At 34.2% G+C, this 72,089-nt stretch overlaps 2 long non-coding RNA genes across 3 annotated transcripts; one reads left to right on the forward strand and one right to left on the reverse strand.

Moving 5' to 3' along the window:
• The first annotated feature begins 25,561 nt into the window (after nt 1-25,561).
• LOC127151327 (uncharacterized) lies at nt 25,562-28,338 on the forward strand. The gene is made up of 3 exons (XR_007824228.1): nt 25,562-25,822; nt 26,168-26,243; nt 28,106-28,338. It is a non-coding gene; the product is annotated as an uncharacterized LOC127151327 (long non-coding RNA).
• Nucleotides 28,339-33,963: 5,625 nt separating this feature from the next.
• Nucleotides 33,964-36,180, reverse strand: LOC127151148 (uncharacterized). Of its 2 annotated transcripts, XR_007823910.1 has the most exons (4): nt 35,755-36,124; nt 35,317-35,366; nt 35,048-35,117; nt 33,964-34,199 (listed from the first exon to the last, which is right to left on the reverse strand). It is a non-coding gene; the product is annotated as an uncharacterized LOC127151148 (long non-coding RNA). The 2 variants fall into 2 exon arrangements; XR_007823911.1 differs by lacking the exon at nt 35,317-35,366 and having other exon boundaries at nt 35,755-36,180.
• Nucleotides 36,181-72,089: the final 35,909 nt, after the last annotated feature.

A 72,089-nucleotide genomic window follows, 5' to 3' on the forward strand; every position in this document is an offset into this window, starting at 1 on the left:
AATTATGCAAGAGAAATTATGTGTTTTTATGAAACTTGTCACTCACTGAGCTTGTTTAGCTCATGTTTCCATAACTTTTTTGTTCCCCCTTCCCCTAGGTAGCCAGAGAGTTCACAGAACCTACTATCATCTGCCTATATACCAGTGCTCCCAGTCACACTTAAGGAAAGCAGGTATGTTAGCTTTCATAATGCTTAGTCTAGATGTACATGTATAGTTGGGATGTTAAGTTGTTTACTTTTTTTGCTGCTCATCTATAAGCTTTTAGATGTTTCGAGAGTTGTAAAAATTTGACATGTATTGGCCTATATAAGGTGTTTGTTTAAGTTTGAATATAGTTATGTAGTTTGGTATTAAGAATACGATTAGAGATGTCCACGGTGTGGGACGGGAATGGGGACGGAAATGGGGATGCCACTCTCCGTCCCCATTCCTACCTCCTTATCTCATTCCCCATCCCCATGAATTTCCATACGGAGAACGGGGTTGGGATTTCGCTGGAAAATATTCAACATTTTTATTTTGTTTTGTTTTGTTTTACTTTTTTTTTTTGATAAATAAATCTATATATATCTATACACACACATATATATATACACACATACATTTATATACATTCCCTATCCCCGGCCCCGAAATGTCAATAGAAAAAAATAATCCTCAATCCCTCCCCCATTTTTCGTATCTTCGAGGATTTCTCGCCTTGTTTGGGGCGGGTGCCCACGGGGCAGGACAACTCTAAATACGATAATGTTTGTGTATTTGTAAATGTGGTGTAACCAGTATGTTATGATCAGGTGAAATTTGTTATGGATGGTAGGTGTTACCGTGTGCGTTGATATTCGATATCGCTCCTATTTAATATTTTCTCTCATTCAAAATGGTCAAAAAAATTTGATTCAAATAGGCCATTATCCTATTTAATATTTTATCTCATTCATAGATCTGTTCATTGCAAAAGGTTCTAAGATTTCAAAATTATGAGATATAGAATTCAAAATTACATCTAATAAATCAATAATATACTTTATTTGAAAAAAATAATATGTTAGAAACCTATATTAGACATGAAATAGATAGTTTAAGTATCTAGCAAACACGTTTTAAAGTTTTAAAATCTATCGTAATAAAATTGAAGTTAAATGGATCAAGTCAAGTACACCATTTTCAATTTCAAAAATAAAAGGGACACAAATTTCAAAGTTTTAAGGACTTTTTCTTTGAAGTAAAAAACAAATTTATTAAGATTCATAGACTAAAAGTGGAACATCTTTTCACAGCAAGTTTGTGGACTTTAAAACTTGTAATTAGTTAACCCAAAATGATCATCTTTTAAGAAACATATTGTTGTTTAAGAAACAAATTGTTGTTTCGCATTTCAGTACATAATCTAAATACCATACACTTGCTAATCCTACTTCTAAGTTACTGTAACTTATATGGTTTGTTGTTGATCTATATGTGTTCCTTAATAGTTTGATAATGTATACTTGGCTTTGACAATTATAATACTATCTAGATGTTTAAGATAATGTCTTTTTCGTGAATCTACTACAGAAACTGACTCTCTTGACGGTTTTAAATTGTCAAGAATGATTATTCTTGACGGTTTTAAAACCGTCGTTGAATCCAATGTCAAGAAAGGCAATTTTCTTGACAGTTGTAAAAAACGTCAAGAATTGTTAACGTTGACAGTTTATAACCGTCAAGTATTCAATTATTCATGACAGTTTAGAACCGTCAAGATTATAAGTTTTAAAGACAGTTTAGAACCGTCAAGAATGTGACTATGAATGACAAAAACCGTCAACAATATGAATATTCATGACATTTTAAAACCGTCAAGAGTGCATTTTTCATGACATTTAATAACCGTCAAGAAAGTGATTGTTTATGACATTTTGGAACCGTCAAGAATTTTGTTGTTTATGACATTTGCAAACCGTCAAGGAATTTATTGTTCATGACATTTCAGAATCGTCAAGCAATTTTTCATTTTTTTAATTGTAATTTATTTACTAGTTCCTATATTATGCTCCCATTGGTCCAAGAATTCAACTACATATAAACGACAAATATACACAAATATAGTTTGAAAACTCAAACATAAATATGCACTAGAACAATTCCATAACTTTAACATATATTAACATTTTACCATATATGTATCAACATTTCGAAAACTTTACATATTTGTTCGATATTGTCATATACAAAACATTACTTCTATCAACCGAACTCAATGACCTTCAATGAAACTTGGCTTCAAATAAACTTGCATTTTGCATCCTCTACTACCTCCAATTCATGAGCTAAAATAAGTACCATCAACAGCAGAGCCAATCTACAAGAAGCAGATAACATCACAACAACAAATATAGGATTAATGATCAGCTATGTTGATGATAACAATGTAAAGGGGAGGTGGAAATAGGTTTAGATCAGATTGTCAATACCAAATATTTACAAACTCCTTGTAACTAATTGTTTCAAATTCACCTGTACTCTGAGCCATCAGCAGAAACGCTCATTTTGAACTTTTTGATTTCAATTCAAGAGGAGTGATCAGTTTGATCCTCACTCATTCTATTCATCGTCATGAAAATATTTGATTTGAACCATCAAGTTTTAAAAAAACAATAGTAGAACATTTAAAAGAAAGACACCCCAAAGCCATCACAGAATGAAAAGTACAAAAACAAAGAAAGCTTAATCCATTAGCATTACAAACCTGGTAAGATGAAGTAACCAAAATATCTGCTCCAGCCTCCAATATTTGATCTTCCAATCCTATAAACAGGAATTTGAGTTAGTAAAAAAAATAAAAGTAGAAGTCAAGGTGCAAAAAATTTTCAATTAGATCTCATCATCAAACTACAGACAAATTATTTATTCCATTTATGACCACATAGCAGTTTGCACTGGCAAAATCTACTCAAAATGAAGGCAGAAAACAAACTTTGACCGGATAAAAAGTCATACAGAAAGTAAGCTGACCTTATTATGGGAAAAATAGTCCAAAAATGAGTTTCCAGTGAGAACTAGGCCATGCATATGGTGATTCATGATGTCAACAGAAAATTTCTTTGGCGATGAAGTATTAGAATGTAGCGATTGGGTGTAGGCTTCCTTGTCGGATGGCCCCAACTTTATTCTCTCCATTTCCATCTGACATTTTGAAAGCATAGTTACTAATCAAATATTCTTTTTTGTCAAATGAAATGCAAACAATAATGTCAAACCAATGAAGATATGGATAATTTGAAACCACAACATCGATAATTTGTCGTTAAAGTTTGACAAGTAAATAGAACTAGTTCTGTCTTGTATATAGTAATGGCTATGATATAGAAGAAAAAAAAACTGATTTTCTGTATTTCATTTTTTAAAAATAAAGATAGGCAAAATCATTAAACAAAAGAAATTGTGGCGTTCACCTCTTTTATAATACTCTGGCATTTGTTGAGTATTTCTTGCTGTCGAGAACATTAGATTCTCTAATGAAATTTGTTTTTGAAGTCAGAACATCAACCTGCCACCGACTTGAAGAGTAAAACAAGCGGTCTCTTCAATACCTTAAAAATTCAAAATTCAAAAGTAGAACAAGAATATATTTGCAGGGACAGAGAAGACAACGAGGTAAACAAAATTGACACCATTCTCCACAAAATTTGCAAAGTCGCATTCAATCAATTCCTCCATTTAAGTTGTGTCCAAATAAAGAAAAATAAATAAAATAAAACAATTTTAGTGGCTGACATTTACCAAGTATTTGCTCTTTTATCTGAACAACAATGTAAAAGATAAGATGCCGGTAAAATGCTAAGCATGCACATATTATAGTAACAACTCTATAATAACGATGCCACTAAAAAATAGGCATCAGGCATTACTTTCTGAGTTAATAATTTAAGCTCTATATATACCCAAGGAGAGGCTCAATAATAATGGGAGCATCTTCCACAGAAATGTCCTTAAACATAACAAAGAAAAATCAAAAGAAAACTCTGAATACTACAACACTCTAAATAATAAGAGGTAATGGAGCTTCCAAATAAGGGTGAGAATTATGCCATCACATATATCCCATCCCATGTACTGCAATTAAAATATATATTAAAGGAAAGACACTGCAAGATGTGATGGGAAAGCACCTTCATATGTTACCTGTAAAAATCGAAGAAAAAAATGGCCCACCATCAATGTGGAGAAAAAGATGTTACCTGTAAGATTCCCTTCCATCTAATTTGATGGATATCCACTCCATAAGTTAAATTGTTTACACCATGGAGAAAACAACCTGAACAGATAAGTTTACTATTTCAGCATATACCTCACAGAATAATGTACCCTCCCTCAAATAGTTAAAACAATCTCTTATTCATTGAAATTTAGAAAGTTTACTAGTTTTCATCAATACCCTGCCAAATGAGAGAACACGTCTAACTTCAATAGTGGAAAAAAACATGAATAACAGTTGAATAAACATGAATAAAAGTTGAATAAATATATTTGCAGGGACAGAGAAGACAATGAGGTAAACAAAATTGACACCATTCTCCACAAAATTTGCAAAGGCAGTACCACCAATGGAAGACTGACCAGCCGCTTTGTTGGAAAAGCAATTGCCCATTATCCAAAAGTAAAGAGCTTAAGGATGGGAGTGAGGGATAGTTGCCTCCAACTGATCGACACAACTGTGTTACAACAAAAAATTAATAACTTCACATATCATAATCTCAACTACTCCAATGATATTGATATCCACATCCCATTGGTAATGCTCACAACGCCAACCTCTAATCATTCTCTCATACCGCCAACGTTGCTCTACAGTAAACCATTTAATGGAAGGGGTAATGATTTGCTGGAAGAGAAAAAAAGTATAGAGATCAAATTGTGGCACATGTACCTGGATACAAAGATAACACATGATCAAATTCAATCTGTAACAGTTTTTAATAAGAAAAGTTTAATCTGTAACATTAATTCATCAATACACTTAGTAGAGAAAGAAACTTTTAAAAAGTTCTAAAACCCAATAATATCAAATGAGACCTAATTAAAATAACAACATGAATGAGATACTAAGAGAGCTTTTCCCCATCAATGTTTTCAAATAGACAAGCGTGTTATGGAGATACTAAGTATATACAGTACAAGACACAAGAAGATTATGACTTGTCACAAAGAAGTTACAAAGAAAAACATCCCCACCTAACTGAAATGAGATTAAAAGAAACTTCCTCCTTCTATTCATCACTTGGATTTTCCATCTGCTCAATCCAAAATTTCTTTATTGATTAATTCAGAAAAAGAATCCAAAAAGAGTGATAGCCTAGTTATGGATAATGAAACACCAACAATGAATTAATCAATTAAACCAAACCTTACTTATATTCAGAACAATTGATCGGAGTGAGTAGAGGGTGGAGGTACGAGTTTGTGCGCAACGACAACTGGAAGAAACGCGAAATAGAACGACCTCGCGTGATAAGCGTTGATTCCATGAACACCATCGAAGGGAGAACGATGGTGAATCTAAATGTTGACGACTAGGTAAACGATGGGGTGCGAACTGATGAAAATGACAGAGGACTGAGTTTTCGTGGATGGGGAAGACGAAATCTTGGAAGGCGACTTTATTGCGAGAGAAGGCTTAGCACAAACACGACAGAGGATTTGATTTTCGCGAATAAGGAGGACGAAGAGAAGGTTTGTGCGAGAGATTTAGGGTGATGGCGAACAAGGAAGACGAAGAGAAGGTTCGTGCGAGAGATGGCGACCGCGAACAATGAAAACGAAGAGAAGGAAAAATTGAGGGTTTAGATTGGAAGAAAGGGAAAATTGGGGATTTAATTTTTTTTTAGAAAAATGAAGTTAGTTTTTTATTTAAAAAGTTACAAAAATTTAGTTTTTAAAAAAAAAATTATTTTTTTATTTTTTTCAATTAATTTAGTAATTCTTGACGTTTCTGAAACGTCAAGTAAAATTCTCTTACTTGACGTTTTAAAAATGTCAAGAAATTTTAAAATCTCTCAGTCTCTGCCTTTTCATTAAAATTCTTGACGTTTTAAAACGTCAAGGATTTAATCGATATTTCTTGACGTTTATAAAACGTCAAGAATGTAATCGATATTTCTTGACGTTTTTAAAACGTCAAGTATAATTACATATTATTTGACGTTTGAAAAACGTCAAGAATGTTGATTTTATAATAAATCTTGACGTTTTAAAAACGTCAAGAATTTAGAAGATAATCCTTGACAGTTTATAACAGTCAAGAAAAACGTTCATATTGCTTGACGGTTTAAAACCGTCAAGAATTCTGAAAAATTACCTCCTTTCCGCCTTTTCATTAAAATTCTTGATGGTTTTCCTATTAAACCACCCCTTTCTTGATGTTTTTACCAAAAACCGTCAAGAAAAGAAAAAACCAACCGTCAAGAAAAGGTCTTTTTTTAGTAGCGAAAGTACCAAACATATTGAAAATGATTGTCACTTTTGCTCTCATCATCATCTCCCTAAGCAACTTAAATCTTCTCTTATAACCCATTAACCAACCAAATGAATTAATCAATTAAACCAAACCTTACTTATATTCGGAACAATTGATCAGAGTGAGTAGAGGGTGGAGGTGCGAGTTTGTGCGCAACGACAACTGGAAGAAACGCGAAATAGAACGACTAAGCAACTTAAATCTTCTCTTATAACCCATTAACCAACCAAATGATATCTTCACAAAATCATTATCACCAAGAAACTGTCACTCAAGTGCATCATAAATTCAATTTTGTTTTTACTTTACCACTTTAAGTTTGAGAAAGGGGGTTTTGTATGTATATATACGTATACGTTGTAATGTTTCGAAAATTAAGATAATTTTAGAATTAATTATCTTAGTTTTTTTAATTAGGTTTAATTTATTAAGCGTTATTTTCATTTTTTTCATCTAATAATGTAAATTATGTGGTTTTGTGGAAATTGAAATTAGTTAAAGAGGTTTTTTCAAAAATATAGAAAAATAGCAAAGTATTTACATTGTATAGAACAATTTTGGAAATGGAAAAAGCCCAGAGGCCCACCGTGTAAAATACCAAAAATGTCTCATCAATAATGCGCGTAATATATTTGGTAACGCGATTTCGTACACGATCGTTTAATTAATTGGGTACACGATCGTTTAGATTTGTCTACACTGATCGTTTAGATTTGGCTACCCATAATCTAAACCATTTTTTTTTTCAAAATTTGGTATACGATCGTTTAGATTTGGCTACACGATCATTTAGATTTCGGGCTCCAAATCTAAAAGAAATTCAAAATTTTGGTATACGATCGTTTAGATTTGGCTACATTATTGTTTATATTTGCCTACACGATCGTTTAGATTTGGGGTTCCAAATCTAAAATTTCTTTTTTCAAAATTTGGTATAGGATCGTTTAGATTTGGCTACACGATCGTTAAACGATTTTTTTTAATAATCTTTATACACAATCTTTTAGTTTTTGTTACTCTAATTTAAATGTCTAACCAATTTTTCAATATTCTTTAAACACCATTTGCGTAAAAAAGAAAAGAAGAAAGACGATTTTTTTCAATATTTTTTATACACAATCTTTTAGTTTTGGTTACTCTAATTTAAATGTCTAACCAGTTTTTTTAAGATTCTTTATACACCATCTATTTAAAAAAAAAAGACGATAAAATGCATGTAGTGAATGAAAAAAAAATAGGAAGAAAGACATGCCTAAAAAAGTGAGAAAAACAAGAATGACAATAAAAAGAAATAGGTTTGGTTATCCAAATCTATAAAAAAAAAAGATGGAAAAAATCGCATGAAGAGTACAGAGGAATATGATAAAAATCGCAGAGAGGAGAAAATGATGGAAGGACAAATCTGGAGTATTTTAAAAATGGTTAAATTTATGGGTTTTATTACACGGGCCATAAATATTACACGGGTCGTAAATATTTTTTGGAAAAGGGACCAAAAGAAAAAGGGATTAATAATGATGATGATGATGATATTATTATTATTATTATAATAATAATAATTATTATTATTATTATTATTATTATAATAATAATAATAATAATAATAATAATTATAATAATGTCGCCCTTAAACATCTCCTCCTTCATCTCGCTGTTAGCCAAGAGCTTCACCATCGATTGTCGTTGTCCAACCGTCCGTCGATCTCCAGTCGCAACCATTTCATTTGCTCCATACCTTCCATTCCAAGTTGCTCGAGTCGGAGTTCTCTATCATCTTCCATCGAGCTGAAGCGTCCAACAGTGTCTTCATGTCGTGCATCCCAAGCAGATCCCTCTTTCAAAGCCTCCGACTAGCTGTGCTTTACGTTCATCAGTCAATCTTTTGTGCAAAATGTAGTCGAGTCGTCTTCTGCTTTCAGTGGACCCGAGCAGAGAGCTAGTCGACCTTCCCTCATCCGAGCCATCTAAGCCACCTTTCATCCTAGCCAAGTCGTGACCTTTTCTTTAATTTATTTAAGCCATTTGGCATAAGTTATTGGTCAGTTTTAATTTGGGTCTTGATAAACCCATCAAATCTTAATTTTTTGTCTAAAATAAATTAATTTTGGATTAAGTTAGCTTATTTTCCTAAATTTGGATTTTTCATTTCAAGGTTCATTTCATTAATTTGGAAAAGTAATCGGTGGAATTTTCCCAATAAGGATGAATTGGCTTCAACCTCAATATTAGTAAGTTGATTAAATGAAGATTTTGAAAACCATAGCCAATTGTTATTATTTATGAATTAAGCTATTTGAATTTGTCTCTATTGTGTAGGATTTGTCTATTGGAAAGCTTTTACTGTTACATTGGACCTTCGAATTAAATTTTAAGAGCTTCATGTATTTTGTAATTATGCATTGATAGTAGCTAAGAATGCATAATAAGAAGTTGTGGTTGACTACATTACATGATGATGGATTTCATGCTTTATGGATTGTTATGATAATCGACTATTATGACTGATGACTCATGTCATGTTATGTTGATTGTTACATGCTTTTAAATTGTGTTGTGTTTGTTAACTTTGTCTGTTAAGCATTTTACCACACTTGTATTGTGTTTCTATCTATGGAGTCACTCGCACGCTAGGACTGTTCTCGAGGTGTACGTACGAAACACATGCATAGTTAGGGGATAGTTATATTGTGTATACAAGGTCACTCGCACAACTAGGGGTGTTTCGACGAGACCACTCGCACGATTAGGGGTATACCTACGTATCACATATATTTTTATGGAGTGTGTACCTACGATCATTCGTATGACTAGGGGTGTTCATATGACCTCACTCACCTGGCGTTCTCCATCGGGTTCACGATGTGATGATTATGTTCCTAACGGAAGGTTAACAAATCACCTAACGGGTTCAGTAATGGGTCCCTTACTGAGTATATTTATATACTCACTCTTTTCTATGTTTAATATTTTAGGCAAAGGTGTAGGATGTGAAAAGCTGGTGAGCGACAAAAGGATCTATGACATGACATATGGGGACTCAGTTCAACTTTCGCGTCTATTTATATGTTTTCAGTATTTTAAATTTTAGACATTTTACTTGGAAAAATTTTCATAAATATAACAAACCGAAAAAATATTGACTCGTGTAACAAAATGAAAACGCCAATGAAGGAGACCATTTTTTTTAATATTTCAAGTTTACCCTTCATTTTCATCATCTTTCTTCTCTTCCTCTTCTGCAATTTTTTTTCCATCGTCTTTTTTCTCTTCCTCTTTTTCTCTTCTTTCCATCGTCTTTCTGCTCTTTCTCTTTTCTTTTTTTTTTTAAATGTTATTTGGTTACAAATTGTGTACCAAATATAAAAGATCTATTTTTTTTTCAAATTGTTGAAGATCATGTATTAAATATATATAAGATCTTAAAAAAAACGTCATTTAGATTTGAATAGCTAAATCTAAATGATCATGTACCAAAAATAATTAAACCTAAACGATTGTGTACCAAATCTGAACAATCATGTAACCAAATTAATCAATCGTGTACAAAGAATCATGAAAAAATCGCCAAATCTAAACGATCGTGTACCAAACAATAGCCAAATCTAAACGATTCGACTTCGTTGAAAGGACATTTTTTGTATTTTCCATTATAGGCCTATGGACCTTTTCTGTTTTCAAAATTGTTCTATAGAGTGTAAATATTTTGCCACTTTGTTATATTAATTTTGAAAAGACCCCTTTTACTTAAGTTTTTGTCTTATTTATTATATATATATATATATATATATATATATATATATATATATATATATATATATATATATATATATATAATTGTTAGAACCCGTTGGTCATGTTTTTACGGTATTTTGTTAAATTTACAAATTGTCTCTTTTATGAAGAGTTATTTGATATTAATTTTATAAAAGTTTTAGTTATCCTCTTTTCAAGAAAGTGTTTTTGAATAATTATCTTTTGAGTAATGACCTTAACTTGGTTAAAAAGTTTGGGTCGTTACAGTTGGTACCAGAGCCTTGATCATTAGGTTCTGTAGACTAACTCATGATATGAGTCTTTGATTTTTGTCCCTATGGCTACACGGTCCTTCTTCATTCGCTAGGTATATTTATGTTTATATATATGACCTTGCCTGTATTAAACTAGATTATCTTAATTTTTGAGACGTTACATATGTGCACTATAATTAGCAAATCTTAGGCTAATTTATAACTTTTCATTTTTGTTATTTATTGGATATGTATTAATGCTTTACAAGATATACTAATTATATTCAATAAAACAACAATTAGTTTGGCTGTTGATTGTTCAAAATTATAAAAATCAAATCAACTATCACCTTTATGTGCAGTACAACTAAACGATCGTGTTGACTTGGTAAGCGATCATTTAAATCATATCCACACAATCATTTAAATCATATCCACACGATCATGTAGTTCTTTTTAAATGATGGGAAAAGGACTTCAAATCTAAACAATCGTGTTGACCATGCTAAACAAGCGTGTTAACTAGGTAAATGATCGTTTAGATCATGTTAAAGTGATATTTAAACAATCTTGATATTCTTGAATATGAGGAAGATGAAGTTAATATTTAGATGAAATTCAATATTCTTTTTAAGCAATCTTGAATATTCTTGAAATTTAAATAGAAGAATAAATCGTTTAAAAATAAAAGAAAGAAATTCTAGAAGAGGAGATGAAGAAGTCAGCACTACAACAAATTGGACTTTTAATATCCCTTGAGGATTAACCTATTTTAAATTGGGCTATTGAAAAAAAAATTGAAAAATAATAATTATATCCCGAGCGCCCAAATTTCACGATTTCTCATCTCTTCTTTTCCCATCACACGACTGCTCACGATACCCACCCTCTCAAACTACAATTTCTCATCTTTTTTCTACCCTTTCACAACTATCGTTCCATTGACGACGACCACACTTTCAACTATACTCGTCATCGTCTCTCTGTCCATCATCGTTGTCTCTGTCCATCATCTCTTGTCATACCTCGTTCTAGGTTTTTTTCCTCTAACCTAGATCGTGGCGTGGTTCTACTCCCTAAAAACATTCATTTTTCAAAGTAAGATTAGTAAAACATTTTTCAAGAAATTCTATAAAAATTTCTCTAACATCTCCCCTAAAATATGGGTTAGCCAAAACCTATAAAGAGAGAGATTTTCATTTCTATAACTACATATGTAAACTCCAGAAATCACATCACATTAAGTGTGTCTCACCACACACTCATCCAGACAATATCAAAGTTTCAAGCAAGCTTAAGGTTTGAACTAGATATTACATACAAAAGATTACAATCTAATGAAGGATTTCTCAAAACACGAGTCCTTAACGCCCTCTCGCTACATCTAACCTCCCTAAGATGCAATACAAAAGTTAACTATCTACAAACAAAAAAATGGAGATCTATAATTGGTGACAAGGGTTCAACCAATGTTTGGCCCTTGGTTGCTACCTGAGGGGAGGAAAATATTAAGTTGAAAACTCAATGAGTGGCAAGTTTTTTAGAAGTAAACTCATAAAAAATGCTCAAAAGGAAATCTGTAAATATGCATTAGTAGTGAAATAATAGTTAAAATGTCATTATCTCATAGCCATTAATTAACAACAAATTTGTACTCAACTAATCATTGCAAGGTGTCTAAATATACGACCAAAGATAGCTCGCACATGACCAAAGAATCATGTGGCTAAAACTAGCTCACGCATATTTAGTACCTATCATGATAACAACCTCCATCCAATCCAAACTAACCATGATAGCATACTAAACACATGGCTCGAAATAGCTCACATGTGATTCATATCTACAAGGAAATACACGGTCAAATGGATCTCACGTATACTTTGCACCTACCACAGTAACAACATCCACCCAATCCAACCATGATAGCATACTAAATACACCACCCGGAATAGCTCATACGTGACCCACACCCATAAGGAAACACATGGCCAAATGGAGCTCATGCATACTTAGCACCGACCACAGTCACAACATCCATATCGCTCTTATATATACATAGAACCACCCACTATGGGTTAAGCAAGGCTCGAAGTCATATAACAATCCTCCATCCGCATCCTCACCTAGGCTCAGGTTCTCGGATCTCCGGTCACGACCTCTTTCAGCCCCGAAACCCCATTCACGTAAACACATTCACGTAGCCTTAGGGAATTCACCTTCTCGTTCACCATAAACATCGGTTAAACATATTTGAAAACCAAGTATAATCAAAAACCTGAAACACGATTTTATAAAGTTCAAGCCATACGCATTCTTAAAATCGTGATGAATAAACATATCGCGTTTAAATATAAATGGAAACAAGAACTTGAGACACGTTTTTATAAAATTCAAGTCATAAACATTCTTAAAAACGCGATGCGTATACATATTGTTTAAACATAAATGAAAAAATGTCATAAAAAGCTTAAATCCTAGTAGTTTCCAAGCCATATCATGAGATAACATGTATAAATATATAAAAATGCTTGAAAATAACCCACTCACAATCAATAACTCGATCCCCTCAGACTATACATTTTTCCCACTTCAATTTGGCCTAAAACAACGATCAATGACCTTCAATTATCTTCGCATATCAAGATATCACAACTATCTCTAAAGTACTTCATCATGAAAACTCATATTATTTATGGTTCAATGGATCGAATTCCACTTTTCTTATTAACTTTGTATCATTCACCACATGCTTTAGTTTAGGCTAAAAATTTCACTTTTGGACCCTTAAACTTCAACTTAAACTCCTAATGCCAAAATCATCAAAAATTCCAACGAAAATAAAGAAGATTTACCCAAAAACTTAGATCCAACGATAGGGAGTTGGAAAAGGACGATTTAGCAATGATTCAACTGGCCGAATGACGACAAAAGATGGTTAGGTAAAGCACAACTTGGCTAATGATGAAACACACAGAGGAAACCCAAATAGATTGTGCCAATCGAAATTGACGGCTTCAAAACATCGTGATTCAAAGGTTGTGTGCGACGTGGGTGGTCGTCATCCAGCGACTTGGGCGATGCAACAACGGCTTGGCGATGGCGTCGGCTTGAAGGAGCAAGAGAGAGATGGGTGGCGGCAGAAGGGATATTTAAGAGATAATGGGACGGTCAACACTCTAGAAGGGTGAGGAAGGATATGGAGAAGAGAGAGAAAAATGTCCTTTCTTTTTCTCTTTCTTTTTTTTAAACTTAATAATAAAAATAAATATTAATAATAATAGAAATGACCAAATTGCCCCTCACTTCAATTCAAACTTACTTTTTGCCCTTAGCTTCATTTCTTTGAACATCTAATAAAACAATTTAAGTTTTAAACCCAATTAAAAATGGTTCTAAATTTTCTTTTCAATTAACTCATGCTTTAAAGAGTATAAAAAGTACTCAAACTTGTTTTTCACCATTTAGAAGATATTAAATAAATAAATAAAATAAAAGATAGCGGAACGAGGGCTTACATCTCTATTTATCGTCTCTCTGTTCATTATCTCTGTTCGTGTTCGTCTCTACAAGGCAACTCACCATCGTCCACATGGGTTTCACTTAGGTTTCTTCGTCTACCAGCTCATCTCTCTACTTCTATTAGACACTTAAAGCTAATGATTCGAGGTTAGTCTTCTTCTTTCCTTTCTAGGTTAGACACTTGAAGCTACATCGTTTTCATGGGTTTTACAAGTTTCATTTCATTGACCACCGCTCCTGAACGTCAATGAACCGATTGTTATATACTTTCACTTGAAATTTTGTTGTTTTAGTCGACAATTATTTTTTCTTGGATAAATTATAATGTGCTGAAAGTTTTTCTTGGGTAAAGGTTTTTGAAAAATTGTTTTCTAGTCAACGATTGCTAATTATTTACATTCACTGCCTTGCCCTCCACCCATATAAAGTTATCTTTCTAATTTTTATGTCCAACTAGTTTAGCTATTATGTGAGTTGATCTTTATTAGTTTTTTTATTCTAGGTTTCAATGTGACTTTTTAGTTGCACTAGAATGGTAGCTATTTAAGAAAAGTAGGGGGAGTTGTCAAGAATGTGGCTTAATTGATCAAAATAGTGGAAACTAGCATGAAAACTAATTTTTATCGCCCTATATGCACTTAATTGCCCTCTAAAATTTCATAATTTAATACGGAATCGCTTTCCATATGCTTAAGAAGGTTGCATCTCATAATTTCCATATTAGGTGTGCTATGTGTGGGAGTGCTCTCCTTCAAAATCTTCATGCTTTGAGTGACATAAAATGCTTTCATCAAAAGTTAAATTTTGTGAATAATATGCTTGCAAACTGGAAAGTAATTTTATCTCATGATCCGGAAGCATTCATAAACACTTTCAGGAATGTAGAACAAATATCAAAGTGGTTTCTTTTCATACTCTTCACTTAAGTTCTTATATAATTGAAGTATTTTGCTAAAATTACTTATGCTAGAAACGTTAAAAAAAACTTGTTATTAAAAAGTACTTACTAGTTAGTTCAACTGCTGATAAATTTAAAAAACTTGGTGTAGATATAACTTCAATCAAAATTGCTTGGTTGTTCAATGGTTAGAAGACAATCTCAACAGCCTTTCAGGTGCTTAACATCATTTGTTCCTTCTTTAACTTTCCTCCCTACATGTACGATATTTTCTTTCTCTGCTTAATATAAGAAGAAATGTATGATTTCTGTTGAAACATAAATGTTCTTGTTTTGTAATGCCGGTTTGGTCTGGATATATGGCATTAAATTTCTCTGATTTTTGTAGTTCTCTAGTTACACCAATTCATGATTAATTAGTTTAATTTACTTTCTAGATTTAAATGCTATTAGATTGGGTTTGGACTAGTAAATGAAGGTGTTGGAACTTGGTTGATCTGATGCAATTTAAACCATTTTCTTTAGCTTGATTAAGTGAGAAGGAACACAAAGGAATCTTATTATGATGCTAGGTTGTCAATATTTCAAGGTTCTCATTTATTTGGGTAAAAACGTTAATGGCTTCTACTGTAGTCCAAATTTTGTATATTTTTCTTGCAAATTTTTCTCTTTTAACTATATTTTGTTTTTCCTTTATTTTGGGAACACGCAGGTCTAACTCTTATACTCTTAGAGATCTTGCAATTAGTCTAGGCACAAGTGATATTGTGAGTTCATCTATTGTTTTGGTAAATTATTATGTTTCAATGTGGCTTTTTAGCTATTCACAAGGGATGAGGAGACCCTGGTTCTTCACTCCATTCTTTATTCCCTCTTAAGTTATTAGATTTCAGTTTAAGTGTCTACCATTTAGTAGAGGAGTTTCATATATTTAAGTGATTTTTGTGTTTTATGGATTAAAGCTCATGTTATTGGATTAACCAACATCTTTGGTCTCATCTCATATATACATATTTAGGATCTTCCATTATGCTCGGGGTCTATCGTATAAAACCCTATAAAGCATCATCTATCTAAAGACACTTTTGGGTGATTTGTATTGATTTAAAGGCCCAAATGAAAAATGGTACGAATTTAAAGAATGAATGAAAAGTGATATTTTGCTTGACACTCGATGCTTGATGCTCTATCCTCAAGTAGTGCTTGTTGACCAAGCCATTGACGATTGAACTAGTCATCCAATAAAGATTACCAACATCTCGAAAATATTCAATAAAAATTGGGTACATTTAAATCAATATGAAATTAACTAACTATTAATATTAAATTCACCTTTAATGCATATTTAACTAAATTAACTTTATTTAATAGTACTACTAATGAGTATGTGGAAGGAGCATGAGATTTTCGGCAAGAAGTGAAGAAAAGGAAGTCAAATGCCAATAAATATTTGTGTCTATGTAAAGACTGTAAAAACATGACACATTGTGATTTTTAAATAATATAGGATCACTTGGTCATTAAGGGAATAGATCCTACATATAACTTTTGGTATCATCATAAGGAAGTATGTGAAGGAGATGAAATCAAGAATGAAGTTGATGATAATTTTAAGTTTGAAGCAACAAACTTCTATCAGAGCACATATATGGGAGAAGAGAACACCATTCATGACCATTCTACATCAAGGAAGGAAAACAATTTTTCTCAAGAAGTGGAAGAGGCAAATACGCCATTGTATGGTGGTTGTACAAAGTATACAAAGATATCAATAGTTGTAGCATTGTACAAACTGAAACTTTTTAATGGTTGGTTAGATACAAGCTTCACTTGCTTTTTGGGTTTCTACGTGACATGCTCCCAATAGACAGTGTTATTTCAATATCTATTATGAAGTTAGAAAATTATTTAAGAAATTTGATTTAGGTTACCAAAAAAATTCATACATGTATTAAAGACTGTTGCCTATTTAGAAATGAGAAAGAAAAGTTAGAAAGTTTTCCTCATTGTGCTAGTTCAAGATGGAAGATTGATGAATGAACAAACTAAATCAAAAAAGGTGTGCCCGTCAAGGTATTGAGATACTTTCCTATCATTCCACGACTTAAACAGATGTTTAAAATAAATAAAGTTAGTGAAAGTTTACATTGGCATTGGAGCCATAAAAGTATTGATGTAAAGATCAGACATCCAGTTGACTCTGTTGCATGGAAAATAACCGATAAAAAATGGCCAAAGTTTTCTATAGATCCACGTAATTTTAGGTTGGGTCTTGCTATAGACGGGTTTAACCCATTCTCCAATTTAAGTAGTCGATATAGTTTTTGGTCAGTCATACTTGTTACTTATAATCTTACTCCTTGGTTATATATGAAAAAGAAAAATATAATGTTGACACTGTTGATTCCTTGTCCCGGATAACCTTGAAGTGATATTGATGTATATCTATAATCCCTTATGGAAGTTTTACAACTTCTATGGAAAGGAATACAAGTTTATGATATTGTAAGTAACACACATTTCTATTTGAGATTAATTCTTATGTGGACTATAAATGATTTTTAAGCATATAGAAATCTTATCAGATGGACTACAAAAGAATATGCATGTCTAGCATGTGGAGATAGTACTCGTTCTTATTGGTTGAAACATAGTAAAAAAATTTGCATATATGGGTCATAGATTATTTTTGTCAAGGACTCATCCATATCGAAGAAAAAAGGCATGGTTTGACAATAGAATAAAAGAAGAGTTGCCTCCCAAAATAGCTACAAGTAGTGCAATTTATGCCCTAGCTATTTTATTCCCAACTTGAAAATTTTATAACTGTTGGGGAAAATGTGAAAAGAAAAAAAGCAAATGTTATAAAGAATCGTCAAATCAAAGGTGGAATAAGCGATCAATTTTCTTCGGTCTACCATATTGGAAGGTAAACAAACTTGAAGTTTAAGATGTATCTTATTACATTTCAAATTATTATGGTGAACTATATCATAAACGATTTGAAAATTTGATTATCTAGAAATTACCAATACAACACAACTTGGATGTCATACATGTTGAGAAGAATGTATGTGAGAGTATTATAGGCACGTTATTATAGATAAATGGAAAGTCAAAAAGATGGAATTAATGCAAGAAAATACTTACAACTTTTGAAAATTCTTCCTAACCTTATCCTCAAGATTGTAAATGAAGAACTTATCTACCTCCTACTCCACACACATTGTCGAAGTCTGAGAAGAAATTATTTTGTTCAAGGTTGTACAAACTGAAGTTGCCTGATGAATACAATTCAAACATTTCAAAGTGTGTATCATTAGATGAATGCAAAGTGATGGGGTTGAAGTCTCATGATTATCATGTGTTGATGCAACAACTTTTATTAGTGGTGCTTAGAGGCTTGCTCCTAAAAGATCCAAGACATGCAATATACAAGTTATGCTCATATTTCAATAGACTTTGCCAACGTATAATTGATAGAGAGCTTATGTTGGATCTTGAAAAAGAAGTGGATATTTTATGTCTTTTTGAAAGGTACTTTCCTTTGTCATTTTTTGATGCAATGACACATTTGATAATTCATTTGGATTACAAGCCTGCATATGTGGACCAGTTCAATTCCGTTGGATGTACCCATTTGAAAGGTAGATGTCTTTGGTTTATTGACATTATGGTTTTTCATATAATAATAACAGTTCTTTTATATACATAAAGGTATTGAAAGGTTATGTAGAAACAAAGCACGACAAAAAGGGTGCGTTGCAGCATGTTACTTAGCGGATGAATGTGTTGACTTTTCAAACAAGTATTTTAAACAATCAGTTAAGGTAGTGAATAGTCAACTATATGATGAAGAATACCAAAACAATGTCATCTTAGAGGGTCGTTCTATATCTTCTGTATAACAACCCAACTGTTCAATCTAAGCTAAGGTCATTACTTACTACTAAGACACAACATCCAACATAGAAACTCAATAAAGGCCATGTTTAAAATTAATTAAAACTTAAAGATGTAATAAAATCGTCTCGGCCCCTATTTCAAATCAATTTCAAAAATTGCAAAACATAGTCTATGGAATTTCAAACAAAACAAACAAACAAATGTTCTAACTAGAGCTTAAATTTAAAATCCTCAAAACGAAAACAACAAAGACATTGAGGGGAAGCATTAAAACTAGACGTTCCCATATGGCCTTCATGCATCCTTCTTGCCCCTCGCCGGTTTGGCTCGTACATTACCTTTACCTAAAAAAGTTAAACATAAAAGAGTGAGTATAAAATATACCCAGTAAAAAGTGTAATAAGGGTAATAACAATTAGCTTCCTATTAAGGGGTACCCTGCACATAACAGTCTAGTGGTCCCGTATGACGCACACATCAATCAATCTAGTGATCCTAAAGAATACACATATCAGTCTAGTGATCCCATTGGATACACATGTCAGTCTAGTGATCCCGTCGACACTAGTACAAATTTGGGTTTTAACGACACTAGTAATCAAATTATTGTGTCGTTAAAAGTAAAAAAGGATGGGGTGGAAGAAAAATGTGTCGTTAAAACTAACAAATGAAGAATTTTTAACGACACATTTTTTACGTCGTTATTTAATGTTTCTTGACAAAAATTTTGTGTCGCTAATTAACGACATAATTTATGTGTCATTAAAAAGTTATTCCTCAGTTCATTTTTGTAGTAGCGTGAATGCACAACATGTGGTGATCCCGTAAGACATCGTGTCTGCAAGGTACACTACCCCATAGATAAAGCTAACTATTATCCCTCGGTTCATTTTTAACAGTCTACAACAGTCACATCATAATATAGCTCAAACTAACAGTCCAGTCTTTAAGTATAATCAGTCAGACAGTCTAGGTTCAATCAACAGTATCATCTTTCACTATACATATATCCAATCCACACAATACAGTCACACTACCTGAAACCAATCAACAAACCGACTCATCACTATATAATTATACCTGACAATCACATCGTCTCAGCCCAAATAATAGCACAAACTACAAGTGATCTATACTATGAATATCGTCTATATTCAGTTTGTAGCACAGTCCATTAGTAAATATACAACCTACACATGACGGTCCCGAACCCTTAGTCCATCAACAGCACAACGCAACAATATGCATAGACTACACAGCACATTCAGTTATCACTACTCTATCTAAAGCATAACCCAACAATATATTTGAGTTACATATACCAGTCAAATCCTCATCATCTATATTCAGTCAACAACATGACCCATCAATGTATACAACTACTAACAACCATGCCGTCTAAAACCAGTCAATGGTATATCATTATTCCCATCTATTTTAGCACATAACCATCAATCTAGTGCAGCCTCTAAAACATACTTTCGTATCATTTACTATGTTTAAATCTCAAATTTTAGTCCAATAGTAGGAACCCTTATCTGAGATTTAGCTACGCTCCTTAACCAAACTAAGATCCAACAAACCAACCTAAACATACACAGAAGGAATTTAAATACTAAAACAAGCAAGTTGCCCAATCAAACTACCCAATTTACAAGATCTACAACTTACCCAAGCAAATGAAAAATCAAACTCCAAACAAATTCGTTGTAGAATCCAAGAATTCGACTTCCAAACCTTCAAGAAAATCCATGGTAATGAACCCAATTAGGGTAACATTTTAATCCAACATTATACTTAAATTGACAATGGAAATCGCTTATGAAACTCACCAAGAGTGGGCTTGAATGCTATGAAGCTTAGCTTGGCGCATGCGACTTGGTATAGAGGCAAACGACTCATGGTTGAAAAATGGAGGAGCTCGGGTATGGTGCGCAGCTTGAAGAATGTGGCAACGGTGGCTGGGCTTCGTCAGACGGTACACGGGGAAGGAGCAATAGTGTGGATGGGGCAACCACGATGACGAGCGACTGATTTACGAAGATACGACGACGGCTGGCGCTTCGCAAACGATGGACAAAGAACGCAACGATGGCGAGCGGAGCTTCGCTAACAAAGATAGACGCGACAGGGAAGAAGATGGTCGATGACTGGGCTTGGGTGAAAACGACCGGACGGAGGCAGCGTCGCTAAGTGGTTCACGGGAAGAAGAAGAAAATGAAGATTGAGAGTGGAGGGGCTGCCGGCTGGGATGAGGAAGAAGAAGAAGATTCTAAGGGTTTTGAAAAAGAAAAACAAAATAATAAATATAATAATAATAATAATAATAATAAATATATAATAATAATATAATTATATTATATCATTTTATATTATATTATCTTATATTATTATAAAAACATATTTTCCTTTTTCTTTTCTTTTTTTTTCACCAAACTCAAATAACACCACTCCCAACAAAATAAAATCTTCAAAATTTAGGATAATAGTACTAAGAAATTTACCTCAAAATTCTAGGGCGTTACATTCTGAAACTTCAATTCAATTATCCAATGATGTACTTGAGAATGCACATCGATATGTCTTATTCAACACATCGAAGGTGGGCCATTTATAGAGTGAGATATAACCCTAAACAATATTATTTATTGTAATTTAAATCTATTATTTAATGATAGTTTATTTCGACAAGATGCATATGAATGAACTCATAGTCTCAGATAGAAGACTAGAAAAATATTCCAATCCACTTTGGAAGATTCATACAGAACAATTTCCATTGTGGTTGAAGTCTAAGGTGATATACTAACTAATTTGTAAATATACTATCAAACAATGGATATATAAAATTGTAAGATACTTTAACTAACAAGTAGATATGTTCATTCTTATCAGATTGAAATATATTCATTCATTGAAGGTTATTGTGACTTGTTAAAATGGCTTGCGAATGGAAGAAAGAATGCAATGTCTTACACTAGATACATCATAAATGGGAAACGATTTCATACAAAAAGTGTTGAAAAATCAACTCAGAACAGTGGTGTTGTTGTAGATGCTACAACATTATGTAGATCTAGTGCCAAAGATAAATCCTAAGTTATGGATGTAGTTGCTTATTGTAGAGTGTTACAAGAAATCATCTTGTTAGACTATTATGTCTACCAGCTTTGGATCTTCAAATGTGATTGGGCAAATGTTCGCAATGGAGTAAAAGTTGTGGAAGAATTCACTCTTGTTAACTTACATCAAAGTCAAAGCAAGTTTGTACGAGAGCCATTCATATTCGACTTGCAAGCCAAACAAGTGTTTTATGCTAGAGGAAATGACAATTCAAATTGGTATGTCGTGTTAAAAGCACCATCGAGAGTGTTTCATGACTTGGAAATATACGATGATAATTATGATGATACTTCGGTTAGTAATGAAAACATACGTAATGCAGTTGAAGATGCTGATGAAAGTGATGAGCTTACTTATGCAAAACAAGATTGTGAAGGTGTTTTCATTTGAGAAGTAGTTTGATGCACTATATAAGCGTCTGTCTATATGATTATTTGGTACTAAAAACGTTTACTTTGCAAATGATTGAATCTACCTAGATGAATATCATTTTAATGTTAGTTAATTACTACAAATTAAGTTTGTTTATAAATACTTTTACACAACTTTGTATCAATATTTATGCGTATGTCATTGGATAAGCCACCTCCATCATGGTGAAACACTACTACAAATATGGGTTTTAACGACGCTCTCAATTTGACGGAAAGGAGAGGATTTTCGGAAAGTTGTTATATATTTACAAGATTGCCATTGAAAATATGTGAGAAGAAATGATTTGCTGGCTATGAGATTCGAACACAGTACATGAAAGGCGCCCGCGTGAGGAGAAGACGTGAAGTCTTTTGAAAATGGGGAATAAAGGAATACGCTCGGCTGGGATTCGAACTCTCGACCTTGAGGTGTTTACGCGCGTGGAAGTATTGAAACTTTTTGGTTATTTACCAATTGGTCTCTGATGTTTATTTACCCGTTTTTGTTTGTTCGGACTTTGTTTTAAGTGTTTTTCATTGGATTGGGTTTGTAATAGAGTCTAGATTCTAATTCTGTATAAAATTATAAAAATAATGAATATATGCATGATATAGATAGAGAGAGCCTAGGCTTTCGCGTTTTTGGTAGAGAGAGAAAATGTAATTTTAATTGCGTGAGAGAGAGAATTAACAAATTTTAAAATTTAAGGTTTTTTTATTTCGAAGTTTTTTAACTGACACAAAAAATTTGTTGATAATTAACGACGCTTTAAATGTGTCAAGAAAAATTAAATTGTGTCAATAGAATTGTGTCAATAAATAATTTTTAACAACACAATTGTACCTCACCCCATCTTTTTTATTTTCAACGACACATTACCTTGATTAGTAGTGTCAATAAAACCCATTTTTCTAGTAGCCGAAGGAGAAGAGAAATCGGAGCGGCCAAGATTCTTCGCCGGTAGTCTCTTAGATTGGTGGGTTCGACGACAGTCCCTTAGACAATGTTTGCTTGTTCGACGGTATGAGGTTAGTAGGTTTGACGACAGTCTCTTAGATTTGGAGATGAGTTACATTGTTTCCCATTTTTTGGTTGGGAGAGAGAGAAAAGGTTGAACAAATTATAAAACTCTTTTTGAATGTCGCGCAAAGAGGGAATCAAAAAATTTTGAATTTTGAATTTTTTTTATTTAATGACACAAAGAATTTGTCGTTAATTAACGACACTTTAAATGTGTCAAGAAAAATTAAATTGTGACAATAGAATTGTGTCAAGGAATAATGTGTCCTTTTTATTTTCAACGACACATTTTAGTCCTACCCTACCCCTTTTTTATTTTTAACGACACAATGTTTTGATATGTAGTGTCGTTAAAACCCAAATTTGTACTAGTGAAAACATATAGGATGGTAAATATTTATATTATAAAATGATGCTTATTGGTTATTTGTTGATATTTATGCTTTTAGGTTGAAATGGAGAGAGGTTTACAAGATAACATGGAACGAAGAGTTAAAGGAAAATGAAGGTCTACACAAACGAAGCTTATTATTGATAGTTTGCATTAGTCCCCACCCCAAATGTTTATTACCCAAGCCTAATGAGAAGACAGTTAAAGGTTATCCTACATTAGACTCACTGACTGCTCGAACAAGTTTATCAATTTGTAGGCAAGCAATAACTTCTAACGTAAATGGATTTGAAGAACCTCCATTCCAAACAACAACTTTGCCTAATGAGAAGATAGTTGAAGATCATATTGTCAATGAAGAACCCTCATTTGACGACTTTGCCAAAAAATAAAATGAAAGAACCTACAAAAATGAAGACAATAATCGATGAAAAACAATCAAGAGTGAACCTTGTTTTCAATGAATATAGACAACCCATTGGTAATGAATTGGTAGGATTGGCTTCTTTTCTTGGACCACTAGTGAGAGAGGTTGTACAAGTGAATCGTGAGAATTGGCTAAAACTACCAACAAGATTGAAAGTAGTGTTATAGAAATCTATCCAGGTATTACGTTACTTTATTTCACTTAAAAATCTTAGATAAAAGGTACATTTTTTTCTCTAATAAGTTCATTATTTTTTGTTTCTAACTATTTTATACTTTAGTCAAGGTACAATGTGGAAGATTGGCAAAAAAAAAAAATCTTCCAAAAAATGGGTAGATTTTGGAGGGCTGGAAAATCTCATTTAGTAAAACAAATTTAAGATAGCCCAACAAAGGATGCAATTTTGAAGCTGATGCCTGATAATTTACAATCTGTAGATGATTGGATGAATTTTGTGAGTGAGAAGACTAGTGCAAACTTCAAGGTATATAAATGTCTACTTCAAAACGTATACAATTACCTTTTCTAAATATTAATTTGTGTGAATATTAAATGTCTTTTATTTGAGTAGTTGAAAAGTGGAAAGTACGAAGGCTTGAAGAAAAACAACTCTCACACATACATGTAGTAGAACAGAGTATGCTCATTTGGCCGAAGAGATGGTAAAGTTCATTATTGTACTTCAATTTTGCTTCCATATCGTATATGTGGTTTCATTGTATAAATCTCATTTTGTAGAGAAAAAGTAGTTCAGATCCAACTTCAGTCACAAGGGTTGCATTATAGACTAAAGCAAACAAAAGGAAGGATGGACAACTAGTAAATCCACAAGTTGCTGAGACACTCGTATGTTTTCTTAAGGATGGCTTAAAAAAGTTTATAATTAAGCATCTTTTTGTTGGGGAGTTGAGATTAAGTTTATATGCATTGTCCTTATATTTTACAATCTTGGAAATGGGGAGTTGAGATTAAGTCTTTATGCATTGGATGTTTCTTGCTGGATGATTCTTGTTGCTCTTATTGAATGTTTTTAATTACATATGTCTAGAGTATGTGAAAGTAAAATGGCCTTAGACTTTACAATCTTCTATCTCTTTGAAAGTGGTTGACATACACTAGAAGAAATCTAGCCATTAATGTCAGTTGAAAAAAATGAAAACAGAGATTTAATGTCGGTTTTCAAAAAGCGGATGTTTAATGTCGGTTTAAAACCGACATTAATGAGAGAGCTTTAATGTCGGTTTAAAACCGACATTAAACATCTGCCTTTTGAAAAGCGACATTAAAGCTATGATAATTTTTTTTCAGAAAAAATTAAATATTTCTCTCTCTTACTTTACCCTTTCTCATGCCACACGATTTCTTCCTCACTTTCAATTTCTTTCTTCTCTTTTCAATCTCATCTCACTTTCTTCCCTCCATTCTTCAAACAGCCTCTGCGGTCACCACCATCGTCATCCCTCGTGCCCAGCTCATGACCAGTCGTCGTCGAATATTCAAAGAGAAGAAACGGACACCTAAAAAAAGCTTATAAACTCTCTATTCTATGCGATGCTGAAGTTGCTTTGATCATCTTTTCCACTCGAGGCAAGCTCTACAAATTCGGCAGTGCTGGGTATTCTTTTCCTGTACTTTTTTTTTCCTTTTATTTTCACACAATTTTTTTATTAATTTTTTATAAATATTTTCTTTCTTCAATTTGGATAACCCACCCTCCCCCTGCCCTTCTCGCAGCTTTCATTTTTTGGGCAAAATTTGATCTGTCTTCTTCTTCTTCATCATCTTTCAGACCTGATCTGTGTATAAATATCAAAACTTTAGGGTTTTTAGTTTCCGCCTCTTTATCATACCCCTTTTTTTTGTCTCGTTTTCTTTTCACCCTTTAATCCTTTGGTAATTAATGAGATCTCCATTATTATATATATTTAACTGAGTTTTGATTTGTGTGTGTGTGTGTTAGTACTTCCAAAACATTGGAGCGATACCAACGTTGTTGCTTCTCTCCTCAACACAATTTTGCTGAACGAGAAACCCAGGTTTTGCTTCTAATTCTTTTTTCTTTTTTTTTTTCAAAACTTTTCACAACGTAATTATATATATATATATATATATATATATATATATATATATATATATATACACTGCTTTGTTTCTAGATGTGTTTTCTTCAACTCAACAACTCTCTACCCTCTAATTTTTCTTTTTCGCCCTTTTCTAATTTGCTTTCCTTTAACCCCTAATGTCGTTCTTTAAAAAATTTCTTCTTCTTCTTCTCTCTCTCTCTTGAATATTTTACTAAATTGTACGAGCATGATACATTTTGTAATACTACTTTTTCACACACACATAGATATATCTTAAAATCATAGGATGTTTCGAAAATAGTGGGTTGCACAATATAGTGTAAGTAGTAGATCAAATATATTTTAAAAGTTAAACAAAGAGAACAGAAAACTAATCAAACGAACTATGTTCGTAATTGGGAATTAGAAACTTATAATACATGTCTTTTTTTTCAAAAAAAAAAAAGTTTGGTTATTATCAATATATTTATCCTTTTGATTTTCTTAAATACGGAGTTTAATTCGGAAACATTCTTTTCAGATAAAAAATTAACCAAATATAAGAAACCAGTTGTTAAAATATAACCAAGACTTCAAAATGCTGTAGAAATTTATATAGAAAATGAATACGTTTTTTTTTAATATAAAAAAAATTGAACCCTAATGACACAAATCACAACCCATCATGGAAGGGAAAGCCTTATAACACATTTATTTAGACCATTTTTTTTCAAATGTCTGACTACTTAGGTGATCAAGATTAATGCAAATCTATTTGGATTGTACTTCAAAATTAAAATGTTTCATATGTGTGTGTGAATGTAGTTGAAGTACCGGTTTAGTTAAAATTAGGAACGACAGAGCCAATACGACAGAGATTGTTGCGCTATGAAATTAGTTGAGAAGAATGTAAACTGTCTAAAAAAGAGTAAAAAAGCATAACCGAAATTATCTTGCTTCTTAGTCAACTGCAACGAATCAAAGGTTGGATAGAAACTTTTTGGTCATGGGAGACCCTACATTTCTTAGATAATCTAAAACCATCAATCTTCGCAACTAGTTTTTGTCTTTTTGTACAATAGTGTTCTTTGAGCGTTACGATATTATATATGATGTGTCTACCCTCACAAGAAAATCTAGTAGAATTGTATACGAAGAATGTAGCTTTCTTCTTTACTTCTTACTCAAACGTCTTTTTTCTTTTTTCATATGGGTATTGAAGTGACTGCTCCCTTTGATGGTGCATTTGATTTTATGGAACTTTGTTATGACATTTGATTTTATTTTGAAAGAAATATGCTTTCATGCTTGATAAGTTAATAGCTTCAACATGAAAGTTAATGACCAAATGTTGGCTGATGGAAAGAACCAAATAAAGCATGCCTTTGGAAATTAATGCTATATTCATAAAATAAAAAAAAAAAAAAAAAAAACAATGACGAATTGGAGTTTTTGATTGAGAATCGAAAATAATGAGGTAGTGTTCTGTTGATTTTTATAGCATATGCTCTATTATAAATATATGTAAAACTTTTTCAGTAGGCTACTTAATTTAGTATTTCGATGTAGCTTATTTTGATGACTAACGTACAAATAGTACAAAGGAAGCTTTTGAGAAAGTCGTTTTCATCAAAACTCAGAAGACTAATGCTCGAAGAGAGGGTAGTTACCTTTTCATATATTGGGTTTTAACTGTTTTTTTGTGAAGATGTGCATTCTTAATAGTGTTAGCTTCTCTTATTTGAGTCAATTTCAATGTTCTTTTAATTACTGTAAAGAAATTTTTGAATGTTTCAGTAGTCAAATTAAATGGTTTATTTTGATATTGCTTGTAGAATGATTGAAGATATATCAGGTTGAAAGCGAAGCGATTGTGTAGATAGCCAGACTATTGTTGAAGGTTGAAGACTGAGAAGACGTTTAGAATTTCTTGTTAAAGTCTTGTATGAGGATCTTGTTTCATGTACTGTGTAGAATGTATATATAAATATAATATTAAGATTCCATTTTGTGTATACAAATGTAAAAGACAAATATTATAGTTTTAAAAATAATTTAATTTTATTGATTTGTTGGAGTGAGGAAAATATTTATCTACATGAACTCAATGTCGGTTTATAAAAAATAGACATTAATGAAACAATTTAATAAAAATAAAATTGAAAAAATGGGCCCAGAACAAGGCAAAAATGTCGTTTTTAAACTGACATTAAAGAGGACTTTAATGTCGGTCTAGAAACGACATTAAAGGCATATTTAGTGTCGGTTTAAAAATGACATTAAAGATATTTTTAATGTTGGTTCTAAACTGACATTAAAGGTCAACCGACATTAAAGGTCTTCAATAACATCACCAAAGATGTCGGTTTATAACCGACATTGAAGGCCTTTAATGTCAGTTCTTAACCGACATTAAAGGCCTTTAATAACGCTCGCAAAGATGTCGGTTGCCAACCGACATTAAAGACCTTTAATGTCGGTTTAACCGACATTAAAAACCAAATTTCTTGTGGTATACTTTGTTGGAGTCGTTACCTTGACGGATAGAGTACTAAGTTTGAGATGGTGGGGGGGTAGAGATTAGGTCTTCATGCATTGGATGTTTCTTGTTGTATGTTTTTTATTGCTTTTGTCGAATGTTTTTAATCACATATCTGTAGAGCATGTGAAAGTAAAATGACCTTACACATTATAATCTTCTTTCTCTTTGATTCTCTTTGAAAGGCGTTGACATATTATACTTTGTTGGAGTAGTTAAGTTGAAAGGTAGGGTACTGAGTCTGAGATCGTGTGAAGGGGGTTTGAGATTAAGTATTTATGCATTAGATGTTTCTTGCTAGATGTTTCTTATTGCTCTTGTTAAATGTTTTTAGTTACATGTGTGTAGAGTATGTGAAAGTAAGATGGCCTTATACTTTACAATTTTCTTTCTCTTTGAAAGTGGTTGACATATTGTATTTTGTTGGAGTAGTTACGTTGAAGAGTAGGGTAATAAGTTTGAGATCGTGGGAGAGGGGTTGAGATTAAGTCTTTATGCATGAGATGTTTCTTATTGCTCTTGTTGAATGTTTTTAATTACATATGTGTAGAATATGTAAAAGTAAGATGGCCTTAGACTTTACAATCTTCTTTCTATTTGAAAGTAGTTAACATATTATACTTTGTTTGAGTAGTTACGTTGAAGGGTAGAGTTCTAAGTTTGAGATCGTCGAGGGTTGAGATTAAGTTTTTATGCATTGTATGTTTCTTGTTTGATGTTTCTTGTTGAATGTTTTAAATCACATATGTGTAGAGTATGTGAAAGTAAGATGGCCTTAGACTTTACAATCTTCTTTCTCTTTGAAAGTGGTTGACATATTGTACTTTGTTCGAGTAGTTAATTTGAAGGGTAGGGTACTAAGTTTGATATCGAGGGGAAGGGGGTTGAGATTAAGTCTTTATGCATTGTATGTTTCTTGCTTGATGTTTCTTGTTGCTCTTGTTGAATATTTTTATTTACACATTTGTAGAGTATGCGAAAGTAAAATGCTTCACAATCTTCTTTCTTTTTTAAAGTGGTTGACATATTGTACTTTGTTCGAGTAGATACGATGAAGGGTAGGGTATTAAGTTTAAGTTGAGGGGAGGGGGTTGAGATTAAGTCTTTATGCATTAGATGTTTCTTGCTGGATGTTTCTTGTTTCTCTTGTTGAATGTTTTAAGTTACATATGTGTAAAGTATGTGAAAGTAAGATGGCTATAGACTTTATAATCTTCTTTTTCTTTTAAAGTGCTTGCTAAGTTTAAGATTAAGAGGGGGGCGGGGGAGAGAGAGGGGGTTGAGATTATGGCTTTATGCATTGCATATTTCTTGCTGGATGTTTCTTGCTGCTCTTGTTGAATGTCTTTAGTTACATATGTGTAGAGTAAATGAAAGTAAGATGGCCTTAGACTTTACAATCTTCTTTCTCTTTGAAAGTTGTTGACATATTGTACTTTATTTGAGTAGTTACATTGAAGGGTTGGGTATTAAGTTTTAGATCAGGAGGAGGGGGGTTGAGATTAAGTCTTTATACATTTAATGTTTCTTGTTGGACGTTTCTTGTTGCTTTTGTTGAATGTTTTTAGTTACATATGTGTAGAGTGTGAAAGTAAGATGCTCTTAGAGTTTACAATGTTCTTTTTCTTTGAAAGTGGTTGACATACTGTACTTTGTTCAAGTAGTTAGGTTGACGGGTAGTGGACTAAGTTTGAGATCGGGGGAGAGAGTTGAGATTAAGTCTTTATGTATTGAATGTTTCTTGCTGATGGTTTCTTGTTGCTCTTGTTCAATGTTTTTAGTTACATATGTTTAGAGTATGTGAAAGTAAGATGGCCTTAGACATTACAATCTTGGCCTTAGACATTACAATCTTCTTTCTCTTTCAAAGTGGTTGACATATTGTATTTTGTTGGAGTAGTTACATTGAAGGGTAGGGTATTAAGTTTGAGATTAGGGGTTGAGATTAAGTCTTTATGCATTGGATGTTTCTTCCTAGATATTTCTTGTTGCTCTTGTTGAATGTTTTTAATTACATATGTGTGGTGTATGTGAAAGTAAGATGGCCTTAGACTTGACAATCTTCTCTCTTTGAAAGTGGTTGACATATTGTACTTTGTTGGAGTAGTTACGTTGAAGGGTAGGGTACTAAGTTTGAGATTGGCAGGAGGGGGTTGAGATTAAGTCTTTATGCATTGGATGTTTCTTGTTGCTCTGAAATATTGTTTTTATATATTGCTTGTCACTAGGAGCGCATCGAACAAACAGAGATTGAGACTACAATTTTAACAACTAACGTGGTTGATAATGCTTTGAATAAAGTTCTTGGTCATGACTGTGGTCATGTAAGAGGATTTGGGTTTGGTGTGAACCATTCAAAACTATCTCTTTTGTCTCAACAAGATCACACTTATAATATTTGAAGATGAAGTAGGAAATGATTGAAATGAAAGCAATGAAAGGCAAAATGATAGAAATGAAAGCACTTATATCTTATTTAAAGAAACAGGTTTTTCTAGGTTGAACCAAGTGAGGAGCTTGCAAATGATACTGCAAGTGTGCTTAAGCGAATAAATATTCCTCTAAGTTGTCCAATGTCTTCTCCATCGATAAATTTATTTGTAATAGGATGGAAATTGTTTATGATGTCATTATTTTCTTATTCTAGTATCTCATATTTATCTTTTGACAGAGTATCAATAGCAACAGTTAAATTAAGTGCAAGTTATTAGATTGGTATGACTTTGGAGAGATTGTTGCTGAAGGAAGATGGTTTTCTAATGATCCAGCAGCTTTAGTTCATCATGTTCCTATTGGTCCACATGCAATTAGAGTATGGATTTGATGTAGAAAAGAAACCAAAAACATATTTATATCATGTATTGAAGAAGCTTTATGAAGTACAATTGCATGGTCATCTGATAATGTAACCATTGGTATGTTATCTAATTCTAATCTTTTTTATCTACATTTGTTAAAGATTTTTATACTTGTTTAATTAATGTCCACTATTATTGTTGTCTATATAATCATACATTGATATATGTTTTATAAATTTATGTAGGTGAACGAAATGATATCTTAGCTAGAGGACTAAAGAACCAATGATGATAGTTAACTCATACCTATAATATAATCTTGAACACTTACGGTGAACTTTGTTTGTATTTTGAGGGTTACTTTGTGTTGTTGGTACATTTACTAAATACTTTATTTACCTTCGTATCATTTAGACTGCAACATTAATTAAGTAAATTACTAAGTACTTTATTTTATAATTTTAATACATTATGAATGGAAGTTATTAGTATTCATTTTGCTATGTAGTAATTATGTATCTAGATTTAACTAAAGTTGAATCCTTGAACTAAAATTTATCAAAAGCTAATTAATTCAAAAATTATTTTTGAAAAATAAGTTAGCACTTTCATAGCCATAAGTTAAAGCTATAGAAATATTTATATAGCCAGAAACGAAATGGTATCAAAAGGTTATTATAATTATTATAATAATTTAAAACGATTAAATAGCATTATTATAGCTTAATATTACAGATATAAGTACTATATTATAGCGTTGACAAAATGCTATTCTATGTCAAAGATAGCACATTATTAAAGCTATCTAAACTTATTTATAGCTTTAATGAAAAATGCTATCAAATGTTTTTATAGCAACATATATAAGCTATATCTTCATACTCTACAATATCACTCATTATAGCTTCGGAAAAATGCTATAAAAAAGTCCCAAACTTTTAATAACATGGGCCGTCAAGACTTTCGAAAAAGGCTATAAAAAGTCTATTATAGTCATTTTCGTTAGCTATCGTATATGTTATTTCTTGTAGTACAGGAAGAGAATATGAATAAATCGAAAACAAGATGAAGAAAGAGAAGTGACAAATCGTTTGCAATATCAATGGCAAATCTGGAATTTATGAAAGTATTTTACCGGCTTCATGGGCTTTTTAATTTTGCTACATAGGTAGTAGATATTTTTGTGTTTTATTACATTTATAAAAATTAATTAAAATTTATTATAAGAGAGAAAAATGTAGAAATAAGTTAATAAAGAAAAAATTATAAAAGAAAAAATGGAGAAATAAGAACAAGAAAAATAAACAAATATGGAGAGAGAAATATATACTATTAAATAGCATAAAAAAAGGAAAATACTAGATAAATAATAATTGCTGATATGAAGGGAAAAGAAGAGTTAAATAAAAAAAATGTTAAATATAAAGAAATTAAAGATAAATATAAAAAAAATAAAGCTTAGAATAAATTTAACCAAAATAAAATAAAATAAAATAATAAACAACAAGATGTGAAACAAATATGTATAAAAAAAGTTATATATATATATATAAGAAAAGCTTACAAGATAATAAAAAAATAAATATAACATAAAGAAAATTAAGAAAATAAGAACAACAGTAGCTAAAAACAAAGGAAAAATAAATAGAAAATGTTGAAATCCCAAATATTGAATTCTCTTGTTGATTAAAATGTGGATCATTGGGACATAAGCCCTACCATATACTTCCAATTAAGTTAAAGTTTTTTTTTAATGGATTTTTGGTATTCTCGAGAGCTTTTTGAGAAAAAAATGAAGATTCAGGGGTTTGCACTAGTAGAAAAAGGGCCTACGATGACAGTTAAATGCTGTCATAAAAAGCTTTCGTGACAGTTTTTTGCAGTCATTGATGCGGCAGTCATTAAAAGTATTTTATGACAGTTCTACAAACTGTCACGAAATGTGCTTTTCATGACAAAGAATAAATGTCACGAAATACTTATTTTATGACATATTATAACTGTCATTATTTTGATTTGAAGACAGATTATAATTGTCATTATTTAGATTTGATGACAGATAATAACTGTCATTACTAAGTTTTGATGACAGATAATAACTGTCATTGTTTATATTTTATGACACATAATAAATGTTATTATTTATCATTTATGACACTTATTAACTATCATCGTTTCTTCTACCATGACTTTAATTAACTGTCAAGAAAACATTTTCGATGCCACTGTTTTTTAGATTCAAATGTTATAATTCCCTGTTTTTCTTGCAGTAATTTTTATTGAATCCCTGTTTTTCTTGTCGCCCTGCCATTACACAAACCAATACAATCAAAAAATACTATACAACACATCCATATGGACAAAAATGATTAACGATTTAATATATATACTTTAATATATGTACAATTGTTCGTACAATTGTTCGTACAATGTTTGTACAATGAAGCAATTAACATATATGTTTTGGTACGGACAAGCTATTTAAATAAGTACATTTGAACCAAAATTTGGCTACCAAACCTACAAAAAGGCCTATAAATCAATCAATTGCAGCAAATATGGTTTCACTGCTTCAATGGATTCTTGCAAAACCTAACAAGAAAAGAAAATTATGATTGTAGCTCAGAATAAGACTTATTATAAAGACAGAAAATAGGGTAAACACCCACAACGGATAATGCTACAGTTAAACATTTTTTATTAAAAAATCAGTAACAAACAGAACTTAATATAAAGATAAATGAAATAACACAAATATCCACAAAACAACAGTCATTAGTCCTAATTAATCATAAACCAATAACAACCAGGATGACAAGAATGACATATACCCAACTGACCACAATCAACAAAAAAACTACCCACAAAACTATGTACCCCTTCCTCCATCCATCCCTCTCACACACACTTTAAATTCAAACTTAAAGAATGTTTCTCATGGTCAAAAAATCTAGAAGTACAGGATGTTTGAGCATTCTATGTTTCTCTTAAAACCATATATATATTTAGTACTTCAATGAGAGTGATAAAATAACGTTGTATATAGAACATCTTCTATCATAGCAACTATTCTCAAACATCCTAATAATGCAGAGCCAAAAAGAATGATGATTAGTTTCGCTTTAATGCAAGACATACTCCTTTACTGTATTTCAACTCGGTATTCCACCTAATTCATGATAACAAACTCCTTTACTGTAACAACTCAAGCATCAGTCACAGCTAGCAATTCAAGTAATGTTTTCACACGGAGTACCATCAGTCTAATAATAAAGAATGAAAAGAAAAAACAAAAAGTAAACATTTACGGAACAATCTTCAACGTGATATAGCAACATCTAGCTATACACCATAAATAAACAATCCTTAGTCGCAATCCAACATAATTACATAGAGAAATAAACAATGTAGCCATTTCAACAAATCACTACGGTTCTCACCTGCTCAGAAAGATAAAGCCGTTGTCGATTCTTATATGTCCTTTCTGACCTCTTAACAATCTTTATAGTTCTGTTCCGAATGGAAGAAACAATAAATAATGGTTAATTTAATAACAAAACACAAGTACAAATAGAAAGGTTTAATATTTAATGGATTATCCTTAGAAAAATGGTAGATAGTAGGAACGTATATCCAGACAACAACATTACTTTATATGGTATCCAAATTCTGCAGACCATTTAAAATGTTATTAAGTGTAGTTTCACACTTGAATACTAAAACTTCCATAAATTCTTTTCGACCTGCACGAGCAGTAATCTAGGCCAATATTTAAAGAAGAAAACAAAAATATATTATAAATTGATAGGCTATTAAAGGCGTAGAGAATAAAGGTTAACCTAATACTAAAATCAGAATGAATGGAACTTCTTATGCTATAGAAGATATAAGAAGTTTACTTGCATAAAATATAAATGTGAATGGTACAATACTAAAGTATAATATGATCGAACTTCATAAATATATACACGTCAAAGGATAAACCTTTAGTATTTATAAGAGGGTTGTGTTATTGATAATATTAATTTGTTATAAACAATAAATACCATAACTCCATTCTTTTTACAACAACATAGGCACTACAATTTGAAAACTTTCAGTACATTCAACAAAGTAAATATTAGAATCAAGAATTATCAAGGGTTACCTAGATACCGACGCCATGACTAGAACATCAGTTTCAACAATCTGTTTCAAAAGTAACCTCAGAAACCATGATCTTCAATGGCAAGTCCAACCGAATGAAATGCCAAAATTCTGCAATTACATAACCCCCACCAACATATCTTAATAATCAAAACAAAGCAAAAACGACGTGAAACTTAAGACCTAAACCAAAAAAAAATCCTTTTTTTCATTTCAATGGACACAAGAAATTACATAAAGCATATGTTAGATCATCAAATGAGTGGTAATTGCTACTCCACACTCAACATAAAAGAAAAGGGCATTTGCAGTAACTAAAAATTGAAAATTTCAGCATTTTCAAAGTGAAAAGTCAGCAAAGAGGCATATTGGATGGAAAATTGTGAAAAAACAAACGGACCCAAGTGAGAAAATGAAGAAAACTTAATGGGAACCATTGTGCACAATTGGAGAAACCTTGCTAAAATAGGCCTTGGTCTTGGTCTATCCTCTGGATCAATACAATATGATAGAACAATGAAAAGTGACAAAAGAAAAATATATTGTGAGGGGAAATTGTTTGGTAGAGAGACAAGTGACAAAAAGAGACAAAAAGAAAGGTGAATAGAGAAATGAAAGGAACTTCTATATTGAATAGAAGAGATGCACTAGTACAATAGAATCGGGAAAAAACATTGTGGCTAAAACCATTAAGGTTATTATGATCGAATTTAGAGATAAATAAAAAAAAATTAAAAATGGAGAAATTTAGGTGTCAAACCTCGGTGAGAAGATGGCCTTCAGCAAGGATTTCTGACCTTTTCGACCTTCGATGAGCAATTTTCGACCTTCAATGAACAATTTTAGACCTTCAACAAGGAGATGGAGCCGACCATATAATGTATGGGAGAGGAGGATCGGGATATGAACGAAAAAGTGAAAGAAAAAAGAGGAAATTTTCGATAAAACTTAGACGATTCAAATTTAAAAGCCAGAAACAAATATGTATAGAACTCTCAACATCATAACCATGGAAAAAAATTATTTGCACTTACCACACAACAAACTTGAAGGCTTCCTTGCCTATAGTACCATATATGAACCACATTGTGAAAGACAGAGTAAGAAAATAAACAAACACCAACTAATTATTAAAACTTCAGGATGCTTAGCTATAAATCCTTGGAAATCATGAGAATGAAAATGAAATATCCTTCAAAATGTATCTAACTCCGATAAAATACATTATTGGTTAATACAAAACTAAGAAAAAAGTGGTGGAGAAAGGAAACCTTATCTTGTTCAAGTTTTTGCATAACTTTTTCCCTTGCTCTTTTCTCCTCCTCTTTCTCAAGTTGCGTAGAATTAATATTCTCTTCTTCTTCAAACCACCTAAGAGGAGCTTTTAGCTTGAAGGGCCATAAGAAATTGTTTGCTCGATCATGGAGTTATCGGTTAAAGCAGTTCTTCGCTTGTTGAGTTTTCCAAATCCTCTCTTGTAAATAAATTTTTTAACACTCTTCAAGTTGGGATAGCTAAAAGTATCAGTAAAAAAAAAATAGAAAAGTTAATATTTATCACTAGAAAATCAAAAGATGAAAAAGAAGGAAGATGTAAGAGAAACATACACATAAGTAACATAATGCTCCACTATGTGCAACATATTCAATGTTGACTTGTTCACTTTCAAAAAGAAACCATTGAAATGGTGTAGGGTTTGGTATAAAGGAATAAGAAAAAAAAAAGACAAGAAGTTGAAAGGAAAATATTCCCATGAAATCAACCTAATGGTTTTGTTTACAGACATATAAACCTCCGGAACACATTCAAGTGCTGCACATAATATTGGCATTTCCTCCTTAAAGTGTCTATCAGCCTTCCTGCTGGTTACTATTCTTGTTTTCTCATCCAATATAGCAAAGTTTGACTGCAATTTTGAAGCCAAAAGTCAATTTGGGGTCCAAATTTCACAATGAAGATAACAAGAAAAATGGAAAATATGAAATAATAAAAGCAGTGAGAAGACTTAGGATGTGGTTTTGAGCAAAATAGTTGAAACTGCAGACATGTGGAAGGAGTTTGAAAGAAAGCACACTACTACACACCTTACAACTCAAGGACACTGTAAGATGTACCCCATGCTCCTAAAGATACAAGGACAAAATGAATAAGAGCAAATTAGAACATAAAACATCAGCAATAGACCTTTTGCACATGTAAAACACCACACTGAAAACTATGAATGACCATCTTGGGAAGAAATGTGAGAAGGAGATCACATGCTAGGTTCTTTGTTGTCTAGAATAATTAAATTATGATATTACACAATAAGAGCATTGCTAAGGAAACCAAAGCTTTCAACTAAATGTTTTAATGAAATATACACTAAAAACAATTTTCGCTTAGAAAAATAAACAAAAAAATTTACAAAACAACCAAACACACAAACTTAACTTAACAGTGTTCATAAATGGAATATGATAGGAATAGATAAGGAATAAGAATCAATAAGCATAAGCCATTAATAGCAATCATGAAATTATTTGTTTTGTTGAGAAAAATCCCATTTGACATAATATACATTCACATAAACACTAACGCATACAATCATATATACTAAAAGATTACAGAGTTAAGGTAAACCAATCCCAAATTCATGACACAAAAGATCAAGAAAATCTAAATTAAACATAGAATAACAAACAAGAAAAGTCATAAATTTTACCAAAATTCTATCTGGGTATTTTTCTCTAATCCGGGCTGCCTCAACACATCTCTTTCTTGCAAGAAAAAAGAACAAAAAACATATATAATTTTGATTTGAAATATACAACAGTGTATTACAAAAAATCTTTATGCATACAAGTTTTGTGGTAATAAAACATCATGGAAATATACAACAGTGTTATATAATCAACATGAGTCAAAAACTCTACTTGCACAATTGCATATTTCAATATGTTAAAAACCCGATTCCAAAATTAAACATATCTTGTCAAAAGTCATCACATAATATACACATTGGCTCGAATAAAACATGGAGGGCATGCGTTCAATCAAACTCAACCTCTACACATCTTTTTTAGTATCAGTCCATTTGATAGAAAATATTAAATAACCAAAACCAAACAAGCTAAAATTTCAAACAATCTGATTAGTGGACTGTTATCAATGACCAACGACCCAAAGAAAAACCAATGTCATCATTCAATCATTTCATCAAACATGTTGTGGGCATTAAAAAATAGAGTAAACAAAACAAACAATGGTTAAATGAAAAGGTTGGTCTCGATATCAAATGTTGACTGGTTGAAATCGAGAATAACAATGAGAAATGAAATTAAAATGAAAAAAAAAAGTGGGGTTGGGTAGGGAGACCGAAATACCTACCAAGGAGAAAATAGAAGTTTCTGTGAGGGCATTGTCCATTTGCTACTAGCATCCGTTGATGGGCAATTAGTAAAGTAATAGACGAAAATCGTAGCAAATGCATACTCCACTTGTAGTTGGTAGGTTTAATTAATTCAATAGTTGAAAAGAAGCATAGGGTTTAGTAACGATTGCGAGCGTGGGAGTGTTTGTCTTAAGAAATTAATCAAACAAAGGTTAAGACACTAAGAGAGGTTGATGCAAATCAGAGAGGTTGAGGCAAATTGAAGAAAGAAGAGTGGCCCAAAGTGTAACGCCCCGAAAATTTAAGGTAAAATTTTTTCTCGTTTTATGTAAAATGCAAGTTGATATAATAATAATATAATATTAATTATATTATTATTATTAATGTTTATTGGTTATAATATTGATATTATAAATATTATTATAAATTAATATTATAGAAATATTGTTATTTCTAAAACAATAAAATAAATTATTATTTATTTAATATTAATATTTTTAATATATTATTATTATTACTTTATTATTATTATTATTATTTATATTTAATATATATATTATTATTTAATTTAAATTATTAATATTATATAATTATTAAGAATTATATATATATATATATATATATATAATAAATTTTTTTTTAATTCAAAACCCTAACCGCGCGCCGCCTACCCCCCCCCCCCGATTTTTCGTCTTCTCCTTCTTCCTCCCCGACGCCGCCTCCGTTTTCCTCTTCTCGTCCGCCTCCGTTTTTCTCTTTCTCTTCCGTCTCCATCCTTGTCTTCATCTCCGTCTCTGTCCTCTGCCCTATCTTCATCTCCGTCGGTGTGCGTAGCCTCGCCGGACGTTCGCCGCGGCCTCCATCCATCTCCATTCGCTTCCAACCGCCGGCAGCCGATAACTCCCTCTCTCTCTCCGTTTCTGCCACCACCGTCAACCTCTCCATCATCAGCTCGTGTTTCCGACGCCGACACGCCGTCGTTCGCCGAAGGAAGAAGCCCCAGAACCGTGCTGCCATTTTTCGTCCAACCCGACCCGGTTCCAAGCCGTACCCGAGCCGCCATCCTTTTCCGAGCCGAGCCCCAATCCGAGCCGCGAGCCGAGTGAGCCGAGCCGCGAGCCGAGCCGCGAGCCGAGCAAGCCGAGCCGAGCCGAGAACCAAGCCGAGCCGAGTCGAGCCGAGCCGAGCCGAGCCGAGCCAAACCGAGCCGAGCCGAGCCGAGCCGAGCCGAGTCCAAGCCGAGCCGAGCCGAGCCACCTGAGCCTTCCTTCCTCCACTTCGGTTCACGGTGAGTCTTCGGTAAGGATTGTTTTGATGAATTCCCTAATGTTACCTCGTCCGATTCGAGTTTGAATGTTGGATTAAGATATGGCCCTACATTTCTCCCTTGAAGGTAGTACAGAGTTGACGCTTAAGTTCTCGGGTTCCGCGGCAGACCTGGTTGGAGATAGTTTCCTTTCCTTGGGGTGAGTCAACGGATGACCTTTTAAAACAACTGCTACTAACGTCATCAACTAAAACCGTTGTGTTTTCGTTTAGGTTGATCTGTTGGGCGTGGATTCAATCGAGGGGCATAACCGAGTATCAGGTAAGGGTTTTCCTACTACTGGACCCCGAGTCCAGGCTGAAACCGTAATAATCCACAGGAGATTACACGTTAGTGACTGTACTGAATATCTGTATGCGTGTTGACTGTTAAGTACTGATACTATATTTTGTCTGATGAAAATATACTGTGACTGCTATTTGTGGATTGAGAATTTATGTTGATGGACCCTAAACTTACGGTTCAGTATGTAGTAAAACACTGGTCTGGATGTGGTTATGGAATTTGGACGGGGATGGACCGTGAGTCCGGTTTTGGTTGGTTAGTCGATTGGACCTAGGGTTTTCCCTATTGGTGTGCGAATCGGTAATGCATATAGCAACTGAGGGTGTAGATGTTTAAACTTATACTATCTGACTGATAAAGCCTATGGCGGGACTGTGATATGAATGCCGTTGGGATGTGATTGATGTAGACAGTTTAGTTTGGACTGAGGGGTAACGGTTAGCTTCATCTATGGGGTAGTGTGCCTTACGGATATGTGCATCCTTCGGGAGCACTAGACTGATATGTGCATCCTTCGGGAGCACAAGACTGATATGTGCATCCTTCGGGAACACTAGACTGATATGTGCGTCCTTCGGGAGCACTAGACTGATATGTGCGTCCTTCGGGAGCACTAGACTGATGTGTGCATCCTTCGGGGGCACTAGACTGATCTGTGCATCCTTCGGGAGCACTAGACTGATATGTGCATCCTTCGGGAGCACTAGACTGATATGTGCATCCTTCGGGAGTACTAGACTGATATGTGCATCCTTCGGGAGCACTAGACTGATATGTGCATCCTTCGGGAGCACTAGACTGTTATGTAGGGTACCCCCGAATAGGAAGTTAACTGTTGTCCCCTAACGGGCCCAGTAGTGGGTCCCTTACTGGGTATGTTTATACTCACCCTTTCTCTTCTTTAACTTTTCAGGTAGGGGTACAGCGAGGGGCAGACCGACGAGAGGCAGGAAGGATGCGTGAAGGCCATATGGACGCGTCTGGTTTTCTTATCGCTTCCGCTATGTATTTTGTCTGAATATTTTGACTTGTGATTTTGAACTGGTGCCTTGATATTTTTATTTTATGACTTTCTTGATTTATTTAAAATAGGGCCCGAAACTGTCTTTTGTAAGGTTTCTAATGTTTTAATGAATCGTAACTGGTCTGTTTTAAATTTTATGTTGAATGGTCGAGTTTTGGTATTTGGTAGTGACCTCAGCTTAGTCCGGAAAGTTGGGTCGTTACAGTTGGTATCAGAGCCTAAGTTTTAGGTTCTGTAGACTGACTTATAATGTGAGTCTGTGTTTTGTGTCCTTATGGCTGAAACGATCCTTGCCGCTCGTCAGGTACGCTCTCATGAAAGTATATGTATAACTCTACATGCATTACCTTACCTAAGTTAAACTGCAAATTCAATTACCATTTATGACTAAAGGAATCGTTTGGTGGTTGTTAGGAAAATGCCACCAAGGAGAGGTGCACGTAGGGGTGGCCGAGGAGGCCGAGGAAGGGGAGCAGGACGCGTTCAGCCTGAGGTGCAGCCTGTAGCCCAAGCCCCTGACCCGGCTGCGCCAGTTACTCATGCGGACCTAGCCGCCATGGAGCAGAGGTTTAGAGATATGATTATGCAGATGCGGGAGCAGCAGAAGCCTACCTCGCCAACTCCGGCGCCAGCTCCAGCGCCAGCTCCAGCACCAGTTCCTGCTCCAGCTCCGGCTCCGGTACCAGTTGCGCCTCAGTTTGTGTCGGATCAGTTGTCGGCAGAGGCTAAACATCTGAGGGATTTCAGGAAGTATAATCCCACGACGTTCGATGGGTCTTTGGAGGACCCCACCAGGGCTCAGATGTGGTTATCGTCCTTGGAAACCATATTCCGTTACATGAAATGCCCTGAGGATCAGAAGGTTCAGTGTGCTGTTTTTATGTTGACTGACAGAGGTACTGCATGGTGGGAGACTACAGAGAGAATGCTAGGTGGTGATGTGAGTCAGATCACGTGGCAGCAGTTCAAGGAGAGTTTCTATGCGAAATTCTTCTCCGCCAGTTTGAGAGATGCCAAGCGGCAGGAGTTTCTGAACTTAGAGCAGGGTGACATGACAGTGGAGCAGTATGATGCGGAGTTTGACATGTTATCCCGCTTCGCTCCCGAGATGATAGCGACCGAGGCGGCCAGAGCTGATAAGTTTGTTAGAGGCCTCCGACTGGACATTCAGGGTTTGGTCCGAGCTTTCAGACCCGCTACTCATGCCGATGCACTGCGCCTGGCAGTGGATCTCAGTTTACAGGAGAGGGCTAACTCGTCTAAGACCGCTGGTAGAGGTTCGACGTCGGGACAGAAGAGGAAGGCTGAGCAGCAGCCTGTTCCAGTGCCACAGCGGAATTTCAGACCAGGTGGTGAGTTTCGCAGCTTCCAGCAGAAACCTTTTGAGGCAGGGGAGGCTGCCAGAGGAAAGCCGTTGTGTACCACTTGTGGGAAGCACCATCTGGGCCGTTGCTTATTCGGGACCAGGACCTGCTTTAAGTACAGGCAAGAGGGTCATACAGCTGATAGATGCCCGTTGAGACTCACGGGGATCGCGCAGAATCAGGGAGCAGGTGCTCCACATCAGGGTAGAGTCTTTGCTACCAACAGGACTGAGGCTGAGAAGGCAGGCACAGTAGTGACAGGTACGCTCCCAGTGTTGGGGCATTACGCCTTAGTCTTGTTTGATTCGGGTTCGTCACATTCTTTTATCTCTTCCGCATTTGTGTCGCATGCCCGCTTAGAGGTAGAACCCTTATACCAGATTCTGTCAGTATCTACTCCTTCCGGGGAATGTATGTTGTCGAAGGAAAAGGTGAAAGCATGCCAGATTGAGATAGCAGGCCATGTGATTGAGGTAACGCTGATAGTTCTGGATATGCTGGACTTTGATGTAATCCTGGGTATGGATTGGTGGGCCGCTAACCACGCCAGTATAGATTGTTCACGTAAGGAGGTAACGTTTAACCCTCCCTCGATGGCCAGTTTTAAATTTAAGGGAGGAGGGTCAAAGTCGTTGCCTCAGGTAATCTCAGCCATCAGGGCCAGTAAACTGCTCAGTCAGGGTACTTGGGGTATCTTAGCGAGTGTGGTGGATACTAGAGAGGCGGATGTATCCCTGTCGTCAGAACCGGTGGTGAGGGACTATCCGGACGTTTTTCCTGAGGAACTTCCAGGGTTACCTCCGCACAGGGAGGTTGAGTTTGCCATAGAGTTGGAGCCGGGCACGGTTCCTATATCCAGAGCCCCTTACAGAATGGCCCCCGCAGAACTGAAAGAACTGAAGGTACAGTTACAGGAATTGCTTGATAAGGGATTCATTCGACCGAGCGTGTCGCCTTGGGGTGCGCCAGTCTTATTCGTTAAGAAGAAGGACGGATCGATGCGTCTGTGCATTGACTATAGGGAGTTGAACAAAGTAACAGTAAAGAACAGATATCCCTTACCCAGGATTGACGATCTATTTGACCAGTTACAGGGAGCCACAGTGTTCTCTAAGATTGATCTTCGGTCGGGGTACCATCAGCTGAGAATTAAGGATGAGGATGTACCGAAGACAGCATTTCGTTCCAGATATGGACACTACGAGTTTATTGTAATGTCTTTTGGTTTGACGAATGCTCCGGCAGTGTTTATGGACTTGATGAACAGAGTGTTTAGGGAGTTTCTAGACACTTTTGTGATTGTGTTTATCGACGATATCTTGATATACTCCAAGACGGAGGCCGAACACGAGGAGCATTTACGTTTGGCTTTGCAAACACTTCGGGATAATAAGTTGTATGCAAAGTTCTCGAAATGCGAGTTTTGGCTGAAGCAGGTGTCCTTTCTGGGTCACGTGGTTTCTAAGGCTGGAGTCTCTGTGGATCCAGCTAAGATAGAGGCAGTCACCGGTTGGACCCGACCTTCCACAGTCAGTGAGGTTCGTAGCTTTCTGGGTTTAGCAGGCTATTATCGACTGTTTGTGGAGAACTTTTCTCGTATAGCTACTCCTCTTACTCAGTTGACCAGAAAGGGAGTTCCTTTTGTTTGGAGCAAGGCATGTGAGGACAGTTTCCAGAACCTTAAACAGAAGCTAGTTACCGCGCCGGTTCTTACTGTACCTGATGGTTCTGGCAGTTTCGTGATTTATAGTGATGCTTCCAAGAAAGGTTTGGGTTGTGTTTTGATGCAACAGGGTAAGGTGGTCGCTTATGCGTCTCGTCAGTTGAAGAGTCATGAGCAGAACTACCCTACACATGATCTAGAGTTGGCAGCAGTAGTTTTTGCTTTGAAAATATGGAGGCATTATTTATATGGTGAAAAGATACAGATATTCACAGATCATAAGAGCTTGAAATACTTCTTTACTCAGAAAGAATTGAATATGAGACAGCGAAGGTGGCTTGGGTTAGTGAAGGATTACGATTGTGAGATACTGTATCATCCAGGCAAGGCAAATGTGGTAGCTGATGCTCTTAGTAGGAAGGTATCACATTCAGCAGCACTCATTACCCGGCAGGCCCCATTGCATCGGGATCTCGAGCGGGCTGAGATTGCAGTGTCAGTGGGGGCAGTTACTATGCAGTTAGCCCAGTTGACGGTACAGCCGACTTTGAGGCAGAAGGTCATTGATGCTCAGAGTAACGATCCTTATCTGGTTGAGAAACGTGGCCTAGCAGAGGCAGGGCAAACGGCTGAGTTCTCGTTATCCTCTGATGGTGGACTGTTGTTTGAGAGACGCCTCTGTGTTCCGTCAGATAGTGCGGTTAAGACAGAATTATTATCTGAGGCGCACAGTTCCCCATTTTCCATGCACCCAGGTAGTACGAAGATGTATCAGGACTTAAAGCGGGTTTATTGGTGGCGTAACATGAAGAGGGAAGTAGCAGAATTTGTTAGTAAATGCTTGGTGTGTCAGCAGGTTAAGGCACCAAGGCAGAAACCAGCGGGTTTATTACAACCTTTGAGCATACCGGAATGGAAGTGGGAGAACGTGTCCATGGATTTCATTACCGGGCTACCGAGAACTCTGAGGGGATTTACAGTGATCTGGGTTGTGGTGGACAGACTTACTAAATCAGCGCACTTTGTTCCGGGTAAATCCACCTATACTGCTAGTAAGTGGGCACAGTTGTACATGTCTGAGATAGTGAGATTGCACGGAGTGCCAGTGTCGATTGTTTCTGACAGAGATGCCCGTTTCACTTCCAAATTTTGGAAGGGTTTGCAGACTGCTATGGGCACGAGGTTGGACTTTAGTACGGCTTTCCATCCACAGACTGACGGTCAGACTGAGCGTCTGAACCAGGTTTTAGAGGATATGTTGCGAGCGTGTGCATTGGAATTTCCAGGTAGCTGGGACTCCCACTTACATTTGATGGAATTTGCTTATAATAACAGTTATCAGGCTACTATTGGCATGGCACCGTTTGAGGCCCTGTACGGCAAATGTTGTAGATCCCCGGTTTGCTGGGATGAGGTAGGTGAGCAGAGATTGATGGGTCCTGAGTTAGTTCAGTCTACTAACGAAGCGATACAGAAGATTAGATCACGCATGCATACCGCTCAGAGTAGGCAGAAGAGTTATGCAGATGTGAGGCGGAAGGACCTTGAGTTTGAGGTAGGGGATAAAGTGTTCTTAAAGGTAGCACCTATGAGAGGTGTCTTGCGTTTTGAAAGGAGGGGAAAGTTGAGTCCCCGTTTTGTTGGGCCGTTTGAGATTCTGGAGCGGATTGGCCCTGTAGCCTATCGCTTGGCGTTGCCTCCATCACTCACGACAGTCCATGATGTGTTTCACGTTTCTATGTTGAGGAAGTACGTGCCAGATCCATCCCATGTAGTGGATTACGAGCCACTAGAGATTGATGAAAACTTGAGCTATGTTGAACAACCTGTTGAGGTGCTTGCTAGAGAGGTGAAGACGTTGAGAAATAAAGAAATTCCCCTAGTTAAAGTCTTATGGCGGAATCATCGGGTAGAAGAGGCTACATGGGAGCGTGAAGATGACATGAGGTCCCGTTATCCCGAACTGTTCGAGGAATAAAACTTTCGAGGACGAAAGTTCCCTAAGGAGGGAAGAATGTAACGCCCCGAAAATTTAAGGTAAAATTTTTTCTCGTTTTATGTAAAATGCAAGTTGATATAATAATAATATAATATTAATTATATTATTATTATTAATGTTTATTGGTTATAATATTAATATTATAAATATTATTATAAATTAATATTATAGAAATATTGTTATTTCTAAAACAATAAAATAAATTATTATTTATTTAATATTAATATTTTTAATATATTATTATTATTACTTTAATATTATTATTATTATTTATATTTAATATATATATTATTATTTAATTTAAATTATTAATATTATATAATTATTAAGAATTATATATATATATATATAATAATTTTTTTTTAATTCAAAACCCTAACCGTGCGCCGCCTACCCCCCCCCCCCCCCCCCGATTTTTCGTCTTCTCCTTCTTCCTCCCCGACGCCGCCTCCGTTTTCCTCTTCTCGTCCGCCTCCGTTTTTCTCTTTCTCTTCCGTCTCCATCCTTCTCTTCATCTCCGTCTCTGTCCTCTGCCCTATCTTCATCTCCGTCGGTGTGCGTAGCCTCGCCGGACGTTCGCCGCGGCCTCTATCCATCTCCATTCGCTTCCAACCGCCGGCAGCCGATAACTCCCTCTCTCTCTCCGTTTCTCCCACCACCGTCAACCTCTCCGTCATCAGCTCGTGTTTCCGACGCCGACACGCCGTCGTTCGCCGGAAGGAAGAAGCCCCAGAACCGTGCTGCCATTTTTCGTCCAACCCGACCCGGTTCCAAGCCGTACCCGAGCCGCCATCCTTTTCCGAGCCGAGCCCCAAGCCGAGCGAGCCGCGAGCCGAGCCGCGAGCCGAGTGAGCCGAGCCGCGAGCCGAGTGAGCCGAGCCGCGAGCCGAGTGAGCCGAGCCGCGAGCCGAGCCGCGAGCCGAGCAAGCCGAGCCGAGCCGAGAACCAAGCCGAGCCGAGCCGAGCCGAGCCGAGCCGAGCCGAGCCGAGCCAAACCGAGCCAAGCCGAGCCGAGCCGAGAACCAAGCCGAGTTAAGCCGAGCCGAGCCGAGCCACCTGAGCCTTCCTTCCTCCACTTCGGTTCACGGTGAGTCTTCGGTAAGGATTGTTTTGATGAATTCCCTAATGTTACCTCGTCCGATTCGAGTTTGAATGTTGGATTAAGATATGGCCCTACATTTCTCCCTTGAAGGTAGTACAGAGTTGACGCTTAAGTTCTCGGGTTTCGCGGCAGACCTGGTTGGAGATAGTTTCCTTTCCTTGGGGTGAGTCAACGGATGACCTTTTAAAACAACTGCTACTAACGTCATCAACTAAAACCGTTGTGTTTTCGTTTAGGTTGATCTGTTGGGCGTGGATTCAATCGAGGGGCATAACCGAGTATCAGGTAAGGGTTTTCCTACTACAGGACCCCGAGTTCAGGCTGAAACCGTAATAATCCACAGGAGATTACACGTTAGTGACTGTACTGAATATCTGTATGCGTGTTGACTGTTAAGTACTGATACTATATTTTGTCTGATGAAAATATACTGTGACTGCTATTTGTGGATTGAGAATTTATGTTGATGGACCCTAAACTTACGGTTCAGTATGTAGTAAAACACTGGTCTGGATGTGGTTATGGAATTTGGACGGGGATGGACCGTGAGTCCGGTTTTGGTTGGTTAGTCGATTGGACCTAGGGTTTTCCCTATTGGTGTGCGAATCGGTAATGCATATAGCAACTGAGGGTGTAGATGTTTAAACTTATACTATCTGACTGATAAAGCCTATGGCGGGACTGTGATATGAATGCCGTTGGGATGTGATTGATGTAGACAGTTTAGTTTGGACTGAGGGGTAACGGTTAGCTTCATCTATGGGGTAGTGTGCCTTACGGATATGTGCATCCTTCGGGAGCACTAGACTGATATGTGCATCCTTCGGGAGCACAAGGGAACACTAGACTGATATGTGCGTCCTTCGGGAGCACTAGACTGATATGTGCGTCCTTCGGGAGCACTAGACTGATGTGTGCATCCTTCGGGGGCACTAGACTGATATGTGCATCCTTCGGGAGCACTAGACTGATATGTGCATCCTTCGGGAGTACTAGACTGATATGTGCATCCTTCGGGAGCACTAGACTGATATGTGCATCCTTCGGGAGCACTAGACTGTTATGTAGGGTACCCCCGAATAGGAAGTTAACTGTTGTCCCCTAACGGGCCCAGTAGTGGGTCCCTTACTGGGTATGTTTATACTCACCCTTTCTCTTCTTTAACTTTTCAGGTAGGGGTACAGCGAGGGGCAGACCGACGAGAGGCAGGAAGGATGCGTGAAGGCCATATGGACGCGTCTGGTTTTCTTATCGCTTCCGCTATGTATTTTGTCTGAATATTTTGACTTGTGATTTTGAACTGGTGCCTTGATATTTTTATTTTGTGACTTTCTTGATTTATTTAAAATAGGGCCCGAAACTGTCTTTTGTAAGGTTTCTAATGTTTTAATGAATCGTAATTGGTCTGTTTTAAATTTTATGTTGAATGGTCGAGTTTTGGTATTTGGTAGTGACCTCAGCTTAGTCCGGAAAGTTGGGTCGTTACACAAAGAAAAAAAGAACTTACCCAACGGTGGTGGTGAGCACAACGGCGGTCGAAGAAAAAAACTAGCCCGAATGACTATTTGACGACGAATGGGCATGAGCTGGGCACGAGGGACGACGGCGATTGTGGTGCGGCGACTGTTCAAAGAAGAGAGGGAAGAAAGTGACGTGAGATTGAGAAGAGAAGAGAAGGAAAAAAATTGACAAAAGAGAGGAAGAATCGCGTGGGATGAGAAAGGGTAAAGTAAGATAGAGAAATAAAAATTAATAAATTATTTTATTATTTTTATTCAATGACAGTTAAAATTTGTCATAAATTTATGACAGTTAAAAACTGTCATAAATTCTTCAAATCCGAAAAATTCCGCCTTTTCCCGCCAAAAACGCGCATTTTTACCTTTTATGACAGTTTTTTCTTCCCTCCTTTTAATTTTGGATGAAATGAACTGTCATAGTAGCTATCTTTTCTTGTAGTGTTGTTAGAAGAGAAAACAAAATGGGATGTTGTAGATTTTTTGTTTATTTTTTTAAAAATAGATGAAGGCTAAAAGAAGTAATGACTATGGATCAGGTTAGAGGTTTGATGTGAATGTTGTAAAAATCTCTAGGTTTTTTTTTTTTTTTTTGTGGCTTTTTCTGTGTGTTATGTCATCTCCATGTAAGAAGGCGTTCTTTATAGCCAAAAAAGAGTTTCTTCCAATGGCTAAAATTCAAATGACTATTGTTTTAAAATTTGAAAATAATAGCAAAATTGCATGAATCCTTTAGCAACCGAAATCAATTTTCAAAAAGTTACCATATTTAATATTTATCCACCTATCTTAGTTAGTCTAACTAATTGATTTAATTGCTCTAACCAAAGTACCCTCAAAACTTTAAAAATAAAATAACAATATTTTTAACCAAATTAAAGTTGGTTAATCACAAAATTAAAAAATTAATCGAACTAAAGTAAAAACTAATCTAGCAATTGAACTAATTTTAAATAAGGTTGGACAAAGTGGCTATAGGTTGGTCCAATTTAGTTGGGTCCAAATGAAAATTGGATCAAACTAAAAATCTTAGATTTAAGCATATCTTATTTACAAGCTTACCTCCATGAATCATGCAAAAGTTGATAGTTGAGTTGTTGTAATCTTTTACAAAAATTAAATCTAAAAGAATTTGTTAAAGTGAATATTATTGTAGGTAATTGTTATACGTTTTTTACATAAGTTATATTTAGTTTTTTTTTTAAGAACTATTTTTCAAAAAACTATAGGGATTTTGTTTATCCCTCCCAGGGTGGCTTTTTCTCTCCTATGAAGATTTTTCAAAAAGATATTTTAATTACTTCGTCAACAAGTTTATCTTTTCTCGCACATGAAAATTTTTAGATAAGATATTTTTCTTCTTCATCAACAAGACTTCTCAAGATCTTTAACCAAGAATCTTTAAAGATTATTTTAACCGAAAAATCTTTTAAAGTTTACTTTTCCTATTCCAATTTCAAGTTATTTATTCTCTATCTATAAAAGGAAAGTTAATTTCTTCCTCAAGGCATTGAATCCAAGACATATATATACAAGTAAGATCTATAGAAGGATCTTTATCGAAGTAAGTCTTTACCTTCATAAACAAATGTTTTGGTGAAGACCGTATGATTTCTTCAAAGGCCGATTCAAGATGTATGAAGATAAAAGATTGAAAAAAGACCTTAATAATTGAATGTGTTCAATTATAAAAATCAGGGGACGGCCTAATAATCTTCATTAGGTTCAAATATCAAAATCAAGGGAGCCTTATATTTTGAAGATAAGAAATTAAAGCAAATTCGATAATTTGAAGCTTCAAATGGGGAACTTGATGTCTAAGCTTCAATTATTCAAATTACTCATATTAGGGGAGTTTGATATCTTCAGAAGATTCAAATATCGAAGTCAAAAGGAAACTGATACACGTCTTGGTTCAAATATATTCAATTATTCAAGTCAGAGAGAGCTTGATATACTTCTTGATTCAAATATACTCAATTATTCAAGTCAGAGGGAGTATGATATTTAGTAATAATGACTATTAGTAAAGAGTGCCAATCTAGAAAAAAACTTAATCTACATTAATAAAGTACTATATAGCATTCTTATAATATTGTACTCATTTGAACTTAATAAAATCTCTTCATCTGAGCATAAATGCTCTCCAAATGTAGGTTGTACTTACCGAACTGGATTATCAATGTTATAGCGTTTATGCCTTTCCTCGTACCCTTAGTTATCAACCTAACATTTAACTAAAGTAACAACATAAAAGTGAAATATTGTAGTTTACTTTTTTTAGTAATAATTTGAATTTCTGTACTAATTATATAAGTTTGAATATTAATATTTAGCACTTGTAGATTCAAATTTTACAATTATCGTAAATTTGAGGGTTTAATTTTAACGGTTCAATTGTTATTATTGAAAGTTTAAAGGTATAACCGAAATTATTATTATTATTGTACTTGGAACATCTACCACCACACCGGTGGTTTTTGTAATTTTGCCTCAAAATTATAACACATTTATTATTTAAAAAGAAAAAACTAACTTCGTCGACTGATAACATCCCCTGGCCTTATGATCCTAAACAATTGAAAGGCCTAACTTCAACCTAAAGTCTACGTTCACTGGGCCTGAGTCACTGTTTGGGCCTACTTGAATTGGCCCAACTTCAATAGCTCGTGCTCATCCTTTAGTCCTGGCTTCTTGGATTATGAAACGTTTGTAAAATATTAAAAAAAAAAAAGAGGAATCCGTGGAAATGACAAATATAAGAATAAAAATTGTCAAAATAGTAAACTGTTATTTTCTTTTGATTTATGGCAAAACTAATTGCCTAAAATAATTTTCAACCTTTTTCGACCGAAAATGCCCCTCAACGGATGAGAACTGTCCATAATCAAATACAATATATTTAAGGAACCGAAAAAATAAAAAAAAAACATTATCACATAGCCGATTACAGTGTATCTGTAAACACACCCACTTATGATAATTATTAACCAAATCAAATAATTACTATATTATTTCAAAGATCCCTAACCATATTCAACTGATTTCAATATCCCCTAATTATTCCCATTTTTCCCTTCAATAATTATATATTCAAACTTTAGCTACCGATTTTTTCCTTCAATAGCTATTAACGCAATGAATAGGTTCTAAAATTTTAATGCACTGAATTCTTCCTTCCTAAAATAATGATAAACATGATGCAATATGATGCAATATTAACCATATACAAAAACATTAAAAAAAGTAACGGAAAAGCATTTAAAACATTCAAAATTCAAATCTCTAAAATTCAAATTTATATTCCAACCATTCCCTAAGATTATGGCAAATATAATGGGAATACTTAAGTTTAGATTTAAATCCCAACTATCCCTACTAAAATCATGCCAAATAAATTGTGATCTATCTTTAACGTTGCCAACAAACCAGAATTAATGGAAACCAAAACACAAGATTCACCGAAAAACAATCTCAAATTTGAATATGTTAGGAAAATACAAAATTCACTAGAACGTTCATGGCCATTAAAACATAAATTTCAACGAATAACGGAGCAAAGCATATTCTTTTTGAAATTTTAACATCTTTATATTTTAAACCACGTTAGAAAAATAACTAATATTGCCTTCCCAACATTATATTCATAAAATTATGTTATATACATTTTATTTCTTTACCTTTGACTACCATATTTTCGTAATATCCGACCATTACATCAAATTAAAACGTGATCCCTACAAATGAAACAAGTACCCGTATAATATATGAAACAATAATTTAATTTAATATTCATCCCTCCATTATATTTTTTATAAAAATAAAACAAAACTTTTTATCTGCAATATTATTTGTAGGGGAATCCGTGTAAATGGCAAATATAAGAATGAAAATTAGAAAAATAACAAACTGTTATTTTTTTTATTTATAGCAAAACTAACTGCCTGAAATAGTTTTCCACTTGCGATAATTATTAACTAAATCAAAAAATTACAGTGTATTTGTGAACGCACTCACTTATGATAATTATTAACTAAATCAAAAAATTATTATATTCTTTCCAAGATCCCTAAATATATTCGATTGGTTTCAAAATCCCCTAATTATTCTGATTATTACCTTCAATAATTATATATTCAAACTTTAGCTATTAAGTTTAGAATCAAATCTCAAACCTCCCTAAAATCATGCCAAATAAAATAAAATATGATTTAATTATGGCAAATATAATGGAAATATTAAGTTTAGAATCAAATCTCAACCCTCCCTTAAATCATGCCAAATAAAATGTGATCTATCTTTAATTTTGCCAACCAATCGGAATTAAGGGAAACAAAAATAGAAGATTCAGCGAAGACAATCAACCGGAATTAAGAAAAACAAAAATTTGTATTAAAAGAAGAAGGTGGAAAGCGACGGTGCGGGTGGAAAGCCATTTGAAAATTTGAAGAATGCTAGAACCGGAGAAAATTTGAAAAAAATTATTTTGAGAACTCGTTATTTTTTACCGATACATGCAGAAAACAGAGGAAAAATCCAAAGGTTGAAGAAGGAACAGAAGCGTGAAACGAAACAACACACTCATACTTTGGTTGGTGCAAACCGATTAAAAAGGAAGGGCGTGCAAACGGTGGAAAAGCGACGGAAGAGAAATGGATGGTGGAAAAGCGATGGAAGAAGCATGAAACGAAACAACTCACCCATACTTTGGGTGGTGCAAACCGATTAAAAAGGAAGGACGTGCAAACGGTGGAAAAGCGACGGAAGAGAAACGGATGGTGGAAAAGCGACGGAAGAGAAACGGATGGTGGAAAAGCGACGGAAGAGAAAGCGACGGTGGAAAAATGGAAGATAAAGCTACGGTGGAAAAGCGACGGAAGGAAAAAGCGACAGAAGAGAAAGCGACGGTGGAAAAGAGACGGTGGAAATGTGTCGGAAAGCCTTTATAGAAGATGGTTTATTTTTTTGGGAGGAAAAATTTGGAAATTGAAGGGAGTGCATAGTATGTATTAATTACAGGGTATTTGTGGTTTTTCTTACTATTGTATTTAGGAATCTATGTTGTAAAGTAGATAGGGGCATTTAAGACATAGTTATCCCATTTAATATGTGGAAATTAAATGTTTTGCTATTTTGACAATTTAAAAATAAATTTGTCATTTATCCAAAGTAAAACTTAGATTTTGCTATTCTTCTTGTCGCCCAAAAAAAAAAATTCATATTCTATCTACGGTAGAAATTTTATTGTCAATTCCATCGATATTTAGCGATTAAAAATTCTGTAAATATTTTCAATAATTTTATCATTTATAATAGTTCTTAAAAATTTATACTTGTTATCAAATTTTATCGTAGTATTTTATTTTCATAAAAATTTATACCTGTTATCAAATTTTAGCGTAGTATTTTATTTTCATAATATTTTGGGTTGGTTTTTAACCCTTTAAAATTACATTTAACTATAATATGTTATATCAAAATTACAAATTACTGTAAATAGCAAAACTGTTGAAAATACTCACAAATATAACAAAATGTTAGATTCAATATCTATCATCGATAAATATGAATTTTACTTTATTTTGTAAATAATTTTGATTCATTTTACATTATTCGAAAGAAGTTATATTTACATTATAAAAACGAAAGTAAAACATATTAAAAATTTTGCATGATAATTTTAGTTGAAGCAACAGATATAGTATAGTGTTATTCTTGCATGTATTTCATCAAACGTACCATTCTTTTTTAGTCTCTTACTATTTCTTAGAACTCAAAAACACATATGTACAACCTATAAAACAGATCCGGTTCAAGTATGGTTGTAGTCTCTAATTTTTTCTTAATGTATGATTTTCCTATAATGCAAGACGACCACAACAAAATCTATTTTTCTAAATCCTTGCTATTAAAAGTGGTTAAGGGGAGAATCATTTGGACAATTCTACCTCTTCCAAAATTTTAATTTACAACATTATTCTATATTTTAAGACAAACATTAGTTATTGTTTAAATTTGAAAAAAAAAAACAACAACAAAAAAACCGTGTGTATTCAATAACTTTTGTAAAAGAAATTTATTAATGATTAACTTACATATATAGAACAAAATGCGAAAATATTTACGGTCCGTATAAAAAAAAGCTCGTGAACTCATTGTTTTCTATAAATTCCATATTTCCCCATGTTGGTTTTAAATTTCTCAAGACGAGTATTGAATTCCTGTGCATCTTTGTCATACTATTACTTCTCCTTCTTCATATACAACTTATTGTTCGTGATTTATTCATCTCTTCTTCCAGATTTTTTCCTTGTTCATCATCTCACATCTTTTTTTCTTCATCTTCTTTTTTTACTAAACGATCATGTACCAAAAGCTAAACAATTAGTCATCTACCTTAGATAGACAGAGATAGATTGCTATCGCTATCTATCCTAGGTAGATAAGTGATAAATCTAAATGATCATTTCCTAAGATCAAAACAATCGTTTAGATCTATCACTTATCTACCTAGGATAGATAGCGATAGCAATCTATATTTGTCTATCAAGATCTAAACGATTGTTTACTAAGATCGTGTACCAAGATCATTTAGATTTGGTACAAGATTGTGTAGACTAAGATCATTTAAATTTGGTACAAGATCAGGTACCAAGATCATTTAGATATTGGTACCCAATAGTGTACTAATATCTAAACAATCATTTACCAATATCTAAACGATAGTGTACCAATATCTAAACAATCAGTCGTCTATCAAAGTTAGACAGAGATAAACCACTATCACTGTCTATCCTAGATAAATTTTAACGATTTTTTAGACTATACTATATGATCGTTTAAATTAGAAACTTTTTCATGCATGTGCGTGGCCGATTATCACGGGGTATTTTTGTTATTTCATGTTGTGGGCTTGTGAATTTTTTTCTCTTCCAAAATTGTTCTATACAGTGTAAATATTTTCGCATTTTGTTCTATTTCTAAAAAAAGACACCCTTTATTAATTATTTTATTTTATAATTGATTTATTATTTATTTAATATTAACTACAGGTTATCTTTTCAAATTCTTATCTCCATGCCTAACACATTATTTAAGAGATAAAAAATATTAGAAAATGAAAGGTTTTTATCTATTTATTTCAATAATTTAATTTCTAGAATTTATCAATTTATATTTAATGATGAGATCCGAAAGGACGATGTGACATTTATTTCCTTCGACTATATACAAAGACCTCTATTCAACCATTTTCTTTCAAATATTTGAATTTCTCTCTATTTAGGTTGTTTTTCTTCTTTTTACCAATTGTACATGTTTCCTTTTTTTTTAGTAAGGGTATATGTTTTTCTTTTCTTATAATAATTTCTATTATAATATTGATTAATCTAACCCTCATCATTGATCCTTAGCTTTACTGATTTAACTATGGTAAATAATCGTTTAGATCATGCCAACACGACCGTGTAGTTCGTTTTAAGCGATGGAAAAAAAGCTTCAAATGTAAAACGATCATATTGACCATGGTAAACAATCGTGTTGACAATAGTAAATATGAAATAGGATATTTAAACAAAAGAATAAATCATTTAAAAAATAGAAGAAATAAAATCTAGAATAGGAGAAGAAGAAATCAAGAAGAGAAGATGAATAAATCGTAAAGAAAAAAGAAAGAGAAGTGACGAATCGTCTGCAATATTCAAGAGTAAAATCTTTTCTATTTTGAATCACTCAAAATAAGGTTATTTGAGTTTCTCGAACTTAAATTTTATTTCTCAATATTGCAAAAAGATTGTTATGAAGACCCATGCACATATGTAGTATGTGAATAAGTTTGATTAAAAAGCCTAAATTTTCAAAAGAGTGTGGTTTGGAATGTAACGACCCAACTTTCCAGACTAAGCTGAGATCACTACGTAATACTATGACTCGACAGTAAAGCACACAATCTCATAAAAGATCGGTTACGATAAATTAAAAACACTTAAAATATCACAAAAGCAGTTTCGGGTCCTATTTTAAATCGCATTCACAAGAGTTTCAAAATACAGTGCTCAAATAATCAAACACAAAACCACAAAACCAAATGTTCTAACCATGACTCGATCTGACCCTGAAAATAACGGGTAACAAAATACATCAGCGGAAGCATAAAGAAAACCAGACGCGTCCATATGGTCTTCACGCATCCTTCTTGCCCCTCGTCGGTCTGCCCCTTGTTGTACCCTTGTTGTACCCTTACTTGAAAAGTTAAAGAGAAAAAGGGGTGAGTATAAGATATACCCAGTAAGGGACCCACTATTGGGCCCGTTAGGGTAATAACAGTTAACTTCATATTCATGGGTATCCTACATAAACAGTCTAGTGGTTTCGTAGAACGCACACATCAGTTTCGTGATCCCGAAGGGTGCACGTATCAGTCTAGTGATCCCAAAGGATACACCTATCAGTCTAGTGATCTCGAAGGAGGCACATATTAGTCTAGTGATCCCGAAAGATGCACATATCAGTAAGGTACACTACTCCATAGATGAAGCTAACCGTTACCCCACAGCCTATACAAAACCATCTACAACAGTCACACTCCGACAACGTTCATACTAACAGTTCAGTCATAGGCTTCGCCAGTCAGACAGTATAGGTTTAAACAACTATATCCTCAGTTGCTATATGCATATCCCATTTCACACATCATTGTGACATTCTTTAAATCCAGTCAACTAGTCAAATCAGAATCAGACTCTTAGTCCTTCTACGACACAACTCCATAACCAATATCCAGACAACACACTTTCACATACCTAACATTAAGACTTTATAGTCCATCGACATACAATTCCAGTTCACAACGTAGCCCGCCAACATAACTACAATACACAGAACATCCGGGCATCGGTGTCTATCCGTAAGCAACTCATTACACATGATGGCACACAAGCTACAACTAGCGGTCACGCTATCATTAATCAGGCAAGAACATATAAGTGATATGTATTAGTCAAACATACGTCAATTCATTCAATACAGTTACTAACATATAGTCCCCTGTGGGTTACTACGTTTCCAGCCTCGATTCGAGGTCCAGTAGTAAGAAATCCCTTACCTGAAACTTGGCTATGCCCCTTGATCGAGTCCACGCCCAACGAATCCACCTAAACGAAATCACAAGGGTTTAAACGATGCCACTAGTAAAAGTCATTTTTAAATGGTCCTAAGCAACACGTTGACTTACCCGAGTAAAGGAGAGCTAACTCCAATTAAGCCTGTCGTGAAACCCGGGAACTCGAGCGTCAACTCTCTAACACCTTCAAGGGAAGAAAGGAAATTCCATGTTTTATTCCAATATCTAAGCTAGAATTGGTTATAGCAACATTATGAACTCGCTGAATGATTCTTACCGAAGGCTCACCGTGACCCGAAGTAGAGGGAAGAAGACTTAGGTGGCTCGGTGAAAAGGGAGCTCGACTTGGCTTGGAGGTGATCTGCTCGGCTCGGATTGGATCGTTGCTCGACTCAGCTTGCAGCTCGCGGCTCGACTCGGCTTGCGGCTTGCAGCTCGGCTCGACTCAGCTTGCGGCTCGGCTCGACTTAGCTCGCGGTTCGACTCGGCTTGGATTCGCGGATCAGATTAATAGAGGATGGCTCGGGTCGAGTCAGCTTGGTTGGCTCGGTTCGAATTGCTTGAAGACGGGGCAACCACGGTCGACTGGTTTTTCGACGAATGACGACGGTGGCGTTTCGTGGACGACGCACGGAGGAGAGACGGTCGACTGCTTCGTAGAGAGACGACGAGCGGCGGAAGATCTAGCCCATCGTCTTCGTGGTTGTTGCAGCTCTAGCAGATCTGGAGGCCGGCCGAAGTCAAAAGGAGCCGGGGGAGAGGAAGCTATCGCACGTCGCTGACGACGTTCGGCTGAGGGGAAGACAACCGAGGCTGAGACGGCTGCTGGCGCTGACGGAGAAAACGGTGGGGCAGTGTCGGGCGACGATCAGGCGAGGAAGGAAAAGGGAGAACGAGGCGACGGACGCGGAAGAGGAAGAAGAAGGACGGAGGGAGGGGGGGGGCGCGCGCGTTTAGGGTTTAAAAAAATTATTATATATATATATATATAAAATAATAATAATATTATTAATATATTTAATAATAATAATAATATAATTTATATTATATTATTATTATATTAATTTATACCATATTATATTATTAAAAATTCATACCCTTCGATTTCTTTTTCTTCTCTCTTCAAAACCAACCAAAAAAAATTACCACCAAAATTTTAAATTCCCGAAAAATTACATAAAATGATAAAATTTACCTCGAAATTTTTGGGACGTTACATGGAATCCAACAAGTAGTATACGTCTAAACAAATTCAATATGATTTGTCTTCAACAGTCTAATTCACAGCAATAGTTGTAAAAGATTTTTTTAAAAAACCCTCACAAATGCCTTTCAAGCCACAACTCAATATTTAGTTAAAATGTTCACATAAAAATTTTTATGAGTTTTACAATTTGATTAAATCAGATGTAAAATCTAAAATTAAATATATTTTACCAATCAATTTGCAAACATATAAGTTACATATATGATTAAAGTAGATCATCCACATCCTTTGAAATTTATGTTTAAATTCAATAAGACGAATGATGGTTGGTGAGAAGATAAGTGATGAATACACAAAATACATACGAATAATAATAACAATGAAGCAAAACAAGAGAATGAAGTGTTATAAAATAAATATTTACAAAAACTCCTCGGTGGGTCTTTAACATGAATAAAAACCAATTTTTACAAAATCTTCAAAATGGCTAGACTTATGCTGATAATGTGTTATAAAATAAAGAACAATACGAACGATAATAACAATGAAGCAAAATAAGAGAATGAAGTAGAAAGAGAGAACGGAAAGAATAACAATTGAACTCAATTGTGGTGTGTATTACAAAGGCATCATATACCTCTATTTATAAGACATGTAATGGTATAGGTTATAGTATAAAATTCGATAGATTTGGATGTTATAACTTGAAATTGAATGGTAGTTATATAATAATTAGTAGCATAGGCGTAGCTTATGGATATCTACAATTATAATATATAATTATATTATATAATAGTCTTAAAATTATCACATTTGTTTAATAATTACGGGCCCGTTTGGTAACATTCTCGTTCCGTATTTTCTGTATCTGTTTTCGTTTTTTAAAGAAACTGAGGTGTTTAGTAATGTTTCTTGTTTCTCCTTCTCAAAAAAAGTAGAAACGTTTAAGAAATTATTTGAAACAAAAAAAAGTAGTTTCTTCTGTTCCGTTTTTCAATTATTTCTATGGTTTTCTTTTCCTTTTTCTCAATTTATTTCTATTTATTTTCTTTTCTTTTTTCTCAATTATTTTTATTGGTTTCCTTTTTCTCTTATCTCCATCATCTTCCTCAAATAACTATCTGTTTCCTCTTTCTCTCATCGTCTTCCTCTACACGTTGTCTTCCTCTTCGCCCCTCATTGTCTTCCTCTACAATCTAGACTCTTTCTCTTCGTCGGATCCATAGTTTTCACTTGACTCTTCCTCTTCGCCGAATTCATAGTTTTCATCTTCCTCTTTTTCTGGATGGATTTGTGTTTTCCTTGTGGGTTTTTCTCTCAAGCATTATAGGTAACAGAGGTAAATGTTAAATTTTGTTTTGTTTCTTTTAATTTTGAATATTGAGGACATAATAACTTATTTTAAAAATAATATTACATTCTAGATGTCATAAAATATCGATGAGGTTGTTGAAATTGATGGATTAAGAAGTAAGTCGACATCATCTAAGAGATATGATTGGAAGACTGAAAAAGTTTGCATTGAATACAATCAACAAATTAGCAAAACTAGAAAATTTAAATTAGTGTATAGATACTTATTGTTGAAATTGTAGAAATTGTTGCTATCTAAAATTATAAAAATAGTAATCATAATTAAAAAAATTATAATTTTTAGGAGTCTTTTAAAAAATATAACAAAGTGGCAAAATATTTACACTATATAGAATGATTTCGAAAACAAAAAAAGCCGACGACCTCACAAGCAACAATCTCTTCGTTCCAATCGTTACAGTCGACGACCTCACAGTCGACGACCTCATAGCCGATGACCTCACAGCTGATGACCTCACCGCGCCGACGACCCTCATCGTTCTTCTTTTGATTTTTTTGAGGTACAAACTCTTAAATCTTTCTGTATCCATTATCATTTGTCGATGGAGATGTCTGTAGTTGATTTGGATAAAAGAATAAGGGTATAATCCAAGGAAAAATACTTTGCTCTTAGTAATTATTTACTATACCCTTCACCCACAGAGGCAGAATGTTTTTTACATGTATTTAAATTGTCAAATTCTTTGGTTTTACTCCATCCCAACTCATAATAAGTTTTAAAAAATTAAACCCTTCCAGCCTTGTCTTTTAATGAAGATAAATCACGATTTCTCTAAGTATAAGATCATAAGATCATAGACTTAAGCAGCACTCTAAGTAAATGTACTACTTCCTCTCAAGCACACTCAATGTGCACCACTTTTAATAATTGTATTACATATCAGATTAAGCTATTTTGTACCAAATATAAAAATTCAGTATTGTTAGGAAAGAATATCATATGCATTGTGTTAGGAATGAGACATCAGATTATATTTTAGAGTCCCAAAGCTCAATAATGTATGGTTTTGGTAGCAAAAAAAAAAATACTTTAGTCAATGTGGAGCTAGTTTAGAACATAAGCACACTGCATAGTGCTTGGAATCTCAGTGGCAGAGAAATTTTAGGGTTCAATTTATGTATAATGAAGTTTGAAAGTGGAATATAATTGAGTGTTTCTAATGGACAAAGTTGGTGTGTGAATTAGGAAAATGATTGTTGTTTGTTTACGAAAGAGAATAAAGATTTAGAGACATGCCCAATTTGTGGGCATTCTGGATGGAAGGTAGATAAATGCACGAAAAGAATGAAACGGGATGTTTCAACAAAAGTGTTAAGATACTTTCTGTTGACTCTAAGATTAAAACGAATGTTCCGAATGCATGATGTAGCTGAATTATGGGCATGGTATATGAACCATAAAGATAGTGATGGGAAGATGCGTCATCCAGTTGATTATGTTTCATGGGACACAATTGATGCAAAGTGGCCCGACCTTTCGAATGATCCACGAAACTTGTGATTCGATCTTGCAATCGATGGTTTCAACCCATTCTCTAATCTTAGTAGTCGGTACAGGTGTTGGCTAGTCATACTTGTGACATACAACCTACCTCCTTGGTTATGCAAGTCGAAAGAAAATATAATGTTAACTTTACTGATTCCTGGTCCTAAACAGCCTGGCAATGACATTGACATTTTCTTGCAACCATTAATTGATGACTTGAAATTGTTATGGGATGGAGTTGAAGTTTACAATGTAGTTAGCAAATCAAACTTCAATTTGAGAGTTGTGCTTATGTGGACGATCAATGACTTTCCTGCTTATGGAAATCTTGTTGTGCTTATGTGGAAGACCATCATTGGCGCATATTCGTACACATACTCCTACTCCAATCATAAATTCTCCACCGGTAAATCTAATCATCTTTGCTATTTTAAATTATTATTGTTTGAGAATTTTCTAACCATAATATTGTTGAAAAAGAGTGTTACTCCAACACTCCCCATAAGTGCTTGCTACTAGATTGGATTGGTTCAGAAGAAGTCATTGCTGAAGGTAGATGGTCTTCCAATGATCCATCTGTTCTTGTCCACCATGTACCTCTTGGCCAATGCAGTTCATGTGTGGGTTGATACGGTGAAAATACCAAATTCCTTCTTATGGAGGCCTACCTCCGACATTATTGTTATTGATGATGCTCTGAGCACTACTGTAGCATGGCCAATGGATAAAGTTAAACTATGTAAGAAATTTTATTTACTTTGTGAATTAGGTATTTATTAAGTTCTTCAACTAATAATTTATTGTTAGAATTAGATAATGATATTTCTTTTTATTTTTTTATTTTTGTTAGGTGATTGATGTGTGAAGGAAACATTGGAACAACACATATATGTTAGATAATTTAACAATTGCTACAATTTGAACATCTTTTTTATCTCTCAAAATTTTGGGACTTTAGAGCTTAGTGTTGATGTTATGAAGTCATTTTTACTGAATTAACAATTTACTTGTTCTAATAGTTAAGGACTTTGAAACTTAGTGTTGATGATTTTGTATGTTATAAATTTGAATATTTTGGTTATAATTATGATTGTATATTTTGATGAATGTGAATTAGACCATAGTATGGAAAATTACGACGACAACCTTCATAAAACGGAACAAAAAATTGTTTATAGCATTTTTTTAAACAACTATTGAATGATTTTGACAACGCTTTTCAAATGTAACAGAAAACGCTACAAAAAATATTTTATACCATTTTTGAAATGTTATTAAGAATGCTATTAAAACCTTTTTATAGCGCTTTTCTAACGCAAAACAAAATGCTATAAAACGTCTTCTATAGCATTTTTCCAATATTATTGAAAACGCTATTGAAAAGTTTATAGCCATTTTTCGACGCAATAAAAACTGTTATAAAAACGTTTCGATAGCGTTTTTCCTCACGTTATAAAAAGCATTTAGAGAATAATATTTGTGCTATCGCTGACGACATATTATAGTCGTTTGCATAGCATTAAAAAAACGCTATTAAAATTCATGGACTTTCAATAACATCGGCTACGACAGCATTTCGAAAACTCTATCGAAAATCATCTAAAGCGTTTTTTTTATGCTATTGTTGCTGATATTTCTTGTAGTGATGGCCAAATCATGCGTTCATCTAAAGGTTTAGTTAAATATGTACTTCACTAAATAAACAAATTATATATGTGGATGACTCAAATCATGAGGTGCGGTGTTATTCAAATGTTTTTTTACAATTCAAAAGGAATTGAATTTTGAATTTTAAAAATATTTTTTAAAATATTTTTTAATTATTATTATTTTTAGGAAAATTGTCAAATATAACAAAACGAATCAAAATATAGCAAGTATATAGTAAAATTTTGGGAAATTGCCAAAAATAGAGGGTTAAAAGAATTTTGGGATTGATTTTTAAGACAAATTGAAGGTGAATTGCCAAAGATACCCTCCATTAAATTTTACTTTCCCTTCTCTTCCACGTAAAACAACACCTCAAGGAGAAAAAAAATCAACGATTCGCATTCTTCTCCTTGTAAAACTTTTGAAATTTCCAGCTTCTACTCCGGTGCGAATTGAAGATACTTCGGAGTCGTTCGTCGCTCCTCCAGTGTCATTTGTTGCTCCCCATTTGCAAGTTCGAACCAATTCAATCACCTTTTAAAGCATTTACTCTTATTTCAGTGAGTTTCATCTCTAACCCACTTTCAATCGGTCTCTGTTTTGCATTACCCACTATCTAAAGATATGAATTTTTATAAGTTTAAAGATAAATCGATCACCAACCAACCCAGGGTTTGAGTCGTTTTGGGTAAGACCCAGCGGGTAAGAATGCTTTGAACTTCTTTTGTATCCTTTTTACAACTCTTATGTTGTATTGTTGGACTGATATTGGACCTATTAAAAAAGTTTTCAGCAAGTGCCTAAATCTCTTTTGGTGAGTGTTGAGTAGTAAATTTTAGTTTAGGCCTTTTTGGAATCAATTTATTTGTTGTAAATTAGTTTAGTCCTTGAAATTTCTGTAGCTCAGGTCTAAAATAGAGGGTTCAATTGAGTTTTAAGGCTCTTCAAAATTGAAGAACATTTGCCCTTGTAATGTTAATCAAGTTGTTATGTTGAGATTTTCTGAAACTATATAAAAGTATGGTATTCATGTCAAAATAAAAAACATGTTTGTGGTTGTTAGGCTGGAAACATGGTCTAGAAAGAAAAGTTTGAGTTTATGTTATATGTGTTAGTTTGGACTATTTTTATGCATGTTTAGTAAGTCTTTTAGGCCCTTATATTTTATCTCGCACACATCTCACACGCATCTCGCACATTCCAAGCTTTTACTATTTATTTTGAAATCAAATTGTTACCCCTCCTGAGCCATTTAGAGTGATTCTATGCATGCTTAGTTAGTCTCTTAAGCCCTTATGTTTTATCTCACACAAATCTCATATGCATCTTGCACATTCCAAACTTTCACCATATATTTCGAAATTAAATTGCTACCCCCTCCTAAGCCATTTGGAGTGATTCTATCCATGTTTAGTAAGTCTCTTAAGCCCTTATGTTTTATCTCGCACGCATCTCGCACATTCCAAACTTTCACCATGCATTTCAAAATTAAATTGCTACCCCTCCTAAGCCATTTGGAGTGATTCTATGCATGTTTAGTAATTTTCTTAGGCCCTTATGTTTTATCTCGCACACATCTCACACGCATCTCGCACATTCCAAACTTTCACTATGCATCTTGAAATTAAATTGCTACCTCTTCTAAGTCATTTGGAGTGTTTTTATGCATGTTTAGTAAGACTTTTAGGCCCTTATGTTTTATCTCGCATACATCTCACATCCATCTCGCACATTCAAAACTTTCACAATATATTTTGAAATCAAATTGCTACCCCTCCTAAGCCATTTAAAGTGTTTTTATGCATGTTTAGTAAGTCTCTTGTGCAATTATATTTCATTTCTTTCCTTTTTGTTCAGGCTTCAGTTATGACATCGACATCAACTGACGAACCTATGTACAAGATTCATCCTTCCCATCATTTCTATGCTCTCATAAAGTTGTTTATCTCATTTAAAAAATACAACACATAATATTAAGGCGAGAATCAAACCGAATTAGTTAGCCTTATTTAGGAAAACAAAGTTTGGCCAACTTTTGGACCTAAATATTGTCTTTAATGGGCCACTCATCCACTATTTATTGTTAAGGGAGGTGGAAGATAAAGGGAAGGATCATATAAGTTTCTTGCTAGGAGGTGTTGTAAATACTTTTGGTAGGAGGGAGTTTAATATCGTAATGGGTCTATGGGATCCTAAAAAGGAGTCTATTCAATTGGTTGGGAATAGTAGATTGTTGGAGAAGTTCTTCAAAGACAAAGAGTGTATTTATGTAAGCGACTTAGAGGACATATTTTTGGAATACGATGGTGATGACGATAATATGGTCAAATTAGCTTTGGTGTACTTTATAGAGCTATCCTTGTTAAGAAAAGATAGGCGAACCAAAATGGATTGAAATTTTTTAAAGATTGCTGATGATTAGAACACATTTGATAATTTTGATTGGGGGAAGATTGTTTTCGGACGCACGCTTAGTGCCTTAAAAAGAGCTTTAGACATGAAACATGTCAAGGGAAAGAAGAAGTTAACTAAGATGAAATATACTATCATGGAATTTTCGCATGTGTTACAAGTATGTTACTTCCTACTTCAATCTTATACATACATACATATTCTGGGGCACTTCCTAAACTTGTTTCTCAAATGTGGAATAGGTTTCGGTATATGAGTCTATACCAACCATCATTAGATGTGGTGTAGATAAAGTAAACGACGATGCCATGCCACGAATGCTGAGGTAGGTGTGCCAACAATCACCAAAGTCCCAAACTATACAGAGTCAGGTGTTTAACTCGTCAATGGTAAGTAGCAAGCAATAGTAACAATAGGTTTGGGTATATGAGTCTATACCAACCATCATTAGATATGGTGTAGATAAAGTAAACGATGATGTCATACCACGAATGCTGAGGTGGGTGTGCCAACAATCACCAAAGTCCCAAACTATACAGAGCCAAGAGTTTGACTCACCAATGGTAAGTAACAAGCAAGAGTAACTAACTTAAGGATCGCATGATTTTTGTGCCTATTTGTTTGGCCAAAACACATTTGCCTTTTCTCTTTCTAGTTGATAATTAAGACGGTCATTGAGATGACACCGGAAAAGGAGCAATTGAGAATTACTTCAGGTGAACTTTTTGAAAAACCTTGCAAATCTAACATTGTCCATACAAAGAATGGTGGTTCAAAAAGAGCAAGAGAAGTTAGTAATAACTAAGGTGACTTCAAAAAGAGTAATAAACATAAGTCGAAGTCTAAGATGAAAGAGGCTAGTCAAAATCTCCAAGATCGAGTAGCGATTGTTGAAAATCAACTTACAAGTCTAAAATCGGATATTGAAGAATTGAAGGGCGAGATGTTTACCATATTGAAACACATTGAACATCCATTGTTTTGAAATTATTTCAAATTTATAGATGGAACATCTGACTATGGCAGTCATCATGCCTAGGACTGTAATTATACCCCAGATGGAACTTGAGCATGCAATGCACTCGACAATTAATTGTACCCCAAATGGAAAGACAGAGAAGGAGAAACATAGACCTAAGGAAGAGTGGACTTGCTTAGTATTCAACAACTCCCTCAATACAAGTAATAGGTGAAACCTCAGAACAAGAAATGTATCTTCAATTTAGCCAAGAGTTCCAAATGCTCCATATAAAACAGTAATAAAAGCCATGAATAAACTCATCCTAATACTTTCAAAGGCATAGACAGCCATACCCATTCCATAAAAGAACACAGAAAATTCTCCAAAAGCCTCCATAAATGGGCTGTGCTTGAAGATAATCAAAATATGGAACATTTGAATTTGTTGCAGCAAATAGGATGATATTAACTAAGCATTTTTATTGTATACATTTGAATTTGCTAGAACAAATAGGCCACTAAAAATCAGCATATCAATTATCAAAATCATTAGATTACATATAAAGCAACACATTATAACAGATTATCTCACAGTAAAAAATAGAAAACATTGAAAGTATTTTTTTTATCTCTTCTTCCACTCTAATGGTTCAGTCCATCATGAAGAAAGAGTAGTAACAGTCAACAAAGCATGAATAAGCCAGAACTAAAACACCACTGACAATGATATATGGAAATAAGATAAGAGTAAAAGGGAGTGAAAGCCATTTGTAATAAATTTGGTGCAGTTCAATCTAACCATTGTCAAAATGTTACTAGAATGTCATTCAATCTAACAAAAGTTTGAACGTTACTCTAAAGTTTAATGTTAATAACTATATGAAATAACAAACTAAAGCATGTTATGGTCAGAAAAAACAGAGAAATTTCTAGTCTTCAGATTCACATAATGGGCAGAGGAATAAAGAAGAAATCAATATTGGCAGAGAAATTTCTAATCTTGTATGCTCGACTCCTTGATGTATGAAATTGGATTGGTACACGTTAATCTGTTATGACCTATTTCTTTACATCGACCACACTTATGCAATTTTGAAGTTTCATCGATAGTTGAAATCCTCTTTTTCTTCAGTCGGCCAACTCTTTTGACTACTTTCAGAGATAAAGCAGTCATATGCACATAGTCTTCACTTGTCTTCCAATCTGACTATCCCAACTGGGTAGACGACCTTGGAATATGCTGCCAACAAACATTCATTAGTGTAATAATTAATCTTGTATGCTCGACTCCTTGGTGTATGAAATTAGATTGGTACACGTTAATTTGTTGTGACCTATTTCTTTACATCGACCACACTTATGCATTTTTGGAGCTTCACCGACAGTTAAAATCCTCTTTTTCTCCAGTTGACCAACTCTTTTGACTACTTTCAGAGGTAAAGCAGTCATATGCACATAGTCTTCACTTGTCTTCCAATCTGACTGATTTCCAACTGGGTAGACGACCTTGGAATATGCTGCCAACAAACATTCATTAGTGTAATAATTAACACATAAACTATAAATATTTATATTGTGATCCCATGCTACAACAATGACATGTGAGTATGGTAGTTGCTCAGCTTGAAACTCCTTGCAAGTGCACTCTTGAGTGTGAAAATTTACGACCTCCTTTTTATCTAAATCTTAGACATGGAATTGGTAACAGTCAATTGGGTTGACCTTCATCGTCAAAGCTCGTTCTTGTTTCTTTTGTAGAACTAACTCTGCTCATTCAGTCAATGTAGATTTCACTTTAATGTCTTCTTCTCGAGGCTCCCAAGACCAACGCTGTAGCAAAGCTCGAACATATTCAAGGAATGAAGCCATAAGCAAATCTCTAGGTTCTTTCAGTATAGAATTCATGGACTCTAATATATTTGTTATCATCATGTTATATCGTCTTCCTAGATAGTAACACAAGACTACCGTGCTACTCCAACGTCATTTAAATATTTCTCTAAACTATTAGGAAATGTACTAATACTTCTTCATGCTTCTAGAAACGTTGATTCACGATATGTTCTCGATGCATTGTAAAACAAAGTAGCTACCATGTCATTCTTATATTTATCATGCAAATTTTGAGTCAAATGTTGGACACAAAAGTCGTGGAATGTAGAGGGGAAAACTCATGAAATACCCTTGGAGAAGCATGTTTTCCAATCAGTCACGAAGCCCAGATTAGGCACCTCTCCTATTGCACCTTTCAATTTTTCTAACAACCACTGTATTGAGGCATCTTTTTCTTTATCAGCTACTCTAAAGGCAAGAGCATAAATCTGATTGTTACCATCTAAGCATATGGAAACTATCAACTGACCATGATATTTGTTCTTAAGAAATGTTCCATCCATGACTATGATCAGTCTAATGCAATTTAAGAATCCTCAGACACATGGACCAACAACCATAAAAAGATATTAGAAGAAACGATCACCTTTGAGTTCCATGTGAAATATTGTACCTGGATTTGTAAGTTTGAGTGCTTCATGATATCTACACAATAGACTATATGACTCTTCAGGAGACCCTCACACTCGTTCATATGCATTTTCTCTAGCACACCATGCTTTTTTATAGCTCATATTTATGTCATAATCTTGCCTCATGTCTTCTATGATATCACCTGGTTTGTATAGACGACCGACTCCCTTGAATTTAGACTTTATTAATTCTCCAACAACCTAAGATTTTGCTTGTGTATGGTCACGATTCAAAAATTCAAGAGAACACGAATGAACTTTAACATACTTTTTAATCTTGAATATATTTAAATCCTTTAATCTTACCACTTGCAATCTCCAACCACACTTGTTGTTAATGCATCTAACAAAAATAACCTCCTTTGTAGACTTTTTTACTACAAACTGAAAAAAAAAATTCATTGCTAAGACACTTAATCTCATTGACAAATCTCTCTTGCAAAAAAAAATATTTGTCATACATCCAACTCCTCACTTGTAGAGCTTTCTTCGGACCAATAACTTCTTTTTGTCTTCAACTTTCAGCTAGAGGAGCTATAGTGAACTTTAGCTTTTCCTTTGCAATTTTTTGTAGGAGCATCTCTTTGTTGTGGGATGTCAAACGATTCATTATCCATCTCAACTGACTCCTGTGTAAAAGTATCACCTTTTGAATCATATGACTCATATGATTCCCATATAGCTGAAGTGGTCCCTATCATGTTATTACACAAGCCAACCTGAAGTTCACCAATACAAACTTCACCAATATGAACTTCATTCTTATTTAATGTATCCATTGCAATTGGAGGATGGGGGTTTAAGTTATGAACTTGGTTGCTCCTGAATACTAAATTGTAATCTTTGTTTAACACTTTCTAGCTTTGATTGCTTTTTGGCTCAAATGAGACTATAGGGGGACCTCCAATGGATTTTCACTAAGAATATAAAATTTCAAATCACGATCATTGCTTAACTCAAATGAAGGAGCTTCGTTTTGCACTTTTATCTCAAATATGTATCTTATCTTTATGTCGAACTCTGTAGGGTCAACTTCTGCAAGGTCATATAATTCAACATGTAAATCTTTGTGTGTTATTTCTTTACTGACAACAACGCCTTTTAACATGTCTTCTTCATATTTTCTTTGTCTCTCATCCCATGCACCACCGTAACGCACTAAAATCCAAACATGTGACATCCTTAAACCACCTTAAGCTTTTTAGTTCTTGCAATAATTGATTTGAACTTAGCAGTTGACATATCACATAAAAAAAGTGTAGGACTTATTTGCGAGATTAAAAAGCAGTAGCTAAAAACTAAATAAAACATGCATAGTCGCACCCTAAATAAGTATATGACTAATTCAGTCTCATTTAAAGTTTAGAAGCTGCAAGATGTTTACGAGATTGCAAAATGCAAAAAATAGTAGCTAAAAGTACCCTAAATCACGTAAGCACAAGTATATAATTCATTTGAGATTAAGCATTTGAACTCAAGAACCTACGAGATGTTTACAAGATGAGGAAAAAAATAACAAATAACTTGCTAACATGTTTTGAAACAACTCTAAAACAACAATAAATCAACTTAAAACAATTAAAATTTACATTATGTTTATACATTTAAGATTCGAATGTTCCACAAAGAGAAGAGAAAAAAAACTATATATAACACAACACAGTTCGGTGGGAAAAAATAATAAAAAAACAAAAAAATCTAAAAACTTATCAGACAGCACGAGAACTTGATGGAACGACGAACGGGACCAGAGTAGCGACAATATGCACCGAAGTAGAAGCTGGGATAGTTTAGAGAAGAACGCGAATGGGTTTGATGTTCTATTTTTGTTTTACACGAATGAATGGGATATTTTCTTTATGTTTCTTTTTACGTGAATGAGATTTTTTTTTAGGTTTTTTTTGTATGAAGGTAAAATTTAATGAAGAGTATTTTTAGCAATTCAAC

The sequence above is a fragment of the Cucumis melo genome, chromosome 10 (genome assembly GCF_025177605.1).
Source record: "Cucumis melo cultivar AY chromosome 10, USDA_Cmelo_AY_1.0, whole genome shotgun sequence".
Taxonomy (NCBI): domain Eukaryota; kingdom Viridiplantae; phylum Streptophyta; class Magnoliopsida; order Cucurbitales; family Cucurbitaceae; genus Cucumis; species Cucumis melo.